Source organism: Corylus avellana, chromosome 10 (assembly GCF_965113065.1).
Source record: "Corylus avellana chromosome 10, dhCorAvel1.hap1.2, whole genome shotgun sequence".
Lineage (NCBI taxonomy): Eukaryota > Viridiplantae > Streptophyta > Magnoliopsida > Fagales > Betulaceae > Corylus > Corylus avellana.
This window is the reverse complement of record NC_142499.1, coordinates 8,176,689-8,248,777: the sequence shown is the minus strand read 5'-3', so window position 1 is coordinate 8,248,777 and position 72,089 is coordinate 8,176,689. Positions and strand designations below refer to the sequence as shown.

General features: G+C 35.9%; 5 protein-coding genes across 6 annotated transcripts; all 5 read left to right on the top strand.

Annotated features, from left to right (window-relative positions):
- Positions 1 to 30,010: 30,010 nt before the first annotated feature.
- On the top strand, positions 30,011 to 41,039 carry LOC132162604 (Protein kinase superfamily protein). The gene is made up of 11 exons (XM_059572876.2): positions 30,011 to 31,074; positions 31,684 to 31,814; positions 32,348 to 32,389; positions 32,503 to 32,611; positions 37,004 to 37,082; positions 37,168 to 37,464; positions 38,225 to 38,337; positions 39,474 to 39,581; positions 39,660 to 39,722; positions 39,854 to 40,021; positions 40,469 to 41,039. Exons 1-11 carry the CDS (start codon positions 30,592 to 30,594, stop codon positions 40,604 to 40,606), a joined length of 1,731 nt encoding a protein of 576 aa, XP_059428859.1. The 5' UTR covers positions 30,011 to 30,591; the 3' UTR covers positions 40,607 to 41,039.
- A 2,252-nt stretch (positions 41,040 to 43,291) lies between these two features.
- On the top strand, positions 43,292 to 50,800 carry LOC132162605 (plant/protein). 2 transcript variants are annotated; one of them, XM_059572877.2, is made up of 6 exons: positions 43,292 to 43,682; positions 45,769 to 45,861; positions 46,125 to 46,358; positions 46,787 to 46,889; positions 49,431 to 49,660; positions 50,281 to 50,800. In XM_059572877.2, exons 1-6 carry the CDS (start codon positions 43,351 to 43,353, stop codon positions 50,498 to 50,500), a joined length of 1,212 nt encoding a protein of 403 aa, XP_059428860.2. In that variant the 5' UTR covers positions 43,292 to 43,350; the 3' UTR covers positions 50,501 to 50,800. The 2 variants fall into 2 exon arrangements, with proteins under 2 accessions (XP_059428860.2, XP_088367303.1); XM_088511177.1 differs by lacking the exon at positions 45,769 to 45,861.
- Positions 50,801 to 51,882: 1,082 nt separating this feature from the next.
- Positions 51,883 to 52,332, top strand: LOC148583309 (uncharacterized). Its single transcript, XM_088511355.1, has one exon. The coding sequence runs from the start codon at positions 51,883 to 51,885 to the stop codon at positions 52,330 to 52,332; it is 450 nt and encodes a 149-aa protein (XP_088367481.1).
- A 782-nt stretch (positions 52,333 to 53,114) lies between these two features.
- LOC132162601 (110 kDa U5 small nuclear ribonucleoprotein component CLO) lies at positions 53,115 to 60,172 on the top strand. Its single transcript, XM_059572874.2, has 11 exons — positions 53,115 to 53,490; positions 54,063 to 54,820; positions 55,515 to 55,583; positions 55,772 to 56,971; positions 57,133 to 57,231; positions 57,305 to 57,463; positions 57,738 to 57,823; positions 57,913 to 58,111; positions 58,472 to 58,582; positions 58,874 to 59,080; positions 59,763 to 60,172. The coding sequence occupies exons 2-11, from the start codon at positions 54,077 to 54,079 to the stop codon at positions 59,859 to 59,861; spliced, it is 2,973 nt and encodes a 990-aa protein (XP_059428857.1). The 5' UTR covers positions 53,115 to 53,490; positions 54,063 to 54,076; the 3' UTR covers positions 59,862 to 60,172.
- A 10,568-nt stretch (positions 60,173 to 70,740) lies between these two features.
- On the top strand, positions 70,741 to 71,754 carry LOC148583308 (uncharacterized). Its single transcript, XM_088511354.1, has one exon. It carries the CDS (start codon positions 70,741 to 70,743, stop codon positions 71,752 to 71,754), a length of 1,014 nt encoding a protein of 337 aa, XP_088367480.1.
- Positions 71,755 to 72,089: the final 335 nt, after the last annotated feature.

Sequence of the window (72,089 nt, the reverse complement as noted above, 5' to 3'; positions counted from 1 at the left end):
GATGAACTAGTAACTTTTGACTTGTGAAACTTTTGATTTTGTAAATTTACATTTTTATGACAACTTTTACATTGATTAAGTTTTTATATTTAAATTTCTATTTTAAATTAATTTTTTTTTATAAATATATATAATTTTTGTTATATATTTTAATTGTATGTATGAAATATATTCTTATATACTTTCACCAAATTGAGGTGTGTAAATATGTAATTAAATTTTTAGATTTAAATTTAAATTATTCTTTACAATGAATTATTTTAATATTTATATTGCTAGTAATTCAGCATATTCTTGATAATAACTTCAACAAAAAATTGAAGGATGTAATCATGTAAATATGTAATCAAATTTTTAGATTTAGATTTAAATTGTTCTTTTCAATTGATTGTTTTAATTTTTATATTGCCATTAATTCAGCTTCTTCTTGATAATTGTTTTTATATTTAATTATTTATGATTTTATATAGTTTTTGGCTTTTTGTTTCATATTTTAATTGTATAAATATATAATTGTAGTTATCTGATATTATAGATAAAAACAACGATTCTATTGAGTTCCAATTAAATTTTAAACGAGTGTTGAAGTAGATTTAGCAAATTTGCCCAGAAATTAAAAAAAAAAAAAAGAAAAAAAAAGAAAAAAAAGTGCAATTATAATCCTAGTAATAGAGACCAAATCCGAATAGCATATCTACAAATAAGAGCTTGTCATTTTTTTATATTTAACTATTATTTTAATATTTTTAATTAATTTTATTTTTGTATTCATAAAAAAAATGCTCCCCATGAGTGAAGATCCTGGATCCGCCACTGCTTCAATGTGCCACTTTAGATTTCAAGTTCCATATGAACTTTGAGCCTTACATTGATTGCCACACAACTTGCATTTTGTCTGTACCTCCATGTTCTCTAGATCGATATTAGGAACGATATCAAAATAATTCCAAACAATTGAGGTCTTCCTAGCTACGCTTCTTTACCTTTTTCTTATTCCCCGTAAAAATAGAAACATCTTCTTCTAGTGCATTTAATTGAACCACATTGTCGTTGAATGTATCTTCAACCGAATCTTTCTCAAGTACTTCGTTATTCATCACACATAATCATTAGTTAAAGTATATACTTCCATGAATCTACTTATTTTGGATAATCAGATCAAAATGAAATGTCATAAAAAAAAATATAATTATTGTAGAAGATATCATATTTGAATAGAAGATTATGGTTTAAGACCTTTTTTTTGGTTGGTTCATATGTTTAATCAAACTATTGTTAATAAGGTTCAGTATATTGCAAATTTTATAGAAAAATCTGAAACAAGAGGCAATTATAGAATCCTGAATCAATGATGGCTCCATTTCTAATAGAAGGATATTCATCTTAAATCAGTAAAAGCAAATAGCTATAGCTTTAAAGCTATAGCTAAATTAAGTAAATTTACTTGATTCTCTGGCAATAGAATTACTAAATTACGTAAACACTCCAAAAATCCAAGTCACCATCCATATATATAGGCTTTTAAACTCTATAAATTTCACATAAGGGTCTGACCTTTCAAAAAATCGGTAGCCAAACACAGCAAAAGAAAATAAAGCAAATAAATTTACGCATGGCAACTAGAAAAAGAGAATAAATTTCATTTTCGTTCCACTCATGACAGAACATACAACTTCAAATTAAGCATAATAAAAACATGTTACAACTTCATTTTCGCTCCACAAGTAAGTGTCAATGATTTCAAATGAAAAAAATACTACAGAAAATGAAAAAAAAAAAAAAAAAAAAAAAAAAAAAAAAAAATCATAGCAAGAGAAAGAGATACGGGAGACAAAGAGCGTGGCGATTTGTATAGGCTGAGGGTCCAAGAGAGAGAGAGAGAGAGGGAAATAAGCTGGTTGATTATTCAGTTTTGAAAAATATTTGGTTGTTTTGCATATGTTCCTATGCAAAGTCAAGAGTAGCCGAAGTTAGATCCAAAATTAAGAGAATATATAAATATTTGTTTTGGGAGTGGTGTCAAGGGCTATACGTTATTGGATCCTGTTTTAAGGAAAACAATCGTTAGCAAAGATGTGAGATTTGATGAGGCTTATATGCTAAGAAAAAATGAAGGTGACGAACGAATAGCTAGAAAGATAAACAAGTCATTGGTGTGGAGTTTGATGATCAGAGTTAACCTATAGATAAGTTTGATGATGAATAGATTTGTAGAGACTCGCAAAATCAAGAAGAGCTTTATGTTTTTAGCACAAGCAGAGAAAAACGTGATTGAAAAGCACTAGAGATGTATTGATTCGAGGATACTGTTTTTATTTTTTACTTTAGTAGCTGGAGGTGGAGATCCATTGTGTGATGCTATCAATACAACGAACAGTAATGGTTGGATAGAAATATATCAAATGATGTGGAGTCACTAAAGAAAAATAAAATTTTGGAGTTAATAGAATTGCCTAATGGAAAGAAGGTTATAAGGTGCGAATGAGTCTGCAAGAAGACAAAGTTAGTTAAGAAAGTTTGTAAACAAAGGAATTGGTAAAGGAGCATGATGTTATGACAAAACCAGATCCTATACTCAAGTTTAAGCAATGCTTGAAGTTGAGTGGTACTTTTAGATTGTGATTGCCTTTAGGGGCTTTGGCTAAGACATCTTGAACGAATTTTCATTTTCAAGCTGAAGAAAATTAAATTCGGGGTGAAGATTTGTGAGATTGTGACTTTTATTTTTCTATGTAAGGTTCAAGAGAATTGGGGCCAATTTTTTCCATTATTTTCTAGCATATGTAGGAGTTGAAAAGAAAGGCATTTGACATAACTAGCCGACTTAATAACCTTATAAATTTTGGCCCTTATTTTATTCTTATGTATAAGACTTTGGCACCCTCTAGCCACACAAAAGAAAATAGCAATTGCTTTTTGGTTTGTATGTGTCCAGCAAAGAGAAGCTACATGAGAGGACAAAAATAAGATTTTGACTTGCGCACATAAAGGGTTTATTAGTGAGTTGCAATCACTTTCTTTTCTTATGAATTTTTAGGACTAATATAAAAGAAGAATTCTATTTTCTGTTGTGTGAGAGTGAGAGTGAGATTGAGTGTACTAAGTTTTGGGTTTTAGTTATTTTTCTTCACCACAACTTTGTACTCAATATTTGTGTAGTGAATTTGTTTGTGATCGCCTCTTCTTCTGCGATGGATTTACCTCACATCGAGGAAATAATATACATTATTGGGTTCTTGTGTGCAATTTTTTGTGTGTTATTTATCGTAATTGTGACCTATTTCACAACATATTTATTTTGGTTGGGTAGCTATCTGACCGACTGGTGTTATTGTCTATTCATGCTGAAGTATTATTACATGATTAAATTTACTGGTTTTTATCAGCTTAAGCTTTTAGGATAAATAGTGATTTAACATGAAATCAAAACAAATGTCATACGTTTACCTTCTATTGTAGTTAAATATTCCATCTATTGAACCTCACTTATTAATGGAGAATTTGAGCTCACATTTGAGGAAAAAGTTAAAGTATTAATTAAATAATTAATTTTATTATTGTTGGGATTATATCTTAGAAGATACAGGGGAACAACCCAATTACAAGTATCAAGAAAGCATAGCATAAGATCATACCAAAAAAAAAACACGTGAAGGCGAGAACACTACCTCACAATCGGTTAGCACTATTATGTGGGCTGATTTTATTCCTCTTGCTCCTCTGTCAATTAACACGTGTAGTATAGGATTTTGAGACCTTTAAACCTTCTAGTTGATAAGGGCTAAAATATACATATTTTAGCCCCTTAATTTACATACGTTAATCTTTTTGTTTTGTTATTTTGTGCCATTTTACTTTCTTTTTGTATTTTCTATCTTTTTATAGGAAAATGAAGCATTTCTGGAAAAGCTACAAACTAAAGGGCAATTTCGGGAAAAACTGAGCATGGGATCGATCGCAGCACCATTAGGCTCGAGCGCACTGCGCTCGAGCACATCATTGACAGGATCAAGCACAGCCTTGAGCTCGAGCGCCCTAGCCAAAGCATCGATCGCACAACTGTGATCGAGTGTAGAATACATGAGATCGAGCACAGCCTTGCGCTCGAGCGCACAACTCTGGGATCAAACACACTCGATCACCCAGCTACGGCCAACACTCCTTTTCCACATCAGTTTAGGCTTTCAAAGTCCTAGTGTCATTAGGACTTAAACCTCCGACTTCACTAGGTTTTCTAGGGTTTTTAGGGTTCTCCCAAGCCTATAAATAGACTCCTAAACCTTCAGAAAAATAGACAATTCCAGAGAGGAGAATTTGGAGGCTACTTCTAGGAGTTGTTTTGGTTCTTTCTTTTCCTTTTTATTTTAATTATGTGTAACTAACTCTTTAGTTAGGGGCTAGATTGAAGCCCTAATCATATCTTTTTAGGATTTCAATATTGGCGTCTTTGTTACATTCATATTTTGGTATATTTAAATTAGTTATTTTCTGGTTAATTGAATTCCTCATGTGAATGTGTCTGATCATCATATGCATGTGTTTGGATCTGTTATTTAAGTCAATTTCGGTGACTGAGTCCTGGGCTTAATAAAGTAACACAAGAATCTCATCATGGGTTCTTAGGGCAATCAACATGGAAAACCGAGAGTAGATGTCATGCCCTAGGCTTCATGTGTTTGTCGATTTCATTGATTTATACTTACCTAAAGAACAACTTAGTAGATACCATGCTAAATTCTTTGGGGAAGAAAAGAATTAGAGTAGACTCCATATCTAATTCATTACTTAGGAAGATCAATAGCTTAAGGAGTAGATACCATGCCCTTAGATTGGCTAGCATTAAATAAACTAGTATGATTGTGACATTGGCATATTATTATCTTATTTAATCTGATTGGTGGTGGATATCAAAACCCTAACCTTTTTATTATCTTTATCTCTTTCAACATATCAATTTCGTGATAATTCTCATATTTTAATTTGAAAATTAAATCTAAGCAAACTCAACAATCCTTGTGAGAATGATCTCGTATTTGCATTCTATACTATCGTTTTGATCTCGTGCACTTTCGAGTAAAACGTACCAAGTATTTGCCTATTAATTAGGTAGGTATTTGGCGCAACACTAGTCAATTCTGATTATGAGACTAAGAGTGTGGACTCTAATGCCTACACAAGACCCCTTTAAATAGGCTTGTATTTCCAACTAATCGAAGGTTTAACTAGGTTTCCTCGTCAAAGTAGGACTTGAAAAACTTAAACCCTATCACTATATTACACGGCCACATGGGGGTTCTCCTTGTATAATTAGGTCATGCTCCACACTTGTCATCTCATGACTTGTCTTAGATTACTACCAATTACAATTTATTCCACTAAAACAATGTAATTGCACTATAGTATATATTTTAATTAATCAAAACATTGAGTAACATCTTATATTTTTAATTGACCCCTTCATGAAATATCCATAGTAAAATTAAAGTCATAAACAAAATAGTTACTTCAATCCACTATCACTTAATCCTTGATTAGTTCTTGATTTAATCTCTTTATTATTCTTGTACTCTTTAAATCATAATTCATTTAGTAGAGTTAATTTTAGTAACTCCGTTAGGTTTTTGTCTTGACTAATTCAGTATCCAAAAATTGTTTTTAGTTACGTACTTGGGGATTGGGTAGTTGTGTACTTAGGTCTACAAGTAAAGATGGTGAAGACAACTTCAAAAGGACAAGTACAACAACTGATGTGTGGACATAGACAAAGCTATCAGGACATGAGAAACTCTAGGGAGTACATGTTCCTTGAGTTGTCCAGATCAGACATGCCAATGAACATAATTATTTTTGGAAGAATGATGGCCGAACATGAGAAATTTTGTCCGAACATGAAAGGCGGTTTAGGCATGAATTGAAACTTTAATCATGTCCGGACATTCAATTAACCGGTTCAGACACTGCCATGCGGAACACACGATTTCGATCTTTAAAAGGCTAGTTCTGCTTCAAGGTTTCTCATGTACGTGTCACACACAAAATTTTAAAGCTTTAGAGAAGAGTTGAGAGACATGTACCAACTCCTTGTTTGTGTCGATACACAAGGATCTCGAGGTTTGTGCCAAGAGTCGTGTTCATGTGTTGAAGGCTTTTGGAGCAGAGATCAACTCATGGTGCTACTGCTGCATTATTAAACATCAACAAAGTCTACAAATAGGTTGGTAAAGATTTTACGAGAAGTCTAATTAACCAGCATGGACTTGGAGCCTAGTGAGGTGTCGGGGAGGAGCTCATCTGCACAAAGAGTCTACATTAATGTTACAAAAGGTTGTAATTGGGTCTTGTCCTTGTATTATTCTTCATAGTGGAATTCTAGGCTTGGTTGCCACATAAGGTTTATGCTTTATGTCAAGATTTTCCTCTTCGTCAACAAAATATTGTGTTGGTGAGTTTGTTGATGATTACATTATTGGTGGTTTGATACTTTATTCTGCAGTATTTTATTTGATATTATAACTCCGGTGTTTGGTTTTGTTCAGCTGCGTTTGGGGTCTAATTGGTTGAGTTTGTGTTGTATAAATTCACACGTTTCAAATTCATTAATAAAACAATTTGCCAAAGAATCAGAATAATTAATTTTCATTAAATTTATCTCAATAAGATATTTCATATCTCTTTGATTAAGATCAAAGGATTATGGATTCCTTTTTTAGTAGCATTCTTACAATGCTATATTTGATCACCCAACACATAAATTTTGATATTAAAATTTCTCACTTTTAAATATATTAAAGTGACATTTTACTTTACATTTGAGTTTATATTCCTCTCAAAATTAACGTCAATGGGTTCACTTAGTTGTTGGTTGAGGCTTGTGTTTCTCTTCTTGTGAAAAGCATGGGACATTGTCGGCATGTATGAACATGAGAATCAAACAACACGTGGCGCAATGAGAGAGAGACAGAGAGAGAGAGGCGTGCATAAAGGGTACTGACAAGAAGCAGGAAATGCAATGATGGGGTGTGAGTGAGAAGAAGACAAGAGAGGTTTTTCTTTTGTCTGTAGGAGACAATTGCATGGCTGATCAGGCGGCCTTGTCTGGGGGACGTGCTCTTAATCTCTGACCCCCCACTCCGCCCGCTGCCATGCCCTGCTTTTTTTTTTTTATCATTCCTTCCCTGCAAGCCTATCCATATGCTACCTCTCTTTCTCTTGGACCAATCATTCTTCCCACTTCATTCTTTCTACACACTTCTGCAGCGTCTCGTGCACATATGGCTGATGGCCCCTTTCAAATTTCTGACTAATGTGGGAGGAGAAGCAACACTTTCCAATGAATATTCTACCTCTTCCCATTCCTTTTTCCTTGAGAAGATGGTCACTCAACATTGATATCTGCTTCATTTCCACAACACACTGTACTTAAATCGGAGTAGATCATCTCCGGTTCAAGATAATATCTAGTTAGTTATATTGAATAAATATTTTTGTTTGTTCACTTTTTTACGGAACAAAAATAACTCTCCAATATATATCAAGAATCTAGCTATGAGATTTGGCCAGCTAGCCATGACTGTTTGAATTATTTGCCTTGAATTATATATGGAAATAATGCAATGCTCTTAATTAAAAGGCAAGAATCTAGCTATGAGATTTGGTCTCCAATAAATATGTCGATGTTTGGTCAATTTTTAATCCAAGCTTGGAGGTGAATTATTTATCTTCTGAATGATAAATTCATATCAATTTGTTAGTATGCCGCCAGCTAGGAGAAGCATCTTGTAAAGAAGCTAGAGGGGTTGTCGCCTTGTCGGTGGTAAATCAAACGAGGCCACACTTCGATGTTTAAGTTAGCTTTTAAGAGATGGAAAAAAATTTTGGGAGAGCGATAGTATGATCAATTAGGCATACCTTAATGAATGTTCTTGTGCCCCTCTTATAGGCCTTTGTCCCTCCCCCTTCCTTTTAGGGTTTCAAAAATTCTTGGCCCCGTTTGCCAACTGTGCGGAACGGCACTGTAGCTGGAAAGGTACTGTTCCAACTACAGTACCATCCTTTAAAAAATGATTTTTTTTTTCTTTAAAAAAAAAATTGAAAAATATTAAAAACCTTAAAAAATAATAAAAAAATAAAAATAAAAAATAAAAACACCCCAGCCCAAAATGGTGTCGTTTTGGGCATTTAAATTTTTTTTTTTTTATTTAAGAAAAAATAATAATAATAATAATTTTAATGCCCAAAACAACACTGCTTTGGGTTGGGTTTTTTTTTTTTAAGGTTTTTAATATTTTTCATTTAAAAAAAAAAAAAAAAAAAAAAAAAAAAAAGAATCATTTTTTAAAGGATGGCACTATAGTCTATAGCTGGAACAGTACCGTTCCAGCTACAATGCCGTTCCGCATTGTTGGCAAACAGGGCCCTTGTTAATAGTCTTTTACGCATAGACAGATTTATTTTGACATGGATAGAAATTTGCTTTAAACCAATTTGAAAAAAAAAATCCTTCAATCTACTTCAATAGGTAATTAAGTGTCATCTCTCGCATTTTAAAAAAAAATATTTTTAATAGTCATTTATTACAGTTCTACTAACTTAGGAACCTAAACATTAATTTTTGGAGAAACCCAAAAATATTGAATAACACTTGTCACTTATTGAAATAAGTTTGAAAAAATTTCTCCCAAACTGTTTCGGAGAAAATTCGTGTCCTTTTCAAATTTGTTAGGAGAGCGTATAGTGTGAGTAAGTGGGAAATCCATGGTCGAGAGCTGTATTTTGGTGAGGATGCCCTCAAGTAATTAATGAGTTATTTGGGCCATAGGCCACTAGGCCCAATAAACCCTAGTAGTTGGTCATCGGCCTATAAAGCCCTTCAACCATAGGTCCATAGCATGTTGGGCCTTTGGAAATTTTGATGGGCAGCCTCCCAGGAGCCTGTCGTCGGTCAGGCCCTCCAGATTTGAAATGGGTTTCTTGGTTGACTGAAGATATGGGACTTATTTCAAATTCGCAAAAAAAAAAAATGCAATTAAGACTGAAAAATAAAATAAAATAAATTGAGGTGATAATTAAAATAGTGCTTTTTTTACATTACATATATTATGTTAATTGAATATAAATATAAGTGTAGACTTACATATAGTAAATTGTATAATATACGTGTATACTTACACACACACACACACACACACACACACACATATATATATATATATATATATATGTCCACGTACATGTACATACATTATAGTTTTTTGTCTATAATTGCTCTGATTTGTCAATGTGCTCTTTTTCCTTAAGTAATGCCAAATTAATGGTTTATTAAACAAAAAATATGAAATTATCACAATAGAAAATGGAATCTAAATGATTTAATTTAAGATTTACAAAACAAGATTTAGACTTATAAAATTAGTTCCATTGACTTACTATTTTGATTTAATGATCTATATATATATATATATATATATATATACGGGTCTAATTGGTCATCCATGGGTGAATTGGGTTGCCTATGGATTGATCAATTTATTAAACGGGTTAAATCGGGTCGACTTGAATGGACCTGAACCTGATTGTACCAAATTTTAACCCGTTAATTTGTATTCGATTTGTGTCCATTTTATGAATCATGTTAAAAATTACTAATCCTAAATTGGTGGTCGAAATTCATGAAGAAGCTCCTGCTTCACATTTCTAAAATTACAACCCATTCCTTAATTAAATTATATTTTAGCCATTCATTTCTACGCATGTGGAAGAATAAAATGAAAAACAATTATAATATAAAATTTAAATAAATGATTTTAACCTATATATATATATATATATATATATATATATATATATATATATATAAACATGAAAAATATGTTAATGGTGATCAAGAGCAAAAAGTTGGTGTTCAGTTTGTGTTCTCCTAATTTTAGGTGGCTATTATTTTATATTAAAAAAAATGCTCTTATTTCTTTCACTTGGTTTTAGTAAATTAATATATACTTAAAACCAGGAGAATACAAGGAGAATACCCACGAAAGCACCTTGCATTTATGTATAGATATATAGCGATCCCTACGGGCTGAATATTTTACCAAGTAATTCTATACTTGGGACTTTTAGTATGATGTGGAATTCAAAATTACCATTAGATTTTAAGATGGATCATTATTGAATTTTGAACCAATAGTGATTTTAAAAGTCATATTACTTTTAGGGGATCAAAGTCCTACTTATAGCATTACTCGATTTTGTCGGTCTACGAGTGCGGGTCGAAGAAAATGTCGTATGACCACGCAAATTTGACAACCACGAATGTAGAGTGGTTAGGGATTAGGCTGAGTGATCTGGATAAGTTCAACATACTGGATTGAGGAGTTGACTCCAACGATGAAACCTACCGTGCAGATGACACACAAATTTGGATCTTCTACGATTCAAATAAATTGAACAATTTTACCCCTATATTTTAAAATAAACAACTCTCTGAAAAACTCAAATCAACTAAAATAAACAATTTTACACCTATGGTGATCATTTTTCTCAGATTTTAGAGGCTAATCAAAAACTTAGAACGCCAGGGGCAAAAGGGCCGATTTGGGAGATCGATGTGTCTTGGCCCATACGCTGGTTGGTGGGTCTCGAAGTCTAATTGCTAGCCTTGTATAGTGAAGTGGTGAAATCTCTAATAGCTATTAGGCCCAATTCGTTTTCTTTGTATGGAATCTGTATTATAAAAAGGCCCATAAACAAGATTGTGACCCTAATTTTCTTCTCTATGTTTTTTTTTTAGTTTTTTGTCAAGTCTTCTTTCTTTTTATCAATCCTTGTTTATTGGAAAGTGACTCTTGGGAATTACTCATATGTACAATCTTTATCAATGACAATGACAAATCACAGGGTTTGATTACAACCTGACCCATAATTTTATTTAGTTTTTTATTGGCTACAAAATTTTATCTATAGTTCCTCATCGACTCCTTAATTTTCCTGCACGTCTTACCCACTCAACTTGCCAGCTTGGCCCCAGTGGACGAGTGAACCTAACTCTCCTAATCTATATATATATATAGTCCACAAAAAATCTCTATAGGCAAATATGCAGAAAACCCTATGCTTAGAATATTATTGCATTATTTCCTGCTGAAGTCCAATCTCATATATATATATATATTCTCAAGAGATAGCTCAATCAGTTAAAGACCACACTTCATAAAGCGAAAGTTGCTACTAGAACTGTTTCCATTAGGCACAGTTTTTTGAACAAGTTCCAGCTTAAAAAATAAATAAATAAAATGAAGGTATATTTAGGACCTTTTTTTTTTTTTTTTTTTTTTTTCTAAGCACTACAGGTTAACGCTGAAAAAGATGTATTTATCGGTTTTTTTAAAGACGCCGATACTTTCTTGGCGTTTTTTAATAGAAGCCGAGAAATGAAAATGACACGTTGACTAATTTTCGATGTGTTTATAAAAACGTCGAAAATTAGTTAGAAAACCCTAGAATGGAAATGACAAGCCGACTAATGCTCCGCGTTCATTAACCGCGGGTAAAAAGGGTTTTTTTTTTTTCTTTTCTTTTTTCTTTTTAAGAATATCCCTGAAAAAAGGTCTTTGGAACGAGTTATTAGTGTAGTTTTACAAACAGAAACAGCTATTCTTACATTTGTCTACTAGTTATTGTCCCTTAGTATATCAAAGCAACACACAATTTCCTAAATTGGATGAATCCTCAAGAGCTCAGCATGCTCGATGGGCAGCAAATAAAGGTGCTCAATTGGGTCTCTATAGAATCCACTGGGATGTGTTCAATGGTTTACTTTGTCTTATTTGTGTTGGAATTTCTTGCTGCTTTTGTTGTGGTTCTCTTTGTTTTCTTTATCATTGTTGTAATCTCATCCCCCACCCAACCCAAAAAAAAGTAAAAAAAAAAAAAAAAAAAGAGAGAGAAATTTCTATAATAAACAATTATTAATGTCTAAAAAATAGAAAGAAAGGTGGTAGGGGAATAAAATCAAACAAAGTTGCATTTTGGGGAGAGGGCTGCTAGAGAATCTCAAATCCCTATGAAAATCCATCAAAGCATAATCTTTTGAACAAGGAATTGTCAGAGAATCAACCCTCACCGATGATTGACATGTGTCATTGATGATCATTGCTCCCACCTTAAAAGAAAAAAAAAAAAAAAAGGAGAAAATAATGAGAGAACGGCAGAAATTGCCCAAATTTTTTATTATTTTTTTCCTTCTCTAAGTGGTAGAGGGGACCCTATTTGTGACAAATCCAATGATCAAAGAACCTCCAAAATATAATGGCTGTCCCTTTCCCCTCTCTCCTCCTTCTGGTCAGAGCATTTTAAAGATTAATGAAAAACTGGGTTTTGGTGGGTCACCTAACCAAATCATAATCAAGATAAAGTGGGGGCTACCACATTATAATATGATTATGCTCATAATAATGACATTTCTCAAGGCATTACTTTGCCCAAAACAATTTTTTTTCTTTTTCTTTCTTTCTAAATATTAGACTTTTTGGTATCCAATTTGAGAAGAGGTTGGAAGCAGCTATATATGTATCGTGATTAGCGCCATTGGATTCTCATAATCAACTGGGTTTTAACAAAAACATTTGACCAACATTTCTGATATACTGTCTTGTTAGTCAAGGCATTCCCTTGCAGTGCCTTGGAAACATCTGTACCCCATGTTCTTCCATGTTCATATGCAATTTTTAATGCTGTCTCTGTCTCTGTCTCTCTCTCTCTAGTGCATGGCAGATATACAAACTTTTTAAAATGTACCATTTCTATACCAGCTTTATTCCATAGAAAAAGAAGGGGTGGACAAGAGGGTATCAAGGAATAAGAATATATGTATTTCTTTTTTTCTTTTTCTTTTTTTGGTTTTCTCTTTTTTCTTGCACAAAGCTCGACTCTGCATGCAATAAAGTAAGCATCATTGTAGTCCTTGTTTACCTTTCCATAAATCTAGGGTATCATCTACATCTAGTGGCCCAAAAAAGAGCTTACCAAATCCAATTCGTATTCTCATGTTTTACACACTTTTCTACTTTAAACAACTTTGTCAGTAGAACACTATATTGAGGTTAATTTACAATGCTTCTCATTTCAATTTTCAATGTTATTTTAGTGCATTTATATCGTTTCGTACGTCTAAGTTGCTTTAAAAGAAGGATTGGAACCATAAAGCACCAAGCACTTTTTTCCCCACTTCTTCTCTCGCTTCACAATGCACTGAAAGATTGGGAGAATATGTTATGCTTGCTTCAGGTTCACTCTATAATCAATTCATTTATACAATATCACATGATAATTGCATAATAATTTGTTCTAAGTCAAGGTTTTCGGCTGAGTAGCATACATTAATACAAAGTCAGCCTGCTCAGATGCTCGCATCATATTAAGGGTTTAGGGAAGAAAAAAAAATTCCGGGTGCATCATTAAATACAATAAAGAGTGGAAATTAAATACAATAAAAAGTGGAAATAGAGAAAGAAAAAGCAAGTAAAAAGATAGGGGGTTCGCTAGAGTAATGTTATGGAAATTAAATACAAAAAAAAAGTGGAAACGGAGAAAGAAAAAGCAAGTAAAAAGATAAGGGGTTCGCTAGAGTAATGTTATACATCACCCTTTAGGGACGAGGCTAATGAGAGGGTGATGTATAACATTATTCGGTTGACTTGGTTCGCATGGTGATCGAGATTATATACAACACGAGGGATGTTGCACCAAATGGTTGCTTTTTTTTTTTTGACATACCATTTTGATGATTTGATAAGAATCTATAGAGTAGATATCCAATGGAATTGAGATGATTCAATTGTAAGCAGTACAATTTTCATGTACATTGTAGATGCTGAGAGACCTCTTGGTTATGAAAAACAATCTTCTCAAATAAGCAACACGACATATCGGTTAAGAGATCTCTCTCAACTATAATCGTGGTTCTTAGATTCTTTTAGTCTAAAATTATTATGTTACCACCATGTGTCTCTCGTCTGATGCTGTCTTTGGTGAAGTACATGCTGTACTACCCGCATCAAAAGACTGGATTTATGTTTTTTTTTTTTTTTTTTTTTTTTTTTTTTTCATTTTTGTTTGTTATTTGCTTTATTTATAGTGCATTTTTTTTGTGCACTGTGTAATTAGATGGGCCGCTGTTCATAAGCATTTCCGATTGGTCTCCTATTCTCTCTCCCTTTTGGATCAAGAATGGGAATGACCTTCCTATCTAACCCTTTTCTTATTTGCTTTAACACAAAAAAAAAAAAAAAAAAAAAAAAAAAAAAATCCATAATATCATGGCTGTATTACATGCTCTTTCCAAATTATACCAATCCTCTTTATACTTGTACGTGTGAGCACACGGGAGCAAATCTTTTTTTACCTAAATTATTTGAATCTAGTTGTAAGCTTTTCATCCTTCTCACATAAAAAGAAAATGAGAAGTCTATAAGAGGTAACTTAATTGGCTGGGACCACGCCTAATGAAGCGGAGGTCATTAGTTCGAATCTCGCTCCCCCTCTTGTGCGGACAAGTCAAAAAAAAAAGAAAAAAAAAAAGAGAAATTATTGTAAAAATACTTTGGGATTTAACCTTTTCTCAAAATATTGCTCATTAAGGTTTAAAATTTTTGCCAAATTCCAACTTAAGGTGTTGCGCTTTCAAATTATTTAATTAAAAATAATATGGAGTGTTACCTCTAACTCCTCGTTATCATATAAAATAGTTGCCGAAAATAAACCTAAATTACGGTATCTCTTTCTTTGTGTGTGTATGTCTATATATATAGTCTCTAGAGAAATGTGTACTGTTTACACGTCCCTTTTTAAAAGCGGACGTGTACTTCAAAATGTCTTCTTTTAGGGACATTTTTCACTATTTAAACGTTCATAATTTTAATTCTAGTCACTTTAATTGGGACATTTGCAAAATGTCCCTAATTGAGTGTCCCTAATTAAATAGAGACGTTTTTTGGCCTTAAAATGTCACATTAAAAATGTCCCTAAACCATGATTTTTTTTTTTTTTTTTTTTAGTAGTGCACACCTTCTACCTCGACTATAGTGCTAGCTAATCTATAAAACATAAATGTTTTACAAGCACAAAATAACACAAAAGTCTATGACTTAAGTAAGTACAATCGCCAACAATAAATAACACATCCTATAAGCCTATTTTATGACAGTTATGAAAAATGTACGCTTACAAATATGTACGAAATGCATTTTTAGATCATTAAGAAATTATATGAATAAAGTCTAAGGTAAAAATATACATACCCTCTTCAAACCAATGTCTCCCACCCCCCAATGTCAGCAAAAAGTCAAAATTGACCTTAATTTTTTTTTTTTCAATAAGATAAAAATACCTTTATAAATTTGAAAAAAAAAAACTTAAAAAAAAAAAAAAAAAAAAAGACCAAGGGGTGGCTCGGCTACTTTTAAAATTGTTTTTTTTAAAAAAAAAAAAAATAAAATAAAATTATGAAGCATATTTTTGTCATTGAACATTGAAAATTTTTGGTAATTTGAGGGAAACATTGACTCAATCAATAATTTGAAGGGACATTGACAATAAGGTGCTAGTTTGGGAGATACCTGTAATCTTCCCAAAGTTTAAAAAGGGACATTCATACATGTAAAATAATGCATAAGTTGAAAAGAAAAAAAATCATGTTGATGTATTATACATAATTAATAGGGAAAAGTCTTCATACCCCAATTAAATTACCGCCTAATTGACAATATCCCCTCCAAATTATAAAAAATTGTCAATATTCCCCCAATAACAAAAATACTGTGAATAAAATTAAAAATAATTTTTTTTTAAAAAAAAAAAAATTAGGGTGTGGAACTTTAAAAAATTTCATTTTTTTTCTTAAAGAAAAAAATTAATATATATTTCGAATTTATTGGAATATTTTTGTGTTATTAAAAAAAATTTGGATTTTTTTTTTTTTTTTTGGCTAGCCTTAGGGGAGACATTGTCAATTGTTTGGTAGTTTAGGAGAACATTGTCCAAATTAAAAGTTTGGAGAGACATCGTCAATTGAGTAATAATTTGAAATGGGTATGTGAATTTTTCCCTAACTAATAAAAATATTCATGATCATAATACTTTCAATATGCCTTATTTGTATACTTAATCCCCTCATAGTATCTTTGTTGTCCTCTTCAACCGTTCAAGTGATCCATACGATGATCTCCTTCAAGTACCTTCTTCAAGCGACTTGGGTAGCATCACACCAAGCCCTTGGACTCAATCTCTCACAAACTCTCGAAGAGTTTCTCTAAAATTTCGTGTCACTGAGAGATGAAACTCTATAGAGAAAAATATCATTTAAATAGACAAACTTCTAAATGTGGCAGTGGCGGTGGCATCCCAACACAATGAGCGTTCAAACGCAACTAGGGTTTCATAAGCCTAACCAACTATATTGTCCCTGACTATACCATCCGGACTTAGATCTATTATGTTGAAACGTTCCTCTTCCATATCTATGATGTTCGTAGTGTCGTCCGGACATTGCTACCAACAAGATATTTCTTCAACTGTAACTATTCAAGCATGTCTTTTATTTGTCTGAATACCCATGAACCTGAGAGGGCCTGTTTGATCAGCCGACTAGATTCCTATGGTAATGGGCACTTCTCTAATGTCCTCTGCAATATGTCGTCCTAACATCTGTTCTTCTTGCCCAAACGCTCAACTCTATGCTTATTTCCTTTTAGCAATTTCTTGAACATTTTCAACTCTTATCAGTCACAAACCTAAGTACGAGCTAACCAAAATCCTCAAAACATCAAATAAAGTGTTGAACAACGAATGAGCCAAAAAAAACTAACAAACTCTCCCTTTTGCCATTCGATGAAAAAACCATTACGAACACATATGAGTTACAATATATCCCCTCAAGACTCGATCCTAACCTATTAAGCCACAAGTAGATCAAAACCTGATAGAAGTACATGAGTGAAACTTAAGTCAACAAACTTGTTACACACATGTGGATAAGCGTGGTTATATAAGTGCAATACGTATAACAATATAACCAAAACATAGTTCCATAAACTCTCCCTTATATCCAACCAACATCATTGTAACGCCCGGTGGAAATCAATTAACTGGTAATTGACTCAATAGTTCACCTCTCAACCTTATTCCTCTCGGAACAAGACTCAGGGATCATCACCTCTCTGAAGAGAGACTACAACGGAAGACTTTTAACTATATGATAGAGATAGCAATAACTAAATTCATAACCACAATAACCAAAGTAAATAGAGAGCATCATAACATAGATAGATCCCCAAATGTATCGGCCAAAGATCGGTCATCAAAATAATAGTACAAACCAGGATAATTGTTTTGAATATTAAACCCTAAGTTTGGCTAAATAAAGCATGAAGACTATCTCTAGCATCTCCCCACAAACGTCTATGTTTGCGTCCCACATATTCTTGAGCCACACCGGGTCCAAGTCCTCAAACGTTATCCGGAGTAGGTCCTTCAAAATTACCAAATGGTTCCCCGATTCCATCATCAACTATGCTAGCTAAACCACACAATTTATACATAATGGAGGGAAAAGGAATACAAGGGTAAGTCTAAAGACTTAGTGAGTAAAAATGCATATGGTACTTATGCCTATTAATGATGAACTTAGTTTAATAAATTATGTAGCATTGTAGCATGACAATTATTCATGAATGCAATATAGATATAGTACATGATATAATCATGAGAATCAATGATAGTTCAACTATATGGTCTACCAGAGATATTACACATTCTCAACAGTGTTGGCGCTGTTACAAGGGACCTGTAACACAATGTCGTTGCCTCTACCATTGTACGCTACTGTCCATAATACTAGCAGCCCGACCGAGTCCAACCTTGAGTGGCCCACGTTACTATGATGTACGTTCTGTAGTGACCTGTCACTTAAGGCTACGCTGATCATTAAATAACCATTGGATCTAAGACCCATATATCACATCCACACACACATTTGAACATGGACTTAACATGTATAATAAGCTTATGGCCATTATCCCGCACATACCGGTGTACCATGTCATATGATGCAATAATTTTTATCCGTCTTTTACATGTATACGCTTATAATTTCACCATGTTCATTATCTTGTTTAAGTAGGACATTTTCACAAAATGTAGAGTTCATAGTATAACAAAAATGTGTTTCATGAGAGTTGTAAAAATGCATGTTTGGTACACAAAATAATTGTGCAATGCAAAAAAAATAACGGCTAGCATCATGTGAGTTTGTACTCACCTAGGTTGTAAAGTTCCTCCAAAAGCTCCTCTCAAACTCTCCGAATCTATGAAAAGTCTAATATTAGTTCTAAGTTCAAGCTAAAACGAATCATGATCTTAAAACTTTGAAAACAGGGGTTGCTATCCGAACATTTGGACAAAATGGGCAAACGTTCAGCAAAACACGCTTCGGCGAACATTCAGGCTCGAGGCTAAACATTCGGCCAAAATGTTTCAAGCAAAACTCCCATTTGGTCCAACGAGCTTCTAAGCAGTTCTAAATTGGTTTTAGGTTACAAAAAGGATCTCTAACATACCATAGCCCAAAACAACCTTACCATGCAACAAGAAATACATTAAACGATAATGAAACACTAAATCATGCCAAAACCAAGTTAAAACCTAGAAGGACATCATAACCTCAAAAACTCCAACCAAACCTTGGAATAAAATCTAAGCAAAGTAACAACTAAATAAAACACGAAATTGGTCAAGAAGATTACCTTTCTTTGAGCAAGACCTCCAAGAAATCTTTCCTCCTCTCTCAAACCTCACTAAATACTCAAGTAGGGTTTCTCTAGTGGTCAGAAGGCAGAATAAGGTTATGAAAAGCATGGAGAGGGTTTGTTTAGGAGGAAAAAAGTGTGCCTGCTGTGACAGTCTGCACTACAGTGAACGTTCGGTGGTCCTTGGCCGTACGTTCGGTGTACTATGTGTATAATGGTTCAAAGTTGCAAGTGTACGTTCGGTTGCTACCCACTAGGTCAAACCTCGGTCAACGAGCGTTCGGTGTGGTCCCCCCCCCCCCCCCGAACGTTTGGTATATTGTTTACCTAGTAGTTTCTTGGTTTTGCTCATGAACGTTTGGTAATCCTTTAGGCGAACGTTTGGGCAGAACTGAAAACTCCCAAAAATTACTCCAAACGGGTTCTAATGACCCAAGAACCCTGGTCAACCTTTTGACTAAGCTAGTCATAGCCTAGTAATTACTTAGGGCACTACAGTTATGGCAATAACAAATTCATCAAAACTATGCATCCAGTATGCCCTTTAATCTTCATAATCTCATTAAAACTAGGAAAAAGTGCATTTTACCTCCATGAAATATCCAATGATTTGCGTTTTGGCGCATAATGTTTAAAAATTGACGAAAGACCCCCACAATCTGACGCTAGCAAAAAAATACCAGCCGTCCATAAAATCCGTTTATTACAGAACCCCAAGTCACATGCGTGGCATGTGACCTTTTTCAACTAAAACTTTCAGAAATGCCATCGGGGGGTAAAATGTAAACTTAACATAAACATAAAAAATAAAAAATAAAAATAAAACACTAAACCTAAAACTTAAAACAAAAGGTTTATATCCAAAAGAAATAAATAAAAAATAAAAAATAAAAACCAAAAACTAAACCTAAACTTAAAACAAAAATTGTATACACAAAATAAAAAAATAATTAAAAATAAAAAATTAAGTCATGACAGTTATCCAATGATGATATAAATATAAGACATGCTTATAATCATGAGTAACAGTGATAGTTCAATAGTATAATATACCCAAGATATTACCTATTCTCAGCAGAGTTGGCACTGTCCCAAAGGACCTGTAATACAACATCGTTGCCCCGAATATTGTACGCGACCGACCATAACACTAGCAACGCGACCGAGCCTGACCTCGGGTGGTCCACGCTACTAATGTTGTTCATCCTGTAGTGATCGCCTGTTAAGGCTGCGCCGGTTACGAACAACGATTGGATCCAAGGCCTATATATCATACACACATTTGACCATAAAGTTAACATACATAGTAAGCCCATGGCCGTTATCCCGCACGTATCGGTGTACCATGTCATACGATGCAATTGATTTTGTTCGTATTTTACATGCATGCTTTTACAAGTCTCAATGTCATTCATTATCTTTGTTAAGTAACACATTTTCACAAAAGATAGAGTTCATATGCATCAAGAAATATACTGTGAGAGTTGTAAATATGCATTTTTTTTAATACAAAAAAATAGTTGTGCAATGCGGGGAAATAAATGGTGAGCACTATGTGAGTTAAAGCTCACCTGGGTCGTAAAGATTCTCCGAGTAATCCTTCAAAAGTCTCGGGCTCTCCAAATATGTGAAAAACATCTCATTAGGCCTAAGTCTAACTAGAAAAAACCCTAGACTCGAAACCAGGGGTCATTGGGTGCTAGGCCAAAAAGGCTATTCCCTGAACAACCCTAGCCTAGCGCTCGACCTTAAGGACGAGCGTTCGTCTAGTGAGGTTCAGGTAGAACCTCATTTGGTCCAATCGCTTCTCGAACTTCCTTTGACTAGTCCTAAGGCCACGAAAGAGATTTCTAACAACACCTAACCAACATGATATCTTTGAATAACATGATTACATCTAATGAAAAAGAATGACTAAGCAAGTTCAAAGCTTAAAACTCTCCACAATAACTTATTAAGCTATTAAGAACAAGAACCAAGCTAATAACGCAATGAAAGGGCAGGGGTTACCTCAACACGCAAGTCCTCCAAGTAGCACCGCCTTCCTCACCAAGGGCACACAAAACTATTTTGGCAGAGTTTCTCTAAGCTTCTGGGGTGAGAAAACTCAAATTGGGTGGGGTGTATTTATAGGGGAAGAGACTGAGAGAAAAATAAAAAATATCAAGAAATGATCGAGCGCTCGTGGTACTACTGGGTCGAGTGCTTGTGTACTATATCTTAGAGGGGTTAGAGTTGCAAGTGGCATGCACGGGTAAAAACCAGCGGTCAACAAAAAGTCAACGAGCGCTCATCCTAGTCCCCACACGGGCGCTCGTGTATGGTAGCCAGGCGAGCGCTAATGTATGGTGCCCAACACGAGCATTCATCTACTGTAGTTTTGAAATTCTAAAATACCCAAAATGCCCCTCTAGATGTTCCTAGTGATCCAACATCCAATTAATCCCCTAATTAAGTTGTCCTAAGCCTAATTAATCATTTGTGTCACTCCACAAACACAACTCCTATCTTACTAACTAGCCACTAAAGTAAACCCCCATTAACTGCCCACCAAATTAATTAATCATTATGTTCTAACTTCTCATATGATAACTACTCACAACTTGGTAAATGTCCATGAGGCACATAACTGCTGCCCATTATCTACATTATCCCAATAACACCCTCTGTCAATAAGGGTACTAGAAACTTTCACTTCCTTCAAACAAGCATGACACGTGGACAAGGCACATGAAAAATTCTCCCTCTCTTCGAAAACCTTGTCCACAAAGTTGGAGAATTTTATACTTCATTTATGTTTGCTCAATTTCTCTCTTGGCCCGTGTCAAGTGGGGTCAAATCCTCTCATTCTAGCAAGTAAATTTTTGAACGTTGCCAATGGTGGCTCGGACTCCACTTTGCATCATAGTAATAGCATAGTTCATTTGCCTCCGTTTGTTTAGGTGGGCTAGTGTGACCTGTTGGATGGGTAACTCGAGTCTAGTGGTGTCCCTGCTGGTTTCAGGTGTTGTTAAGGCCAATGAAGAATTACAATCAATCGTCTCTAAGCCCATTGCCATCTATGACCCCATTGACGGATTAACTCTCGGTTCTTTTCTAGCAGCCACATATTCCTCCTGTAAATTTTTCAGTCCAAAAGCCATAACTAAGGTGTTGGGCGGTAATAAATGTATTGGATACCTGATATCATCTTAGAATCCGCTAAAGTAACAATTGATTTTGTAGAGCTTAGCCAAGCCCCTTAACCGATTAGAGAGGGCTTTCAATTGGGCCCTGTATGTTGTCATTGTGGAGGTTTGCCTAAGGCGAGTAAGGGCTTCCATAGGTTCATCATAGACAGTGGGCCCTAATGTGGTGTGAAGGGCTTGAGTGAAAGCTTCCCAGCTCATCATTCCACTGGATTCTTTGAAATCTTGGAACCATGTCAATATGCCTCATTCCATGTGGTAAAATACAATTAAAATCTGCTACACTGTATTAATATTGTTTAAGAAAAAAATACTAATTTGCCTTGTAGATCCAATTGTGATGATCCTCCCCATCAAACATAGGAAAGTCAAAACACTAGAACCTGTTTTGACTTCTATTAATTGATTCCAACATGTTGTTCTTGTTTCTCCATCCACTTGTTTCCCCTTCAATTCGTTTCCCTTGTGCTTAAAGAAGTGTTTCAATGCCGACTGTGAGTGAATCCAACCTTTGAAATATTTACTCATTTAAGTTATGTTGGTCTTGTATTTGAAGTTGCTACCTATCTTGGTGAACTTGTTGTCTTTCTAAAGTTTGTTGAAGATTAGCCATTGAATCAACCAATTGTGAGTAGCGTATGCCCTTAACCATGCCAAGAACGTGACTAATACTAATTATGTAATGCCAAAGGTGTTAAATAAGAGTTTTAGAGTGATTTAGACTAATTAATAAAGTGATTAGATAAAGGAGGTGAAAAAAAAACTTAGGAGAATTAGGAAGAACCTAATTTTCATACTAGTGTCTGAATGAGACATTCGTGTGTTCGGATAGGTAGCACTGAAAGTCCATTTTTTCATGTGTGTCCAAATCGAACATTTATGTGTCTGAACAGGTAGCACAAAGACCCCTATTTTCATGCGTGCCCAGATGGGACAAATTGTGTGTCCAAGCAGGTATCACATAAACTTCCCCTCTCCCCACTTGGTTTTCTCTCTTTTCTCACATAGGGTTTGTAACCAAACCTTGAGTATTGATTTGAGGAGACTTCAAAGGCCAAATCTAATCTCAAGAACGTGATTCTTGGTGCTAGAACACTGATTTTATAAATTAAGATGAGGTAATTTTATAATCCATAATTTTTCTTTAAATTAGGTCAATTTTACTTGAGGCTTTTATGGGTAGTGGATTGCTACACATTATTTAAGCATTAGTTTGTTGAATTTATGGGTTAAAACTTCAATTTCGCCAATTGTTGAAGTATGAGCATAAACCCTAATTTTTAGTAGCTTTAATTAATTTAGGACTTTTCATGTTTAAACACTAGGATTGTTGTTTGGATGAAGTAATTGCATTTATAGTGTTAATTAACCCTTAATGTTTCATGGGTTCCATGGATAATGGGTGTTTATATAGTTTATGTACTGATGGGTATTTATAGGGTTTAGGTTTTATGGACAATAGGTAATATAAATTGGGGATTGGTAGTTGTAAATTCTAGAGTTTCTCTATAGGTTGATTTAAATACTTTTGGATAATAAAAGTAAACCTTTGGTTGTTATTGGGAGGTTATGAAAGTAGGATACTTGGGCAAAATTGAACACTATGGGTTGTTAGAGTTAATGTAAGGTTATGAATAGAGTATGATGGTAATTTGTAATGTAATGAATGCAGTGAGCATTGCAAGGGCTTGGTCGGGGAATCTTTCGCAAGCATGTCAAGGATAAGTAAGTATTTGTATTTTATTTACTGAGCAAAAGAATAATTTTCAAAAATGTTTTCAAAGCAAGATATAGATATTTGACTTCGAGCCAATGTTATGTTAATATAAACATGATTTATAATACTTTGATGATTTGGAATGTTTATGAGATATGTTTTGACAAATGTTAATGATTGTCTTCTATGAGTTTTACTAAGTTTGAGATATGTTATGATAATATAAGTTGGTAACAATTATTTTTGATAATTTACATGACTTTACGCCATGTTTACATGAATTTATGATATGCACTACAAATGGTATAAATGTATACAAATTTAATAGCATGAAGCATAAGCATAAGCATGACATGAACAATGAAACGAAATGAAAACTATATGATGTCCTGACAAAGTTGACGGTTCCAATAGTGATTGAATATTGGTTTGACTGTCACGAAACTGGTCTCTCATGAAAATACAAAACGTGAACAATATGACGACGTATGACAACGATGATGATATATGATGTTACGATATAAGATGATAATGATGATGATGTATGACGATGGCGTAGGTTGATGGTATATGTTGCTATGATATATGATGATGATGAAATGAAAGCACGCATGACATTGTGATTTATGAAGTTTTACAATATGATTTGTGTGGGATTTCATGCTAGATGTACTAATATGCATATGTGACTGAATGGAACATATCATATGTATGTCATTACAGTAGGATAGCTTGTATTGCATATGATGTTTTATGTTGGTTTCTGTATGAGATTTCTATGCTAGGTGGACTAGTATGCATATATGCTTGAATGGAACAAAGCATATGTACCTAAATGGAACAAAGCATATGTATATCGTTACAACTGAATTGCACATGTTGACTTTAATTATACATTTTATTGCTTAGATATACTTGTAAGCTAGTGTTCACTCAAACAGTGAATACACGCCTATGGGTATAGCTGAGTTATATAATGTATATATATACATATGACTTAGTTAAGTTTGTATGTGTATGTTTCTGAGTGGGAGATCGAAGCTTACATCTACATTCACAACTAACTAGTATGTTTTCAAAGGACTTTTACGACATCATCAGCTACGAAATGCTAAGTTACGGTAGCTGTTATTGTAAACTTACGTAGGAGCGAAATGTTAGCTCATTGTGAAAAGTCATTGATTTCTACACTTACTGAGACCAAGGACTCATTAATCCACTGTGAGATTGTGGTTAACCCTACAATCACATAAATGACGTTGTTGATACAGGTACAAAAGAGTTAGATGAAGATCTGATGACATGTACTTAGGCTATTATGATGACTGAGGCGGTAGTGTGCTGGATGCTTTTGTGTCGAACTAGTAGTTAGTCCATCCTTTGTTTAGTACTCCTATGTGTATAACTAGAAAATGTATATGTTGTATATGGCTTCGTGTTGTATGTGACACTTTTGTACAACCATTCTTTTGTATGTAGATCAATACATTATGTAAACTTTATTTTTATGTAGAAATTTATGTCAGCTCTGTGTCTAGTGTTTAGTCTCCCTTATTGTTATGTTTTCATTACAATGATATGGACTCTAATAATCCCAGTTTATGGTGCATGTATCACTGCAAGACATATTTACATTGTGCATGGGTTCATGGCGTACTAAGTTATTGTCATGCCATTGTGGCAATTCGTTTCATTCATGTTATGTTTTTTTAAAAAAAAATATTAGCCACGTGTAATAAAGCTGGTCACCAAAAATTGTAAGGTTCTTAAATGTAAATGGGGACGGAAAATGAGAAAAAAAAAATTATTAGATTAATTATTGAGTGAAGAGGTACTGGAATGAAATATAGGTAGCTAATTCAAAATAGCTAATCTCCTAACAAGGATTACAAACAACATCATACATCAATTTGGTTCTCCCCCTTCTCTATCTTCTGCAACTTTATTTAAACAACTCAAACGTAACTCTTACGGTTTTTAATTATCCACTAAAGTAACTCCCCATTAACTACCCACTAAATTAATCATCCATTATGCTCTAACTTCTCATATAACAACTACTCATTACATCGTAACTGCCCATGAGACACATAAATGTTGCCCATTATCCCCATTATCCTAATAATAGCTTCTGTCATCGTGCAATAAGAGTACCAGAGACTTCCACTTCCTCCAAACACACATGGCACTTGGACAAGGCACATGACATCATGGAAGAGATTTGTTATTCATCTTTGATGAATCACTAATGAAGACAAGATCTTCATTGATTGAGAGCAATGGCAGATCTAAAAATTTGTCTTAGTAGGGGCGGAACTCAACTAACAAAATAAAATGATAATAATTTTTTTTTTCTATTTATATATTATTTAATTATAATATAAAAATATGGTAATCACAATTCAAAATAAAAATTATAATACAGTATGTGTATGACAAAATATATTTATCAAACTTCATAAATATTTGTCATAATTGATAAATCAATAAGGTAATATGTAAGCACTAGTACAAAAATATAAGGAAAAATTACATTTTACCCCCCCCCCCAAAAGTTGGCAGCGTTTTCAATTTGACCCTCAAAGTTTTGATTTTTGATTTTTGCAATCCACCCCTTGAAAGTTTCAATTTTTTTCAATTCAGCCATTCATTCAGTCAAAGTCGCTTTGCAACATCCCTTTGCAACATGCATGCACGCCCCTCTCACTTGACCCACACCCAACTGAAATAGATTTTGATGATGCGATTGAACTGTATTTGAGGATGCAAGTGGCAAGCGTGAGTCCGGATTGCTTTAATTTTCCGTTAGTGCTCAAAGCTTGCTGTGGCTTGCCAGCTCTTAGAATGGGTTGTCAAGTTCATGGGTAAATATTTAGACATGGGTTTGAGTCGGATGTATTAGTGCAAATTCCGCTTGTTGCATTGTATGCAAAATGCGATTAGATTGGGCTGGCTAAGGTTGTGTTTGATGGATTATGCTATAGAACGGTTGTCTCGTGGACTTCCATCATTTCTGGGTATGCCCAAAATGGTGATCCGATGGAAGCGTTGAGAATATTCAATCAAATGAGACAGAGCAATCTGAAATGAGATTGGATAGCCCTTGTGAGTGTTCTAAAGGGTTATACTGATGTTGGCGATTTAATACAAGGGAAATTTGTCTATGGTTGGGTCATTAAGATGGGTCTTGAAGATGAACTAGACTTGCTATGTACGGACACTCATTCGCAGCAAATGTGAAGGGGGCGTGTGGGTGGGGGGCATTTTGGGGAAGAAGACTACAAAAGTGATCACGTGCTGCGTGCGTCGCATGTAATCACTGTTCTGTTAGTCAAAACGGCTTTGACAGATGAAATGACCGAATTGTAAAAAATTGAAACTTTAGGAGGGTGGATTGCAAAAATTGAAACTTTGGAAGTCGAATTAAAAAACGATGCCAACTTTGGGGAGGGTGGGTAAAGTGTAATTTTTCTAAAATATAAAATATAATGTGTCTAAAATTGCAATGCTCTTTAATTTGCACTACCAAGAGCGTATTTGTTATTGCGTTTAGAAATATAGTTTTTATCTATAGAAAAAGCTTGAAAGAAATTTTTAGAAAATATATTATTTTCAAGCTTTTCTTAAAGTGTAGTTCCGATTTTTTTTTTTATTATTATTATTATTATTTTTTTTTTAAGTGCTTTCCTTAATAAAGCCCTTTAGATTGCTAACCAACTTGACATTAGCCCCAACAACTTTCAGCCTAATGGCTAGCCCAACTAATTAATTGCTCCAGTTGCCTGAACTGATTGTCCACGTCACTTGTGCCGCTACCCATAAAACGCACCGTATGACTTCCTTCTAAAAATAACTGTTTTGAATAAGGTTTATCTTACCTAAGTGAAATCCCTTCAATTTAGGCTTTCTCTCATCTCAAGATTTCTTACTTCTCAAGATTGCTGCCTTGGTTACCATTGCAGCCTTCATCTTTTTTCTTCTTTCTCATCTCAGCTTTCTTCTTCAGCTTTAAACCTTTAGATGGCTACCTCTTACCAAACCGACCATTTATTCGTAACCTTTACAAACGGTCAAGAAGAAGAAGATGAGTAGGGGTGGGAGAATGAGGTTTAGGGGTTAAGGTCAAGAAAACTAAAAAAATTACTCATATTAAAAAAAATAAAAATAAAATTTGGGGGCATCTGCCATTGATTGAGAGAGAGGCAGAGAGGAAAAAAAAAAAAAAAAGAAGGAGAAAATGAGAAAAGAGAAATTAAGAAGGTATAAATGAGAACTCTATTGCCATGCTATGGAGGTGGACAAAGAAATTGGGATGGTATAATTGAGAAGAAGAAGAAATAATTGATAAGAAATTAATGAATATGCTAACATGTGTATTAGATTAAAAGGAGGATAAAGCTTGTCTTAAAAAAAAAAAAAAACCCAATGAGATAAATGATTAGAGGTGTTAGATATATTTTTCTTTTGGCTTTTTTCAAAACATAAGTAAACTTTCAATAATGGTTTGATTTATTAATTTTCGCAAAATAGCTAGAAGATAACAGCAAATTTGCCATTTAACAATTTTTGCTTTTTGTTTTTTGTTTTGTTTTGTTTTTTTTTTTGTTTTGGGTTATCCGTATGGTTTGATTTTGGTTTAAATAGAAGCTTCTACTTTGAAAACTTCTCAAGGAAAGGTTGGGTTTAAAGGAGGGTCCATTATAATTACTAAACCTGACCCAAATTCAACGGTGCACCAAATAGTGCACAACTATTATCATATATCTATTAAAAAGATTGAATTTTTCAAATATTACCCATAATTAATGTAAATGGTGGATTAGCACATTCTTAAAAACATCTGATCCTTTTAAGATTGAGATCTTTAGCAATTTTACTACGTGAATTGTTAGCAATTCGGATAATAAATGTGAGAGAACATTTATGGGTCTCCCTGCCCCCAACAAGTTTCAGACAATTCACTTGCTTGTTAAGGCAAGTGAACCCCATGCAAATTATCTCACATTTTATGAGCAGTTAGAGCACGGAATTGTTGAAAATCCGAATCCGTCACACTATCCCCCAACTTCAAAGCAAATTCCATGTGCATGACACGTATCAATATCATGCCATAGTCTTTATTCTTTCATAAAGTTTTCCTTTATTCTTTCTTTCTAATCTTCTGGTTTTCACAGATTCTGAGTGAAGTAAAGCAGCGCCATGCTTAGGTCACCAACCACTCATGCTCTGCCTTTTGTGTTCAGCAAGTATTAAGTTGGTGGGAGTGTGTTAAGGCCTTGATCAAGAACAAAGCTATTGGTAATCCTTCTTAATCACACCTGACTCTTTATTTTGGAACACCAAAGTTGCTGCACCTACTTTTGAGCAAAAGCACACAGAAATCAATGGCATCATACCCTACAAATGAAGGCTTGTGTTAAACTTTTGCTTTCTTATAAAAACAACAAAAACTAAAAGTTTGATTAGATTAGATTAGATACGACACTACCTCAATTTCAAGTTTTTTTTTTTTTATTATTTTATTTTAAGTAAATCCTTCACTCAATCATTAAAATTAATATTTTAAATGAAATCCGATATTCCTCCAAAGATTGGCAAATAATTGCTTTCGTTTCACAGTAAGCTACTTCGTTAGCTTCCTTATTAATTAGCCATATCGACTCTAACAACAACCATCGTGCGCAAAAACATACACAATTTTCAATACGTCACCTTCTATTATGACCCGTTGGATTCTCATGTCTTTTTTAAATTCTATCGTTGTCTATATAGTCACAACCTCAATTATTATTGTGTCGAGTATAAAAAGACTTTGTGATGCACATTATAATTTGTAACCCTCAATTTCAAGATTAAGCCCATTGTCCATGTTCAATTATTACAATTATTGAATTAGAAGTGGGGGGGTGATAATAAGATGCTTAAAAATACTTAGAAATATTTCCTAAAAGAGATTCTTATACAAAACCCAAAAAAGAAAAAGAAAATATGATTAACATAGAAAGACAGACAAAAGCAAGTCAAAGCTCAAATACACACGCACAGACAATGTTAGCTCATTTTCTTTACTTCTTACAATAATCACAAATAATGGAAATCCAATATATATATATATAATCCTTTGTTTAGTTTTTTGGGATCAATAAGGACAGGCTGGAAGGATCCAAAACCCAACCCCACTTCCATAGTTCCATTATTATTAGAGAAGAACAGAGACAGCCTCTAATAAAGTTGATATTTTCCCACACAAACAAACACAAGTAGCAAGAAAATAAAAAGCTTTCATAAAGCAAAAAAAAAAAAAAAAAAAAAAAAAAAGGAGGCTTGGGTTTGTTTCTTTTCTTTTTCTTTTCTTCTTTCCTTGTTGCCTCTGCCAAGCATCTTTTGCTCACTTTTTCCCCACCCTTTTTTCCCTCTTTCTCCCTCTGTGGTCTCAGAATTTTTACTGGGTTTTTCTTGGTTTAGTTTTCTACCACCATTTCCCTCCCCTGCTTCAGCTATATCTTGCGCTTCCTGTTTTGCTGGTGAGTCTTTATGGGCTTTCCCCTCTGGCATTGATTTGTTTGTTTAAGCAGAAAAGTTAATTTGCTTTTCTTATTAATTTTCCTTCCTGGGATTCTCTTTTTTCTTCTGGGTTTATTTTGGAATTTGATTTTCTGGGAGTTCGTGTGCTGATCCTTTCTTGGTTTTGTTGATCATATCCTGTGGCTTGAATAGAAAATTCTCTTCCGGTTTTTGGAGCTTCGAATTCCTCAATCTGGTTTCCCAGATTTTCACTTCTTCTGGTTTAAATTTATGTACTTTTTACTGTTCATTTCCTGGTCACAAAGTTTGAAATTTTGTTGATTTCTTGGCAATTCTTGTGCTCTATTTATTGGTTTCCGATTCCATGGGACTCTGTCATGGAAAACCCATTGAAAACCCAGAAACCAAACCCGATAACCCGATAATTCCCGGCGATAACGAGCCGTTGCCGCGTTCCCAGGCCGGCAAGACCTCAAACTTTCCCTTCTACAGCCCAAGTCCCCTGCCCAGTCTTTTCAAGAACTCTCCCGCCAACTCGAGCGTGAGTTCGACTCCTTTGCGCCTTTTCAAGCGCCCATTTCCTCCTCCTTCTCCAGCAAAGCACATTCGTGCATTGCTTGCCCGAAGGCACGGTTCCGTTAAGCCGAATGAGGCCTCAATCCCTGAAGGAAATGAATGTGAGGTTGCGTTGGATAAGAATTTCGGGTTCTTGAAGCAATTTGTAGCGCATTATGAGCTTGGAGAAGAGGTGGGGCGAGGCCATTTCGGTTATACTTGCTCGGCCAAGGGGAAAAAAGGGAGCTTGAAGGGGCAGGATGTGGCTGTCAAGGTTATCCCGAAATCGAAGGTCTGTTTTTTTTGTGACTTTGCTCTTCTTTCATCTTCTCCATGCGACTCTTTTTATTTGTTTAAGTAATGATGTTAAATGCAATGTCTTCATTGAATCCTTCTTGTTTTTGGGTGCTTATTTTTATCTATGGAAGAAGTTTGTTGAGAATTATTTGAAATTAATAACATGTTGGGACTGTTCTAAATTCTAACTCATGTAAATATTTGGTTTAAGTTGTTTCTGTTCTTCTGGTGGAATTTAAGTATAACATTGTAACTGATTGTAAGCATATCTCGAGACTAAATGCATTTTCATTAACAGTCTCATTTTGATCTGTCTTTTCATCTGTTGGGATTGTTGAGAGAGTATGGTGTGCAGTTTAGATATCATCTTTGAGAGTATGTTGTTTACTCCCCTGAGTTGTGTATCTAAGATATTTGTGCTTTGCATAATAGACTGTGTCTTTTCAGGTTGGAATGTCCTAAAAGAAGCAGTATCCAAATTTATGAAATTTTACACTTGACTATTATTGTGTTCATAACAATTATTGCTGTCCTATTGACTATGGACTGTGGAAACAAATGAATGACTGTTGCATTCTTATGAAAAGTGGTGATTTTATTGCAGATGACCACAGCAATTGCTATAGAGGATGTACGGAGAGAAGTAAAGATATTACGGGCACTAACAGGACATAAGAACCTAGTGCAGTTCTATGATGCCTATGAAGATGACGACAATGTTTATGTAGTGATGGAGTAAGTTCAGATTGTTTCGATTCTTCTTATAATATACCTTACACCGTTACAGTACCTTTCTCAGCCTTTTGGTTAAGAACAAATAAAATGGTCTACAATGGCCTATAATTGCCACACTGGGACATGAGTAAATTTATTTTAGTTTTTGGTTGCATGAGAAGTAAATGCCAAATATGTACATGTGGCAACCCTATATAGAGGTGACTGCCATGTAAATAATTCATACTTCTCAATTTGACTTATGTTCATAAACCGAATTATTGGGATACTGTTGCCAAGTTATCAATTTGTGCGTGATGCTTTCCATGAGAATAGAGATGGACTGGTTGAACAGTCTGATGATACTTGAGAAAAGGTTCGACCATTCTGTTGTATTGTAACCAGATAAAGTCGGTATTTCTTGGGATGCATGCTTATCAATTTTTATCCTTTTAACCTTTCTTGTTATACAATTTTGCTTTTTAAAATTGTCTTAAAGATACTAAATTGGTCTTTCAAGTTTATTATCCTCTTTTATATGTTACCTTCTTCAGGTTGTGCAAAGGAGGTGAACTGTTGGATAAGATACTTTCAAGGTAACCATATTCTTACAAGTTTCTTTGCTTTTATAAACATAAAGTGGGAATGATATGCCATCCCTTCCTGTTTTATGACATTTTGACTGGCTGAGTTTCCTTGTGTTCACTAGGGGTGGAAAATACTCGGAAGAAGATGCAAAAGTGGTTATGGTTCAGATTTTAAGTGTAGTTGCCTACTGTCACCTCCAAGGTGTGGTTCACCGTGACCTCAAGCCGGAGGTAATTGGCTCAAAAAGATTATCAAATAATTCTTCTGTCACTAAAATTCCCTGATAATATTTCCTCCATTAGAAGTTATTAAACCACCCTAAAATGAGGGAGGTAAAGAAAAGGAAAAAGAAAAGTTCTCTTCTTGAGAGGTTTCTCAGATACAGATGTTTCAACTTCCTTGTTTCGCTTCCTAGTCTTGTATGTCATCAAACATAGTGACACTACCTGATTACACCACTGAAAATTTCTTCAATTCCAGAACAGCTTTTGAATATATGTTTTCTTTTTCATTCTTTTAATTTTACCAAGTAGTACTTTTAACAATTACATCCACATCCTTCATGTTATTGTGGGTTTTCATCTAGTGTCTTAACATAAGAACTGCATGTGTAGTGATGCACTGCCCATCTTTGTGGTTTGCCTTATACTAGAAGAACATCTATAGTTCTTCTGTTGTCCAATATCTATATTTGGTTCTAGAAGCGTTGGTTTCCTGTTTCAGGAAGGCTCCTTTTGGATCTTTCTAAGGAAAAATAGTAGGAAATTGCTAAATGACTTCAGAAATTAGTGTCCTGCTTAAGCATTTCTGTACTTTTGTTTTAGTTTCCTCCACTATTTCCAACATCAGAGGGGATCGGAATTATGTTCTTGGAGACACTGACAGATTTGGGAATTGGGAATCATTTGAGACTCTGCATTCTTCAGAGTTAGGATTAAATTAAGAATGTTACTATGTAGAAGTTGGGGAACTACCAGCAATGATGTTCAGCAGAATATGATTTAAGAAAAACATTTGAATGGGCAGGAGATATCATATGTTGTTTTCCTTTTAAATTTCCTGGCAATAAATGTGGGGACCCTGTCATCAGGCTCCCCCCCCCAAACAAATAATTAAAAAATTGTGGATGAGAGTTTGCCATCAAACAGCATGGAGCCATGGACACAACTCCACTTGGTCGCTTGTTCCCTACCACCAAACCAATCGATTGACTAGACGAGGAAAGACCTCTAGTTGGAGAGGATATAGTTAAAAGGGCATTGCTGAAAGCAGACCTGGAGAAAGTAGTTTTCATGCAAGAAGTTAGCTGGAGGCAAAAATCAACGCGACTTGGTTGAAAGAAGAGGATCATTATACGAGTTTATTTTTCACTGCCTTGCCAACTCTCATAGGAGGAATAACTTTATCTTCAGTCTTAGCATTGATGGTTTGGAGACCTTCAATCAAGAGGTGATCAAAGATTCAATCATCCAGTATTATGAGAGTCTCTTTACAAAAATAGTCTAGTGGCAGCCCAAATTAGATGGATTGGAGTTTCCCTTGTTAGATGATGGAGAAGCAAATTGGTTGGAAAGACCGTTTCAAGAGGAAGTCCGTCAGTGGCTGCTTAGTATGGATGGTGATAAGGCACCATGGCCGGGTGGCTTCACTATTGCTTTCTTCCAATCGTGTTGGGAGATAGTAAAGGATGATCTTATGCGTGCTTTCCATCATTTTCATGAACACAAGTTGTTTGAAAAGAGCCTAAAATGCTACTTTCATCGTCCTTATTCCTAAAAAGATTGGGCAGTTGGAAGTAAGGGATTTCAGACCTATCAGCCTGGTAGATAGTGTCTACAAGATTTTGGCTAAGGTCCCTGCCTTTAGAAAGAAATAAGTGTTGGGTTTGCTCATTTCTAATAATCGTAGTGCTTTTATAGGACAGAGACAAATTTTAGATTCAATCCTTATTGTTAATGAATGTCTTGACAATAGACTGAAATCTGGAATTCCTAGTGTGTTGTGCAAACTAGACTTGGAAAATGCTTATGATCATGTCAGCTGGGAGTTCCTCTCCTATCTTCAAGGGTGCTATTGCTTTGGTTCAAAATGGAGGAAATGGCGCTTGTATCTCCATGGCCTGTTTCTCCATCTTGATTAACAGTAGTCTGCATGGTATTTTTGCAAGCTTTAGGGGCCTCCGTCAAGGGAACTTGCTATCGTCTCTTCTATTTGTGATTGTCATGGAGGCTCTTAGTAGGATGTTGTCTAGAGCTACGGTAGGGAGTTATTCATATGGATTCCAAATCAACCTCAATAACGCTACTCCTCTGGAGATCTATCATCTTCTTTTTGCAAATGACACTCATTATTTGTGATGTGAATTAAGACCATATTCATAATTTGGGGTATATTCTTTTGTGTTTTGAGGCTATTTTGGGTTTGAAGGTTAATCTTCGGAAATCAAAATCAGTTGTGGTGGGTCAAGCACCGCTTCAAGAAGAGTATATTACATTCTGAATTGTAGTATTTCTTCTCTGTAGTTGAAATATCTAGGTCTTCCATTGGACGCCTCTTTCAAGCCCAAAGCTATTTGGGACGGGTACTTGAAAAAATGGAAAGAAGATTGGCTAGTTGGAAGAAGATCTATTTTTCTTGAGGTGGTTGCCTAACTCTTACCAAGAGCACGCTTTTCAATTTACCTATGTACTTGTCCCATTTCCACTTACCAACCGGTATAGCTAGAAGATTGTAGTGTATTCAAAGGGATTTTCTTCGGGATGTTTTTGATGGAGAGCCTAAGCTCCATATGGTGAACTGTGGAAGACTGTTTGCTTCCCGGTTCCTAGATGAGAGTTGGGTGTGAAAAACCTCATGTTGATTAATAAAGCTTTCTTGGGTAAATTCCTTTGGAGATTCACTCAAGAAGAGGATTCCTTATTGAAGTAGGTTATTGTTGAGAAGTATGGGATCCAAAGAGGGGGCTGGTGCTCTGACGATACTCAAGCACCATATGGGGTGGGTGGAATATGAGGAATGGCTGGGGGATTTTCACCAACTTGGTCTCCTACAGAGTAGGAGATGGGTCTCGCCTTCATTTCTTGCAGAATGTATGGTGTGGAGAAGCAAATCTCAAGCCCCTATTCCCAGAACCTATTCCATCGCTCGTGACAAAGAGGCCCTAGTTTTGGATTAACTGGACGTTGTTGGCACTTATGTCCATTAGAAAATTTCCTCTTGTTGCATTCCTTGATCTTTTGTACTCTTCAAAAACCCATCCAAGAGAGATAGATAAAATGTTGTGGACCCCAGGAGGTAATCGTGTGTTTGATGCGAAGAGCTTTTACTTTTCACTACAGTATGGAGAGTCTTGTCTTTTTCCTTGGAAGAGAGATTGGAAGGTGAAGGCTCCACCCCTCGTATTGCTTTCTTCACTTGGATGACAACTTTGGCCAAAATCCTCACAATTGATTATCTTAGGAGGCGGGGTCTTACCCCATCTCCTCATCCATTGTGAGTTTACTAGCGAGGTCTGTCACTTGGTTTTAATCTTATTTGGAGTCTTGTGGGTCATGCCTAGCAATATCCTAGAGCTACTTCACTATTGGAAGACACAAGGTCGGGGTCAATCCAAAGAGGCCATATGAAAAGTTATGCTTTGTTTACTAATGTGGAGCATTTGGAAAGAAAGAAATCGGTGTCTTTTTTAGGACCGCTAGTCTAACGTTGTACAATTAAAATCCTCCTTCTTGAGAGCTCTTGTAGATTGGGTTGTAACTTTTGTTTCTAATGTCTCTTCCTCTAATCTTGTAGATTTTGTTAACTTTCTAAATTTTCGACCCCATTAGGGTCGTGGCTTCTTTTGTTTACTTTTCGTAGCTTTGCTTCTCCTCTTAGTAAAAATTATTGTTCAAAAAAAAAGTTGGATCAGAGTGGGTGTTTAAGCTCAAGCGTCGTGCGGTCAAATTGGATGATCACCTTATGAATAGGCTATCTAACAGAAGTATGGTATTTCTTGTCAATTTTTTTCTCTTGTAAATCACCTAAAAAATCACCATTAGTAAAGCTGCAAATGTTGTCCATATGGACTAATTCATTACTTTATATATGATTCAGTAATCGGTGCACCAAGAGAAAATACATGAAGAACTTGAGCTGAAACCAGGAAGGGATGTGTTGCGTGGACAGTTAAAGCTTCCTCTTATAGTTTGAATCTGGTTATAGCCTTTAAAATTGGGAAGGAATATGATATTGATTTTTTGTTCCTTTATTCTAACTAGAGTTACGCTGGGGCTTTCCCTTGATTGGATGTATTAATGTCACTCCTTAAGAGACGTATCACAATTTCAGATTTGACACCCAGTACACCTCTGAAACGAGGATATATCTTTTTCCCACTATCACTTAGGGAAGCCAGAAGATGGGAAGAACGCTTCCCAGACCGCACCCATTCATGTCTTGGATATATCTATTTGGTTATTTATATTTTGTTGTATCAATGGCTAGATCAACTAATTGGCATGAGTCTTTAAACTGTTTGTTGTTTATTTAATGATATGGCATGTGAATATTTTCCATTTAATATATCTGTACATTTCAGTATTGTAAATCCTCTTCTCTGAATGCGTTTCTTTCTGCTTCAGAATTTTCTTTTTACATCTACGGATGAAAATTCCCCGCTTAAAGCCATTGATTTTGGACTCTCTGACTATGTGAAGCCAGGTCAGGACTACTACCTAAGATTTACTTCTCTCTGATTAGTTATGAAAAGTGGGGGTTGTGGACTGATAATTAGAAGTTTCTGCAGATGAGAGGTTGAACGATATTGTAGGAAGTGCCTATTATGTAGCTCCTGAAGTTTTACATAGATCATATGGAACAGAAGGTGACATGTGGAGTATTGGTGTAATTGCTTATATTCTTTTATGTGGAAGCCGACCCTTTTGGGCCCGGACAGAATCCGGCATCTTCCGAGCTGTACTCAAGGCAGATCCAAGCTTTGATGAAGCCCCTTGGCCTTCCTTGTCCGCTGATGCAATAGACTTTGTGAAGAGGTTGTTGAACAAGGATTATCGTAAGAGATTAACTGCTGCACAGGCTCTAAGTAAGTTTCTGAAGCTATTTAATTTGCTATCATGATTCAATTATTACAGGACAACCAGTAGGCAGGTGCCATGCTGCATGTTTGATGTAAATAAAACTTACACATGTATGCTAACAACCTAAATTAGACGGATGTAGGGGAAAATTTCATATGTTAGAATGGTGAAGCCACTTCCCTTCTCTTATCAAATATAAAGATTCCTATGGGTACCTATGTTAAAAGGAGTCCATAATTGTAACTCCAGTGGTGAACTTGAATCAACTACACAGGCTGCCTTAAATTATGATAGGGTTGAAAACCAATTGCTTTTTATACCTTATATTTTATGCTTTTCTTTGTCTTATAGCTAAGTTTTATTGTAGAAATTGGATTTCCTGCTATCTAATGCTTTCTGTTGGTCTTGAGGTTTAACAATCATTACAGGGAATTATAATAGTTGCTAGGATTTCAGATTAATAATTTTGTACAAGTCTTCTTCAAGGAAAAATTGCATATAATGTGTAATTGTTTAAAGTTCTGGACTCTGCCGCTGGTATATAAAAAATGAAATCATATTGGAAAGTCACTTTCATAGTTTCTCCTTCAAGTTTGTCCCTGGTGAATCAATTGAATAACTAAGGGGACATGGGAAGGCAGTTACCTTGAGCGTACTTCTTCCACATACCTCAGCTCCCCATATCTTAGGTGCTGTGCAGTTATTTTCTTACTCAATGGTATTGTTTTAAACTAAAAATTGCTCACAGCCCAAATTTTTGTCTAGGTCATCCATGGCTGGCCAATCAGCAGGATGTCAAGATACCATTGGATATGATAGTGTTTAAGCTGGTTAAAGCTTACGTATGCTCATCTTCTCTACGCAAATCAGCATTGGGGGTATGTATTCATATTTAGAGGGTTTTTTTTTTTTTTCCTTTGTTCTCTCTTTTTCCTTTTTGTTTCATTGTATGCCTTAGATTTGACTGCAGAGAAGTCTTTCCAATCTAGCAATCTAGTGGTTTCTACAGTTATTGTGTGATTATTTTGCTTTTAGATTCTTTTTCTTTGCTCAAAACCTTCCAATCGAAGCCAACCCATTTGTAATAATTCTAAAAGAGCGGACCTTGAGTACTGGTATGTTAAGGCTGACTAAAATGAACATGCCAGCCTGTATATATTATAAGCTATATGAGAACTATTAAATGTAAAAAGTGAAGGTACTTGCTGGTTTTAAAACCAATTCATTAACCATATGGTTGGACTTGAGGTTAGGCCACCTAAAAGTTCCTGCTTGGCCAACCTGTTTATTTTCCGACTGCAATCCCCCTCCCCAAAAAAGAGACCCGGATGAAAAACCAAAAAAAGAAAAGAAAAGCCTGAGAGATGTCTTAGATCTGGCAATGGATTGATCAAAATAATTAATCCCTTCTTCCTTTTTCACTTTCTTTCTTTTTTTTTTTTTTTTCGTTTGGCATTATCTTACTTTGAATCTATTATTTATCAGATTTGACAGTAAGTATGATTTTGATCTGCTACCAGAAATACTTAACAGGAAGCTCTAAAATCAGCTCAAGAAACCCGAACTTACCAGTCTGTTTATCTTGTAAGCTTGAAGCTTCTAAGGTTCTTCAGAATAAAACAGTAATATGTTTTAATTGGTAGGTCGAATCAATTTAATATAAGGTTGGACAGGAACACCTAACATACTTCTGTCCTCCCAGACCATTAATTTTCTGAGCAATATGGACAGACCAGCCCCCCACCCCTTCCTACCTCCTTCCTTTCGTAAAGAAAAAAAGGGGGTAGAGAAAGGAATCCAGAAAAGATAATGAAAAAGGAAAAATAAAAACATATCTAGCCAGAGCAAAATTGAGTAGAATTCATCTGGAATTTGTATGTAAATTGTATAGTTACCATAGAAGCCATGAATAGTGGTAGTACTGTTTGCTAAATTGTCTTAATTATACCATCTTTAATGTGAATGTCGGATGCTTTGTGATCAGTAATTGTGTGAAGTTTTGCCATTGTGACAGGCTCTTGCAAAGACATTGACTGTAGCTCAGCTAGCTTATCTGAAGGAACAATTCACACAATTAGGGCCTAATAAAAGTGGATTTATCTCTATGCAGAACTTTAAGACGGTCAGCTCTTTTCTTAATTGTAACCTTTCTTACTTTAATTTTCTCTGGAGCCATTATAAATATCAGTGGATTTAGCAGGGCGTGATAAAGAACTCCACTGATGCAATGAAGGATTCACGGGCCCTAGATTATGCCAACATGGTAATTCTTCTAATAGTCATATTTCTGTTTGTTATAACTGATTGTCTTATTTTTAAGAAACAGAAAATTTACTTGATAGAAAAATGTAAATATAAGAGTGGCATCTGATTCTCTACTCATGCATGTTGCAGATTGCTACTATTCAATACAGAAAATTGGATTTTGAAGAATTTTGTGCGGCTGCCATAAGCGTGCATCAACTGGAAGGAACGGAGAGTTGGGAACAACATGCAAGGCTTGCCTATGAGCTGTTTGAGAAGGATGGGAACAGGCCGATTATGATAGAGGAACTTGCCTCGGTACTCTCTCTCTCTCTCTTTGATGCATTTTGCTAGTAGAGAAATGCTACATGAACTTTCTCTTTTACACTCTCAAGGGCTTACTCCCTAAGGTGGCAGTTGTCATGTCAGTTTTCCTCTACAACATTTTTTAATCTCATTTGCTTACTCTCTTTCTACAACTGCCATGTTCGGGGGTAAGCACTAAGGAGGGTAAAAGAGGGAGTTGCGAGTATATATTACATAACCATATACTTATCAAAAAAAAAAAAATTACATAACCATATTTATAAGTATATCAAGGTTTTAGAGTAGGGATTTTTTGTTTATGGCTCTACTTGATAACCACATTGATTTTTTATTCAGACATTTTTCAATTTCTCAGCAACCAAACATAGTGCTTAAAACTAAGAAACATGCTTCTCTCCAAATGGATCACAGGACTAATTTTGTTCGACTCTTTCCCAGGAACTTGGACTGAGCCCATCCGTACCCGTTCATGTGGTTCTCCAGGACTGGATAAGACACTCAGATGGGAAACTTAGTTTCTTGGGTTTTGTCAGACTTCTCCATGGGGTTTCTTCACGCTCATTTCAAAAGGCTTGAATTTGAATCAGGCTACACAAGTAATTTTCGTCGTCCTTCTCACTTTTGTTGGCCTTAAATGTAGCAAGGGGGCTATCTGCAAGCCGAATTCAAAGAGCTGCCATATGCGAGCCAGTGTTGTCTTAGAAGAGTGGTGGATGCTGCAAACCATGAAATTACAGGAGCTGTTGAATTTGATGCTGGTGAGACCATAGGCAGCATGTTGTCATATCATTTTTTTTTCCCAACTTATATAAGCCTTTTTTTTTTTTTTTGGTTAAATGATTGGTGCTGTTGAAATTTAGAGAATTGTACAGATGAGGGTAGATTTAAGAATGTACTTAGGATTAGCAGACTGCTTAAAACTGAGGTGAGTTTTGTTATCTTTAGGGTTTATCCCCCATGTACCCACTGCACTTAATTTCCTAATAAAATCTTCATGTAATTTACTTCAGCTCTTGGAGTAACCATGTCATTTTTTTTATGGTTATAGTTGGGTGGAAAGAAAGAGAGTATTGCATATGGATCCTTGGGTTTTTAACTGATATCTGAGGACAAATGAAAGCAACTCTTGTGGTAGTGCGTGCATTAAGATTTTGTTTGGCCATGTGATTTTGCAAGTTAAAAGTGTGATTTTAAACAATATCGCGAAAAAGTGTATCATTTTAAAAAAATTGTAGTTTGAAAACTTGGAACAATTTGTGTTTCCAACTCCCAGGTAATGAATTTAAAGGTGAAATTATGTTTTTAAAGGTCAAATTACTATTCAAACGAGCTAAAAAGTGGCTAAGGTTTAACCCCATGGAAAGGGGGATTTAAGAGGATTGAAGTCAAGTACTTATTCATTGAAGATAATCACTTAAATTTATGTTTTTAAGATTTTGCAGACAAATATTATATATATTATACACGAGAAGAATAAAACTCAGAATGCTGATATGCATTTTTATTGGAGTGGATCTTCTCCGATGAGACAAAGGCTCTCGAATAATGTTAGAAGAAAGTTAATGGTAATTTTAAAAGTTACATCACCTTTATTTATAAAGGGAAATAAAAATCCTATTTTTAACCTTATCTTTTAGTACACATGCGGCTCTTGATTTTTTTCCTATAAGTTGCATTGTAATCACCGTCCATCTAAAGGTTCTACTTTAACACTAGCTACAAACAATATAATTCAATTTAAATCCCTTCACATGTTGTATCAATAAATCCTATGTAAAGAGAATATCCGATGGGAAGCCCTCATGGATGATTTTGTTGAAGTCAATTGGGATGCAGCTGTGGATAAATATTTATAAAAGAAAAATTGGTATTGGTGTTATAGTTAGAAATAGTATGGGAGAGGTGTTGGTAACTTTGTCAGCGCCAAAAGATTATATCATTGTGCCCGATATTGCAGAGGCTATGTCTACTTTAAGGGCCACTCAATTTTGTCACGAGTTAGGTTTTTATAGGGTGATTTTGGAGACACTCTTTAAGTACTGCAAGCATTACGAAATGATGGTAGAAACTAAAGTCGCTATGGTTATATTATTGAGGAGGCTCGTGGAGTTCTAAGGAAATTGCAAAAATGGAAGATTAATCGTGACAAGCGACATTTAAATGATGCAGTCCATTGTCTAGCAAATGAAACTTTATCCTTTAGCGTGGAGAATGATCTTATTGAGGAAATTTCGCATTGTATCTATGATATCATCTCTGTAAAGTGTTATGTTGAAATTGTTATTAATTTTAGATACAGTCGATTTCTTTAAAAAAAAAATAATAATAATAATTAATCCTATGGAAAGAAGATTTATGAGAGGTAATGTTAGTATATTATTATGGTAAGACTAATGCTATATACTACTATACTATCTTATTATTATTTTATTATGTCAATATGGCATTGCTAATTCACCTTAAAAATTAACCCTTGTTAAAAGAGAAAAAAAAAAAAAAAAAAAAAAACAATCATGGTGTATCGACAATGCTACGTAACGTCAACAAGGTAAAATAGTAGTGAATATTTACGTGGTATATAGCATTACTCTTCTCATAATACATGTATATTTGCATTCGAGTCTTGGGATTGGGGTTGATAACAAGTATTCGAAACTCGAAATATAATTCGGATGAGTAATGCATATGCACACCTTCATCACACTCTTACCTTATAGGGCCAATGCAGGAGTGCCATCATCTCTTTGATCAATTATTGATAAAAAATAAAAATAAAAATAAAAAAATAAATAGCAGTTGAAGCAGCTCAGTAGAATGAAAGTATGTAGAATAGACTAATAGCATTACTCAATTGGAATATTTGAAAACAAAGTAATGTTATACATTCAATTTACATTTTACTTTCACACAATTGAGCCAATATCCGTAAACTCTTGGATCAACTTATATTTAAAAAAAAAAAAAAAAAAAAAAAAAATTAAAAGCTGAAGATTAATTCCACGTCAGCCCATTAATATAGGAGAGGAATGAAAATTGAAGATTTAACCGTTAATTCCTTTAAAAAAAAAAAAAAAATTAACCGTTAATCATTAGGTGGATTAGAACCAATAAAATTAATTATCATGTTATGTGATAGCTGCACATAATAATCATACGAGCAGCTGTCCCTATGCTAGTGGGCCCGTGTGCTGAGCTGGCAAGATCTGGATGATGAGAGAGCACTGAACTTAGGAAAAAAAAAAAAAAAACAGAGAGGAAAAAGAAAGGAAAGAGAACACTTCATAGTTCTGACACCTTCTTTCTCGGTGTCTGCAACTGCAATGGCGTTTCACAGACCCACAAAGCCCAAGCCAAAACCAAGATCCCTAATCCTCTTTCTCTTACTGGCCATTGCCGCAATTGCCCTCTTGTTCCTCTTCTCTTCCCTCATTTCCATAAATGGGTTCTCACTGTCTTCCTCAAGAACCCTGGAAATCGTCTTCAACTCCAACAACTGGAGCCCCCGCGAGAGAATCCACACGGGCCACGAGAAGTACTTGTACTGGGGTAACAGAATCGACTGCCCCGGGAAGCACTGCGACTCCTGCGAGGGTCTGGGTCACCAGGAGTCCAGCCTCAGGTGTGCCCTTGAGGAAGCCATGTTTCTCCAGAGGTATATATACCAATGTTTGGGTTCCTGGGCTTGTCTTTGTTTTGTGCTTTGACGCTGGGTTTGGAGTTTATGGTCTGTTTGATTGTTGAGAAAAATGTAGGAAAAGCTTACGATTAACAAGTAATATTGGTGGTGTCAGAAAACAGAATTTTTCTCTAAATTGTTCATTAATATTTAGGGTGTGTTTCAGAATTCAAAAGGGATGATAAATACTGGTGAGCTTTTGTTATTTGGATCAGTTTGATGTGTTTAGTATGGGATTTGAAATGGGTCAAAATTGTGGTGGTTCGTAGCATGTAAATCACAATTAACTTATATACATCCATATGGAATTTCATGTAGTTGCACGCATTGTGTTTCCTTGTTTTCCAAAATTTGGTGTCTATCTCTGTCTTCGTTGAGTGTCCTATAAATGGCATCATTTATTATCGTAGTTTTCATTCTTATTTCTTGACAGTTTTTGCTGTGACTTTGTATGTTCCTATGCTATGTAATACTCATTGAACTATTCATTCAAAAAAAAGAAAAAAAAACTCTTTGAACTAATTCATTTTCAATGGGAATCAATTTTTTTAATGAGTAATTCATTCTCATTAAAAAAGTATAGAGGAAGTATATAAGAGAACCCCCTTAATCAGGAGAAGAAAGATGAACAAAAATTCAAAATAATATTAATAAAAAACCACATATCATGCCAAAAACTGACCTTTGACCCATCACCCACCTCATATTTAACAAATTTTGAACAAGTTTCCCACCTCCTCCTTATATATTTCCACACTCCCACTCCAAATGGCCTCGCTACCTCCTTAGAACACCAACCTCCCCTTAACTGATCATATATAGTATCTATTACCAATCTCCACAAAAGCTTCCCTCTTCGTAACATAACACCACAACCATTTTCTCAATAGAACATGATTGAACCGAATCGGGTTATAATCCCCAAACCACCTGATTTCATCAGAATAGAATACAGATTCTTGACTAGTTTACTAAATGTTCCGAAGTTTCTTAGGCCAATTAGCCATACACACTGGAATAGGGAAAAAAGACAACAAATAAGTAGGAAAAGAGTACTCTTTATTAGAGTCAATCTACTTCTCTTTGATAAATAAAGCTTTTTCCACCCAGCCAACCAACATTTCAGTTTTTCAATTATGCCATTCCAAATAGACGTGGTCTTGTATGAAGCAGCCAATGACAAACCCAAGTACTTCATCAACAAAGACGTTACTCTACAACCAAGAATATGGGCCAACCCCCTTACATCTCCCACATCGCCAACAATAACCATCTTTGATTTTGCCAAATTAATCTTCAATCCCGATATAGTTTCTAAACGTAAGAAAATGCATCACAAATGTCGTAGTTGTTCGGCATTTGCCTCACAGAAAATCAAAGTATCATTTGCAAATAGTAAATGAGACACTAACAGCTCTTCATTATTCCTCAACCCCACCGAAAATCCAAACAAAAGTCCCCTATCCACTGTAGCAAGCATTATCCTACTCAATGTTGCTATAACCATTACAAACAATAGTGGCGGTAACGGACCCCTCTATCTCAAATCCATGAGAGCTACTAAAGAATCCAGATAGTGAACCATTAAAAAGAATGGAAAACCACATTGTAGTAATACAATGCGCTATCCAATCCCTCAATTTCTCCCCAAATACACATCTATTTAGCAAATATAACAGGAACTCCTATTTTACATGATCATATGCCTTCTCCAAATCCAATAAACACAGCACACTTCAGCTTCCCCAAATCTAATCCAACTTCCCAACATTCAGTAGCAACCGGAACCAGAACTAAATCCAAAATTTGTCTACCCTTGATGAACAGATTATGAGAACTTGAAACAATCTTTCCCAAAACCAATTTTAGCCTGTTTGACAAGACCTTGGAGACGATTTTATATACACCACCCGCTAAGCTAATACAATGGAAGTTCTTAATGTGCACAAAACCGGCCTTCTTTGGGATTTCCTATGGGATTCAGAACAAACATTACATTTATGATGTACTGACCGTATTTCTATAATGATGTCTAGTCTTTCATCTCTCTTTCTTGTTGCAGAACTTTCGTCATGCCTTCTAGGATGTGTATCAATCCGATACATAATAAGAAAGGAATCCTTCATCATTCTGAAAATGCAAGTTCAGAGGAAAGGTGAGTTCATTGAGACTTCACTTGTTGGTTGGTTTTCAGAAGAAGATGCTTTGTTATTCAAATGTTTGTTCTTGATTTCTTTTCAAAATTATTATTTTCTTCATCTGCTTTGAAGTTTGAATGTGCGGGAAAAAATGCCCTCTAGGTTTGGTTTTATGCTTGCAGTTTTCCTTTATTTATTTTTATTTATGTGTACAATAATTATCAATCAGAAACAGTGAATTGCTCTACAATCTGAACCTACTTATCCTTTAATTTGGTAGGTGGGCAGCAAGCTCATGTGCCATGGATTCTTTATATGATCTGGACCTCATATCTGATACTGTACCTGTAATTTTAGACAATTCAAAATTATGGTATCAGGTCCTATCTACAAGTATGAAGCTGGGAGCTAGGGGAGTTGCCCATGTGGAAGGAGTTAATCGTGTTGATCTAAAAGAGAAGAGTCATTATTCAAATCTCTTGCTCATAAACCGAACTGCAAGCCCTCTTTCATGGTAAATTGAAAATCCCCGCCCCCCTTTTTTCTGTGTTTCCTTTGGTAGGATTTGTTTTCCTTTTCTTCTCAAACACCAATCCAAGTAGTATATACTGAATTTGATTGGGATTTCTTTGAACCTCTATACTTATGATCTACTTGAGTTAATGTTGATTGAAAGAACCATCGAATCATCAGAGATAGGGTTTGATTTTTGCAATCAAATATCAGTACTTGGTAAGAGTTTTGAAAGCTTGTGGTCTTGTTAAGTTCGATTTCATATGTGCAATTCTTTTATCTAGCCCCAGAAAACAATTGGGGAATGTTTTTCCTATTTGTACCACGACATCACAAAGTGTATCCTTCCAACTCTGTGCAAATCAGTTAGGGTTTTGAGTCTGTTGATTTTGCCAAGGGCTCGAGGTTCTGATAATGATAGCTCTTCAGGTTTATGGAGTGCAAGGATCGAAATAACCGAAGTGCTGTAATGTTGCCATATTCTTTTCTCCCTTCGGGAGCAGCAAAGAAACTAAGATATGCTGCTGAAAAGGTTGGTACCATAGGAAATCCTGTTAAAGTTTCATTTTGTGTACTTTTTTTCTTCTATTTGCTAATTATGAAATGGTTTTGAAGGCATATCATGTATTTATCAAATATATTAAAAATGTTGAATCACTTGGTTCGTATAGTATTGAAGATGTCTACATTCTTTCATGCTTTTATATATCAAACATGTAATTTCTGTGGGGACCACACAACATGAATATCTCTATTCTCTATTGTTTGTTGGTCTTAGATAGAATAAATTGCAAAATACTTTTCGGTTTATAACTTGATGAAATTTAAGTGAATTTGACCGCTGCCTGTCACTTAAGTCCTCACTCAAGCTTTCAATTTTATAAGCTTTAACACTGTTTAAAACTGATTGGAGATACATGTGAACAATTTGATTTCTCTACTTTTTACAATGTTCAGCATTCATCCCATAAATGCATCTGAATGAAATTCTGGATAATGCCTTTCTCTGTCTTCGATATCAAGTGTTGGAACTTGAAATGGATTAAATACATTTTCATTATACTTTGTTTATTGAAAGAAGTGATTTTTTTTTTAGTATGTGTCTGTGCATGCCCGTTTCTAAGTATGCATCTCTACCTCTTGACCCGCATGCTCTGCACCTTGTTCACTGTCCTATGATGTCCTAAGCCACTTTCTTCTAGATCTTCAACCACTCCATCCTCACCTTCATGTCATTTCTCTGGTTCTGAGTTCTCCTAACCCTTCCAAGTCCTTGTCATCATCTTTACAATGTTGGTTTACTCCATGGTGTATGACTACTGGTTCTAGACCGCAATCAGGCTGCTCTGAACTGTCAAATTGTGCTGTTGGGCTGCCACATGGGGTCCTATTGTTGCTCTGCTTCAAGGGTGGATGCTACAGGATTGGTGTGTGGGTCTTCAACTATGTGCTTCACCTAATTTTATGGGCATAATTCACTAAATCAAACACATGATTTTACGTGTGTTTGTGTCCAGTTTGGTGAATTGCTTGTTGGGTTTATTTTGTTTGGTTAAACTGTTGTGTGTGGCATTTGTGAGGCTTTTTTAAATTGGTTTTATGATTTTTTTTTTTTTTTTTTTTTTAAGGATTAATGGGTTGGTATTTTTTTGGGGCTTTGGTTAGGATATGTTGTCATGTCAGAACAATTATGGGAATTTATGGTTTTGTTAGCACTTTGCTGGAATTGGTTTATAATTTGAGCTTTTGTTTGTGTCTCTGATGTATTTTTGGCATTGGTAATTTTTTGTCACTGAACAGTAAATTTAGAACTTAAAAGAAAAATAAATTCAATTTTAAAGCAATAGCAACAGTATTCCTTAAATTTTTCTTAGATGCAGGGAACCAAATTACTTTTTGCTTCTCTATTCAAATAAGCTTCATAATAGTTTTCTCTTATCATTTCCTTATACTATTTAAATATTCTTTAAACTAAATGATAGTGGAAAAAAGAGAGGAAAGAGAAACTATTTAAATATTGTTTCAAATAAATGCTACAGGAAAGAGAGAGGAAAGAAAAAGCATTTTTATATTAAAATAATGTTAAGGTAACCAAAAATGCTACCCTAAATCTAGGGTAGCACTTTTGCTTCTTGGGGAACACCAAGGGAGTCTTTGAGGTGATTTTTTAGGAGTTTTCCCTTACATTTAGTGAAAAGAATGGGATTTTGGGGAATCTGCTGCTAGTGCCCGTATGAGACATAATTCATTTTAAAGTTGTCTCATTAACTCAGTAGTGTTGGTGGTTTTATGCTTTTGATCTTTTCTTCTACCCTTGCATGGTAGCAGTACTCTATACCTTTTTCGCTTTACCATGGGGCAGCCTAGTGGACCCATTTCAAAAAAACCATATATTGCAGTGTTTATTGTTCTTCAATTGTACAAAGCTTGGGCTTGCTCTGATTATTGTTCTTACCCTGTACCAATTGTCTATCCAACTTTAAATAGTTGATAAAACCGACAATTGTTTATTTGTCTATCAAAGTATAAACTGTTGCATAAATATGAAAGTGGGTTCGGTTATCAATATCTGTCAATATGTGGTGTCTATAGATTCATATGTCCCCAAAGACATCAAATTATTTTACTCTTTACTCTTGGATGGCCGCTTGGTTAGCTCCTTTAGTGATTAGTTTCTCTGATTTTCTTTTTCATTTCTCTTCCTCTTTGGCGCTCTCTGTTTATACTTCTCGTGTATATGGGTTGCGCCCCTCTGCGCTCTTTTTTTATATCATCATTACTTATCAAAAAAAAAAAAAAAAAAAGGGTATAACATGCGTGTGGAAATGGTTTCAGACTTTGCCAAAAGCTACTACATCCAGATCATCTCTTGTGTACTTAGGAGCGCCTTACTCTTTTAATGATATATGTTGATTACTTATCAAAAAAAAGTTAAGTGTGCCAAATTTGTGTGGGTTAATCAGTTTCTCCTTGCTCCAGTTGCTGGATTATTGCTCTGGCAGTTATTCTTTTTTCTAAAGTACACTTCTATACATGTACTTTGATCAGTCTCTAACCAAATTCATGTCCACAGATTAAGAGAATCCTTGGTGATTATGATGCCATCCATGTTCGTCGTGGTGATAAAATAAAGATGAGGAAGGACAGATTTGGAGTTTATAGGACCCTACATCCCCATCTGGACAGGGATACACGTCCTGAGTTTATGCTCCAAAGAATTGAAAAATGGGTCCCACCTGGACGAACTATTTTTATTGCTTCAAATGAGAGGGTACCTGGATTTTTTTCTCCTCTCTCTGTTAGGTAACTCTCTCTCACCTCTTCTCTTTTGAAGCAGTTAAGAGTCTGTTTGAAATTGCATTAATGAGCTTAACAAGTATTTTTAGTACTTAAAAAGCTATGCGAAGCAAAAATGACTTGTTTAGTAAAAACCTTAAAAGGCACTTAAGGGAAGCTTGAAAATGAAGCTTTTTATTTCTTTTCTTTTTTCTCTCTAAAAAGCTCTTTCAAACTTTTTTTCATGGATAAAAGCTCTATTTTCCAAAACAATTCCAAACACGCTAAGAGATTTTACTGCATGTTCTTTTGTGTGTTATGTGGAAGCTACATGCCGGTCCATAGAAGGACCTAGCAGAATGGTAGCAGTAAAAATAAATCACAAGATTTCCTTCATTGGTGATTTGACTATGCTTTTATTACACCAAACATGACAACTATTGTTATTTTCTAAGATGAAACCTTTGAGGTTGTGCTTGTGTGCTAGCAACCATATATCTTTCATCGTAATTTTGTATCTGACATTAATGTCAAAGATATTCTCCCTGCAAATTCATGGTTTAAATCTCAAATGTATATTTCTGAAAGAAAAACAAAGAAGGAGAACGTTGGATTTTTCATCAAATCTTGGTGATTCTTAAATGCAGGTACAAATTAGCATATTCATCGAACTATAGCAAGATCCTGGATCCCTTGATTGATAACAACTACGAGCTGTTCATGATTGAGAGGCTTATCGTGATGGGTGCCAAAACCTCCATTAAAACATTCAAGGAAGGTGAAACAGATCTCAGCCTCACTGATGACCCTAAGAAGAACACCAAGATGTGGCAGATACCTGTTTATACCATGGATGAGGGAAGCTGACGTGACGTTCACGAAAAGGTTTCCTGCTTTGTCCACAACCCAGCTCCTTATTTTTACACGGGCCAAACACTTCAAAAAGTTGCATACCAGAAAGCTTCATATAGAAAAAATCAAGATTATGGGTTGAAAAGAGTGGCTGAGTGAGCAGTTAAATTGTTGTTGTAAATTGTGATACGAATTCGATAAGAGGCTTGCATGTGTTCTTCATAGATGTGTATATCTTCACAGAAAATGGGCATGCTCATTTTTCTTCCTTTTTGCATATATTTATGCTTTTGCAGGTCCTCATTAGCAAAATTTCATTATTGCTTAGAATCAACACTCCCACGTTTAGCTGAGAAATTTCTTTACTCCTTGTGGCCTTCTCATCAATTGTAGTGGTTGGTGGCCAGAAATTTGGGGTGGCAAAATGGGTCGGTGGGTCAACACGAATATGACCTGTGATGACCCACTATATGATTAGCCCAAATACGAGCACAACTTATTTAGATAAACGGGTTGAATTTTCAAATACTAACACGACATGAAAAATAATTGGGTAACACGACACGACCGCACACACATACACGTAGATACACATAAACTCACTCATATTCACCCTATTAATACATCTGTACGTTAGATCGTTTAAGATTCAAGCTAATTTAACCAATTACTCAAATAATAAATCTTAACAATAATTAAATCAAGACATTTACTTTATATATAGAATGAATAAGTAAATTAAGTTGCTTGTGAACAAGTTAGCTTGATCTCATATGAAAAATAAATAAATAGAACTTGAACAGATTATCTAGCTTGCTGATAAGCTTGAGCTTAGCTTGTGGTTGAAAGAAATTAAACAAATTGAGCTTGAACATCAATACTCAACTCGGCTTGATTGCGTCCCTAATTCTTCATGTCTCATCTTTCTCTTGAGTTTTTTTTTTTTTTTTTTTCCTCACATATCACATTCTGTACGAATAAAATATCAAAATAATAAATGGCGGAGGCATGGTGTACATGAACCTTTTATTTTCACATTTTTCCAATCATAATAATTCATGATTGGAAAAATTTATTACGACCATGATGAAGATTCCTCTGGTAACTGTGGGTAAAAAAAAAATTATTTTCACATTAAATTTTTTCCATAGTTACCAAAGATCCCTAATTATGACGATGAAGATTAGAAGATGAGAAGCTCCTCATGGGTTGAGGGCAATGGTGATCGCCAAAATAGAATGCGAAGAGGGCGGCCCAAGAATTGTGGGGCCCTTGTAGCCCACAACAGGGCGATTGGTGAGAGTGACACCATTACTAGAGGATTCGCAGGAGGAGGCGAATCCAGTTTAGCCTTGAGAGCCCACGCAAGGAGGATAACTTTGGGGTAAGTCTTGTCAATGGGTAGGTCGTCCAAGGCATCAAAGTGGGAGTCTCAACCAATAATCTTCACAGACGAAGACCTTTGCGGGATTGTTTCGCCCCACGACGATGCCTTGGTAGTAGCCCTCCTCATTTCTAATTATAAGATTCATAGAATTCTGATCGATACAGGTAGCTTTGTGGACATCCTGTACATTGGTGCATTTGAAAGGATGATGATTGATAAAGGAAGGATATCCCCAATGATAGTCCCCTTGATGGGGTTCAGCGAAGAAAGGGTGCGCTTGGTGGGTGCAATCACCTTGCTAGTCACCGCGGGGTTCAAACCCACTCAAGCCACCAACATGACGGATTTCATCGTTGTAGACAAACTTTCCGCCTACAACGCGATCATTGGGAGGCCCACCTTAAACACGTTGAGAGCGGTAGTGTCAACAGTCTATCTGGCTATGAAATTCCTAACATAATCAGGGGTGGGTGTAGTAAAAGGTGAAATATAGGTACAAGAACATTTAAATCTAACACGTTTAGCCAATTCTCTAAGATCCAAATGTGTGAATTTGGGGGTTAATTGTTAGGAAAAAAATTGGTAATCATGTACTGGACCTATAGGACCTATATGTAGATCATACATATCCAATGATTAATTTAAAAAAGAAATGTACTAAAGAAATACAACAACACATGAAATGTAAAAAGATCATTTCTCTAAAGAAAAATGATAAAAATCATTTTTGTCTCATTTTTCACCAATTTTCATACTGTAAGTGGGTCACACAAATTCAATAATAAATTTGCAAAAAAAAAAAAAAAAAAAAAACATAGAATTGTGCATAATATGTCTCTTAAATAAGATTGAGGTGATTAAAATGTGAACATAAGTTACATAAAAATAAACATTCAAAGAGGGATTGCGATCAAATAGGGCTTTGGGGCGCAAACTAAGCCCAACCCTCTTAACCTCCTTCGAGGGTACAATTATCAATTGAAGAAGCACCTAAAATCTCTTTGGTGTTTTGAATCTTAGTCACTCTGATAAAACTTTATTTTGAATAGAATTAACAATTTTGACACGATCTGAACTTAATACAAAGTTATCGGGTTTGAATTTATTCTGTTTATTTTGTTTATGGTAGGTAAACCCGCAAGTAACCCGTTGGTAACCCACCATACCCGTTAAAAAAAAAAAAAAAAAAAAAAGGGGGCTCCTGAACCTAAAATCTCAGTTTCCTCTCCTCTCAATTATCATTTTGTTTCTCCCTCACTGTCAGCCCTCGGACTGTCATTTTCTTCTTTCTCCGTCTCAGAGAGTCACTCTCAAGCCTAAAAGGGTAATTGCAAAACCTAAAAAAACCTCCATTTCTTTCTCCTTCTCACTCTCAGCCGCCACCCTCCCTCCCTCTCTCTCTCTCTCTCGCGTCGCCGCCGCTCGCGTCTCCATCTTTCTCTCGCGCCGCCGCCGCCGCATCCCTCTCACTCTCAGCTCACGTCTCTTTCTCCCTCTCCCTCTCACTCCGTCTTCGGTATATCGCTCTCTCTCTCCGTCTCCGGTATCTCTCTCTTGCTCTGATTTTGTCTCCGGTTTGACGGGTTCCTTAGCCTACAAAGCCTTTCGCTCTTTTCAGGTACGCAATTTTCTTCCGTCAATGTTCTGTCTTTGTATATGTTTGTAAGTAAGAATGTGAGCATGTTTTACTTATGTATCGGTGATTTATGTTTTGTGGATGTGAGTTCCTTTGATTTATGTGTTCTGTATAGGACCCATTTGAAATAAGAAACAAATTTCTCTCTATATTTTTAGGCCCTGCCAACTGCCAAGCAAAAACATTCGGGAAAATTTGAGACCCATGTGCAAGTTTTGCTTAATTAGAGATCTATTTGAGGTTTTGGGTTCATTTTCTTCTTCTCTGGTTTAATTAAAATATTGATAAAAGCGTTCTTAGTGCATTGTGAAGTCATATGTGGAAGCCACAGTTCTTGAGTTATTTTTCTATTTGAATCCCATTAGAGTAAAAATTGTAGGATGAATTTTTTTAAGAAAAATTAACCATATAGGTTGAAGATTTTGTAAATCAATGACCCAGTATGTGTCTCTGTCAGTTTGAGTAAATAAAAGCCAAGCTCGGATAGAATTAAATTTCAATATAAGGAACTTTGTTGTTTAAATGGACCTCTAATTGTTCATGGGATATGGCAGATTTTGAAAAGAACATGGATGATAGTTTATATGATGAGTTCGGAAACTATATTGGACCTGAAATCGAGTCTGACCGAGAGAGTGACAGAGAAGATGAAGATGAAGATCTTCAAGATAGGCCCATTGAAGAGGCTGAGGAATCGGATGGTGAGGATGCAGCTGCTGCCTCAAATGGGTGGATAACAGCTTCGAATGATGTTGATATGGATAACCAGATTGTCCTTGCTGAGGACAAAAAGTACTACCCAACTGCTGAAGAGGTTTATGGTGAAGATGTTGAAACGTTAGTTATGGATGAAGATGAGCAACCATTGGAGCAACCAATAATTAAACCTGTTAGGAATATCAAGTTTGAGGTTGGGGTGAAGGACTCTTCCATGTACGTACCAACCCAATTTCTTGTGGGTCTCATGTCAAATCCCACTCTGGTTCGGAATGTTGCTCTTGTTGGGCACCTTCAGCATGGGAAAACTGTCTTCATGGATATGCTGATTGAGCAAACACACCATATGTCCACATTTGATGCACACAGTGAGAAGCATTTGAGGTACACAGATACGAGGATTGATGAACAAGAGAGAAGGATATCAATTAAAGCAGTTCCAATGTCGCTTGTTCTTGAAGATAGCAATTCAAAATCGTACCTGTGTAACATTATGGACACCCCTGGGCACGTTAATTTCTCTGATGAAATGACTGCTGCTCTCAGACTTGCCGATGGCGCTGTATTGATTGTGGATGCTGCTGAAGGAGTAATGGTAAGTAATTTTCTTCTTTTATTCAAAGGGTTGATAGTTAATCTTGACTTTTTTTAGGCTTTAGTATAGCCTATAACTCTGTGGTTTAATTCGTGAATTGGCTCTGAAACAAAATTCTAAGAATCTACTTGATGTCAATCAGAGACTGAAGGTACGTTTAACCATTTAGTTTAAAACCTGGGATAGTTGGTTACCTGGCTATTGGCATCCATGTAGACAGGAGATTAGGAAGTCTGTAAACCCTGGCTAATTGGAGGGATAAAGGCCTTGTTTGTTAAACAACAAGGGAATTCCAAGACACTGTTCACAATAAAAAAATTAAAAAAGAAAATAATGATTGGTATAAAAAAGTGAAATTTTTTTGTTTTGTACTGATTTTTTTTATTTGAATAGTAGTAAAAAGTAAATAATGTGATATAAAAAGTGAATGATGTGATATAAAAGTGAGAATGTTTTGATGTTGATTTTTTTGAAAAAAATGAAGTGAATAGTGTGTGGGAGTGGAGTGTTGTTTAACAAACACTACCAAAACAATATGCGTTGTCTAGTTTCAACCATGTCTTGATTCATTTATATCAGTTTCCTTCAGGATTAAGGTGTTAATACGATATCGCCACTCTTTATGGGAGTATAATGTCTGTAAACATGATATGACTGCTTGATATTAATTTGTACAATATTATGTGATGCACAGGTAAATACAGAGAGGGCTATACGCCATGCAATCCAAGATCGCCTACCTATTGTAGTTGTAATCAATAAGGTAAATCTGTGTGTGCGCGGGTGTGGAGTGCCTACCTATTTCTTGTGTGGGAGGGAGTACCTACTTATTGTTTTTGTGTGAATTTGGAAGCTTTAAGTGTCGGTTTTAAAATCCCTTTGAGTATGTATAATGATGCTGTGAACTTCTAGATGCCCTTGACTTCTTATATCAAACTTTTTGTTCTAAAGGTTGACAGGCTGATAACAGAACTTAAACTGCCGCCAAAGGATGCTTACTTTAAGCTAAGGCATACGCTGGAAGTCATTAATAGCAACATATCTGCTGCCACTTCTATTGTTGGCAATGTGCCAGTTATAGACCCAGCTGCTGGAAATGTTTGTTTTGCAAGTGCTACAGCCGGGTGGTCCTTCACTTTGCAATCATTTGCTAAACTATATGTCAAACTCCATGGGATCCCATTTGATGCTGATAAGTTTGCGTCTCGGCTTTGGGGAGATCAATATTATCATCCAGATGCTCGAGTTTTTAGGAAGAAACCCCCTCCAGGTGGTGGAGAAAGATCATTTGTCCAGTTTGTGCTTGAACCCCTTTACAAAATATATAGCCAAGTGATTGGTGAACATAAAAAGAGTGTGGAAGCTACTCTTGTGGAATTTGGTGTCACTCTTCCAAATGCAGCTTACAAATTAAACGTCAGGCCTTTGCTGAGGCTGGCTTGTAGCTCAGTTTTTGGTAATGCCTCAGGCTTTACCGATATGCTGGTTCAGCATATACCTTCCCCCAAAGCTGCTGCAACAAGGAGGGTTGATCATATATATACCGGGCCAAAAGACTCTATGATCTACAAGGCCATGAAGAATTGTGATCCTGATGGGCCGTTAATGGTTAATGTGACCAAGCTGTACCCCAAGTCAGACTGTAGTGTCTTTGATGCTTTCGGTAGGGTCTATAGTGGCAGGATTAGGACAGGGCAGACTGTACGTGTTTTGGGAGAAGGCTATTCCCCAGATGATGAGGAGGATATGACAGTAAAAGAAGTGACAAAATTATGGGTTTATCAAGGTCGAGATAGGACTCCGATAGCCGAGGCTCCTGCTGGTTCTTGGGTTCTCATTGAAGGCGTGGATGCTTCCATAATGAAAACTGCCACACTTTGTGATGAGGATGTGGCACGTTATGAGGATGTCTACATCTTCCGGCCTCTCCAGTTCAACACTCTTCCAGTTGTGAAAACAGCTACTGAGCCTTTAAATCCAAGTGAGTTGCCTAAAATGGTGGAGGGTCTTAGGAAGATCAGCAAGAGCTATCCTCTAGCCATTACTAAAGTTGAGGAGTCGGGAGAGCACACTATTTTAGGTACAGGAGAGTTGTACTTGGATTCAATTATGAAGGACCTTAGAGAGCTCTATTCTGAAGTAGAAGTCAAGGTGTTTGTTTCCTCATCCCCCCCCCACCTTTGTTTTTTTTCAAAAAACTTCAGTGCCTACCATTAAATATTCTCTTCTGAATCTTCTGTTTCACATTTTTGAGGGATATACTTTGTGCTCATGGGCATGTGATTGCTTCTTATGCTGTACTTGAAATATAGGTAGCTGATCCTGTCGTTTCATTCTGTGAAACTGTGGTGGAGTCTTCATCAATGAAATGTTTTGCTGAAACTCCAAACAAAAAGAATAAAATAACCATGGTAAGGAAGCCGTCCAAATCATATGCAATTCTATTCCGGCAATATGTCACTTATACCTATTCTCCTTTTCTAGATTGCAGAGCCTTTGGAGAGAGGAATTGCAGAGCAAATTGAGAATGGTGAAGTAAGCATTGATTGGAGTAGAAAGCGAATTGGTGAATTCTTTGAGAAGAATCATCACTGGGATGTGCTTGCATCACGATCCATATGGGCATTTGGCCCTGACAAGCAGGTAATTGAATTCTTCCTCTCAAAATATGACTGGTTATGGTTATGGGCATATGTCCCTAATGAGCGAGTATGAAGCATGTGGGTGTATTTGTGTGCTTGCTTTTTATGCAATTAAAAGGAAAGCAATATCAATTTTATTGTTTTCTTGCTATTCTTATGCTCGTTTATGTCTTAAACTGAATATTAAACAATCTTTTCATTTGATAAGATATTCAACTCTTGTATTAAACAAAATATTGTTGTGGCACTCATTTGACAAAATGCCATACTTGCAGGGACCTAACATTCTATTGGACGACACACTCTCAGGTGAAGTTGACAAGAATTTGCTGAATGCTGTCAAGGATTCCATTGTTCAGGGGTAAACTGAATAGCCTTTTTTTTTCTTTTCTTTCCTGTTCATTGTCTCAGTTAAGGCCCACCATTAATTGTTTTATGTATTTTGGACAGATTTCAATGGGGTGCTCGAGAAGGACCTCTCTGTGATGAACCCATCAGGAATGTTAAGTTCAAAATTGTTGATGCAAGGATTGCACCTGAGCCACTTCATCGGGGATCTGGTCAAATCATTCCTACTGCTCGACGTGTGGCCTATTCAGCTTTCCTTATGGCAACCCCACGCCTTATGGAACCAATGTATTATATAGAGGTAATTGCTTGCGACTTCTATCATCAAGATAAGATTGCATTTTTAAGGAAGATGTCTGATTGGCTGTTTCTTTGGTGTGACTGAGGAGACAAAATGGTGGTTAATGAGATGAGCGTATGAATGAAAGTTGAGGAAAATAATCATTTTTCAGATCTCGTAACAGTCTTCTCAAATATTCCTCAAGTCTCTTATGATACTAGAATAAAATGTGTAAATTTTTAAAGTTCTACAAGTAATTGCTCTTCATTCTTGAAGTTGCTTTAGGATGGAGATTCTTAGAAACAATAATTGTTTTGAGATACGACTTATATTGAGGCATGAACTTGGAGCTGAAGCTAATTTGTGATTCTGTTGTTTCAGATACAAACCCCGATTGACTGTGTCTCTGCAATCTACACAGTGCTATCTCGCAGGCGTGGGCATGTTACAGCTGATGTTCCTCAACCAGGGACCCCAGCTTATATTGTTAAGGTTTGCTGGCTAACCTTTATCTACATAGTGATCCTTTGGGAAATACTTTTATGACTGATGGTTTGGAATGGAAAATTTGGGGATGTCCAATTAACCTCTGGATGATTGAATTATATCTTTGGCCTAAGTTTGCTCTCATGGAAATTTTTTGAGACCATTGGTCAGTGTGGAGTGTTGTTGAGTATATATATATATATATATATGCTTGAATTCTTACTTATCAAAAAAAAAAAATTCTTATCTTGTTTCCCTTTTTTTTTTTTTTTTTTTTTTTTTCGCAATGGATTACAGGCGTTTTTACCTGTCATAGAATCATTTGGTTTTGAGACAGACTTGAGGTACCATACTCAAGGACAAGCTTTTTGCCTCTCGGTGTTTGATCATTGGGCTATTGTTCCTGGGGACCCTCTGGACAAGAGCATTGTTCTGCGGCCACTTGAACCGGCCCCAATTCAGCACCTTGCTCGTGAATTTATGGTGAAGACAAGGCGGAGAAAGGTAAAGTTGTTCTCCCTCCCTTCTATCTCTCTCTCAATCAAGGAAGACTACAAAGAGCAGAGCTGAAGTTCTATTGAACTCTCTCTCTCTCTCTCTCTTCCCCCCCCTCCCCCCCCCCCCCCCCCAATTTTAGATTCACAGTTGTGCTTTGATTTGTGTTCTGTTTGCTTTAATATCTCTTGGAGTGTGCCTTCTTTAGACTAAATAAATAAAAAGAAGCTCCAAACCCTTATATAGATTTTTCAAAAAGCTTCCCCCATCCAGAAAAAAAAAGAAAAGAAAAACGATCAGAATTTTATGAAGGGTAAAGTTGTGGCTTCAAGACGCAGCAAGAATAACTTACCAACAAGAAAAATAATTACAAAAGACGTGGGTTACATGTAATGCTTTTCAAGCTGTCTCCAGCATGATTGACACGAAATATGTGTGCTTTCTGTTATTTATCGTTTAGGACATGACATGATGAAAATCTAGGGAGGAAATTTTTTGTAGCCTCGTTGTTACTGCTTTTGTTGCACAATCTGAGAAAGATCCGGAGGTGGATGCTTCAAAATCATACAAATTTGTCTGTGGATATAGAACTATGATAATTTTATTGAACATGCAATTTGCACAATAATGTATAACTAGAAAACCTGCATCTAAGCTCTAATAATGTTGGAGTTGGCATTGAATTTGGCAGGGAATGAGTGAAGATGTGAGCATTAACAAGTTCTTTGATGAGGCTATGATGGTGGAGCTGGCCCAGCAGGCAGCTGATCTTCATCAGCAAATGTTGTGATAAGAGTTCAACTTAGACTTTGGTGCTGGAGGTGTAGATGGTTCTGTTCTTCAAACTTTATCTAAGCCAGTATGCAAATTTTAAAACAAATCCAGATTCTACTTCTAGGTCTTTTGACACCACTGACCACTGACTTTCTAATTCTCCCCTTCAGTAGAAAACTTGTTGTAAAAGGTTTTAAACTCTCTGTGACTTGAGTTGTCAAATTTACTTCTTCATGTAAAAAGATCTTCTAACTCTACTAATTTGTCAAATTTATTGTTCATATTTACAGTTATTACAGGAATATCGAGCTATCTTTGCTTGTTGCTTGTGAACAGGTACAAGCAGTAGCTTGTGCCCCATCTACGAGTCAAAGATGATTTTTTTTTTTTTTTTTTTTTACCTCTAAACAAGAGTCGAGATGATATGGAATGATTTTAATGCCTTGAACAGTGAATTGTTAGAAAATAATGAAATTGGAGAAAGAAGAGAATAATTCAAATTTGAATAAGAGAAACTTATGAAGAGATGAGTTTATAATTGAATAAAATATTTTGAAATAGCATTTAATTATTTTTCCCATTTTATTTTGAACGTTGAACTTGTGTAGCATAATAATTAGCATTGAATGTTAAAAATACACAACCTAATTGAATATTATTATTATTATGAGATATGTTACGGTTATTATTATTATTCTTCTCGATGTTTTTTTGATCTTATGTGGATGTTTTTTTTAAAAAGCAGAAAAAAAAAAAAAAAACATATACTATCAGTCTGTTTTTTCTCTTCAGAAAACAATATTTATGTAAGATCAAGAAAACATCAGGAGAAACCGTAATATTTCTCTATTATTATTTTCATTCTCTCCAAGAACATAATAGAACGATTACATTTGGTTAATGGGTTTTATTTAATATTATTTGATTCTCTTATTTAATGCTTTCAATTTTTCAAGTATATTTCAAGAATAGAATTTTGGGAAATTAAGTTTTTAGAAGAATCAAATGATATTAATAGTTTTTTTAATTACTTATTTACCATAATAAGGGTCGTTAATTAAATAATATTGAATATAATTAGGCCTTCGAATATGTATTTTATGAAAAAAAAAAAAAAAACACACACACAAAACTAATTAATATTTATTAATTTTGGGCTTATTAAATTGGGAGCCTTAGGCCTAATCCACCTAATAGTGGAGTCAGTCGGAAAATTAAGGGTAATATTGTCTTAACATTAAAGTTGAATGACAAAATTTATAATATTACTCCTCATTTTACACGTCCCTTTTGGATTGTTGTTTCAATAAGTACGATCTTAAAAATTGTGTTTTTAAAAATTGCGTTTTTATAGTCGCTACTTTTTAAAATCGTAAAGGTGTTTGGTAAAACATATTAAAAAGTTTTTTTTTTTTTTTTTTTATAAAATATTTGTTATGCGAAATCATAATTTTAGTTTAAATTCGTGTTTTTTCAAATAAGTACTTCCTAACCTGCGTATAGAAATTGCAGTGCTAAACACCTTATGTTTTGCAATATATTTTAAAAACGTAAATTATTCTTATGAAATCGCGATCCCAAACGCACCCTAAATGGATAGTCTCCATTTCATTTGAAATAGAGAGGATCCTATTCCGAGTAGCCCTAGTGGCAATTCATGTTCACATATTGAGTTTGGATTTGGTCAAAATATGATTATAATACTATATACGTCAACCATAATCCAACCTATTTAATTAAACTGGTCAGACTCCTGAACCATAATTTACTAATTTCATATTAAATTTGTGTCAGATTTGAGTAGTCTCGAAGCATGAGTATAACAATATATAGGTCAACTCTAACTCGATTTTAATTAAACAAGTTAGGCTCTTAAACCTAATTCGTTAAATTCGTGTCGAGTTTGTGAATCGTATAAAAAATTGTCAACTTTAATATAAACTATCACGTGATAATTCACATGACACTTACCTCATTTACATATGAAATGACAGTCCATATTGCATTCATTTCTATAAAATATAAATGAGTTCATAAGAGATAGTACTAAAAACTATAAAACCAAGCATTTTCCAAGGCAATTTATTAGGTAAGATCTAATGGACAGTAAACATTACATTAAATTTTTTTAACCACAGTTCCCAAAGAGCCCTCATCATCGTCATAATTATGATGATGACAATAATGACTTTCTTGTCCATGGCGTAATTATATCTCAAAACTTCTTTTTCTAATTGAAATTTCATTTTGGTATTTACAGCTTTGTAAGCCCAAGCTTAGATAGTAACTTTTTTTTTTTTCTTAATAATTAGACAAATTTAAATTAAACAATTTAGCGTAACAACTTTGTTTTTAGTAACAATTAATCATTACAACAACTCACTCATGAAGAAGGTCATCTCAATTGAGATTGAAGAAGATTTTTCTCTCTAGGGTTTCGGTGAAGCTATATAGGAGGAGTAGGGTTTTCACATCCATTGTGTGGTAGTGTGGTCGAATGTGGGGAGTGGAGTTGAAGACATTAAGAGTTTTTTCTCTGTTTCTTGGACTGTGTTTTTTTCGTGAGGAGTGGAATGGCGGAAGAACTCGCAAACCTTTGGGGAAAGTTTTCACTTTCTGCGAAGGAGAGCAGTGGAGTCGAGATACGAAAGGCAGGAAGAGATTGTTACTAAAGGTAAAACATATTTGGTCGGAAAGTTGATCTTTGAGAGGATCATTGGCAAAGATACGATTAGATCCACCCTGGTGAGAGGATGGAAGTGAACAGGGTCCTTATCTTTCAAAGTTCTAGGGGAAAACATTTTCCTAATGGACTTTGAACACCATTGGGACAAGGCACGGGTACTAGAAGGGAGACCATGGGTTTTTACGGGGTAACTTTTCTCGGGGGAGGACTTTGATGGATTGGTTCCACCAACTCAAATGCCTTTCGATTTTGGGGCTTTTTGGGTCAAAATGTACAATCTTCCCTTAGTGTGCATGGGGAGAGATACGGGATTCGAATTGGGAGCAATGGTGGGGAAGGTGGAAGAGGTTGATACCAATATTGATGGGGTGGGTTAGGGCGAATTTTTACATGTTCATGTACATGTGAATGTCCATAAACCTCTACTCCGGGGGATGATGCTGAAAATGGAAGATCGAATGCTGTGCATTGCATTCCAGTATAAAAATATTCAAAAATTATGTTTCCGGTGCAAGGTGATACGACATGGCTCACTACTGCACAGGGAGACCTACGAAGAAAACATGGAGAAGAAGGAGAAAATCAATATGGACCGTGTCTATGGGTGACCTTCACTAAACATTGGCTGGAGAAACGCAGAGACAGTGTAGGCGATGGCCATTTTTCCCATGGCAATTTGCACAGTTCGAGAGGTGAAGGCTACCGGCCAGAGCGGTCTCAGAACTTGGACAGTAACGGCTCAAAATCGAAGGCAGATTCAGAAAGCCTCAATGACAGAAAACCAATTAATTTGAGATTTGCGGGAGAGGAGGAGATGACAGAATTTACTTGTGAGGATCCTGACTCTGTGATGAAAGGGGAGATGAGGGGTTTATTAAAAAAATGAAGGCAATCAAGCCAGCTAAGGGAGTCGCATGAAGGTGGATTGGCTGGCGGCACTAATGCTAGTTACGTGGAGACCATGAAGAACACGGAGGCTGGGCTGGGCATTGGTGTGGAACAAGGGGAGAAGGGCCCAACTTTGAGTGGTGGTCTAGGGAAAAAAATGACAAGCGCGGTTGAGGGGGAAAAACCAGAAACTCCTTTAGGACTTGGAAAAAGAAAGCAAGAACTTTAGAGGAAGTAAGTTCGGTGGATGATCATAGTTATGCTACAAAATGGAAACGACATGCTGAGGTTGAGGAGAATGAGGATAAGGGAGAGACAGGGAGGAAGAAAGGGAAAGGCAACGAACAAGTAAGAGGTATGAGTGCAACTTTTAAGGCGGCGGCTGGTAACTAGCCCCACCAAATGCAATGAGTATTCTAAGTTGGAACTGCCGAGGGCTTGGGAACCCTCAGACAGTTCGAGACTTTGCTGGTTAGTAAATGAAAAGTGACACAAAATGGTTTTCTTAACGGAAACCAAATTACAAGCCCATCGGCTCGAAAAAATCAAGGTCCAACTCAGTTTTGGGTGTATCTTTGTGGTGGATAGTGTGGGTAGGGGTGGGCATGGGTTGGGGCAGGGCGGGTATTGGCATTTTTCTCACCTGCTCCGCACACTGTGGATTTTGGAAATTTCCACCCGCCACCCGAGGACAATGCACAATATCCACGGGGGGTGGGGTAGATCAGGGCGGGTTGTGCGGGTTTCTTTCTTCTCCTTCATTTTCGTCTCTATTTCTTTCTTCTCCTTTGTTTCTTTCTTCTCATAACCCAACAACAGAAGTTACAGAACCCCAAAAAACAAACCTATAAACAATGGAAAAAAAATTTATTTGTTTGAACAAACACAACCCAACATTAGATCCATTTATGAAAGAGGTCTAGAGAGAGAAAAAAACCTGGATTGTGGTTTATGGAAGAGGGAGCGGCGCAGCAACTCGTGGTCTGAGGATGTGGAGCAACGACACAAACCAGAGACAGAGAGAGAGCAGACCATAGAGACCACAGAGAGAGAGAGAGCAAGATAGTCGGAGAGAGGGAGGTGGCAGAAAATGAGAGAGTTATGAACTTAGGGTTAGGGTTTTTTGCTTTTATACTCATGTGGGTCGGATTGGGGCGGGGCGGGTACCCGCAGGAAATAAATTCATATACCCGCCCCACCACGCCCCACACGGGTTGGGTAAAGCCTACCTAACCCCTAAAAAATAAGCATAAAAACTGCGCGGGGAGGGGCGGTTCGGGGATGTGCGGGTCGGGTCTGCGAGTTGGGTGGGTTTTTGCCCACCCCTAAGTGTGGGAAGAAATGGAGGGCTGGTGTTGTTATTGAAGCAGGAGTGGGAAGTACAAATTTAGATATTTAGTCGAAGACACATTAATGCGGTGGTCCGTACTGAGGAAAATATTCAGCCATGGAAGTTTAGAGGATTTTATGGAAATCCGGAAGTCAACAAAAGAAAAGAATCGTGGAGCTTATTATGTTACCTCATGCGTTTTAGTTCATAAGCATGGCTCTGTGTCGGAGATTATAACGAAATGCTTTTGAATTCGGAGAAGTTTGGCAGCAACCGAAAGCCTCGTAGTCAGATGGAAGCTTTCTAGCCAACTTTGGATTTTTGCAATTTGTCTGATTTGGGGTATTCAGGACAAAATTTTATATGGAGCAACATGAGGGAGGGAACCCAATTTATGAAGGAAAGGTTAGACCGGGCAATGGCTAATTTATAGTGGCAAGAATACTACCCAAAACCATTTATGGAGGTGTTGGTAGCTAGGAGTTCTGATCATGCGTTGATCTATATTGATATTTTCAGGAGGGTGACGGGAAATAGACGGAGAGCCCAGCGATTTTTTTACGAAGCTAGGTGGGGGAAGAAGCTAGAGAACAAAAAATTCTAAAAAAGGTGTGGAAGGTAAAGAGCAGCAACATCGAGGCTTGGGAAGATATTTGAAGGAAAATGGGAGCTAGTAAACGACTTATTGCCAAGGAGAAGCACGAAACAAAAGCCCATGTGGAGGAGGCTTTAGTTCAAAAAACGAAGGAAATACAAATCCTCCAAGCGGTTGAAAGACACCCGAATTTGGAATTAATTCTTTCGCTCTAGACGGACGTGCATGATCTTTTAGAACAAGAAGACATGAAATGGCGGTAGAGGGCTAAGGAACACTGGTTAGAAAAATGTGATAAAAATATCAAATTTTTCATGCAAGTGTCTGCCAAAGGAGAAAGGCTAACCATATTTCTAGCATTTTGGATGGGAAGAGAGTTCATTGTTGCACAACAAAGGAAATTGCTAGTGGTTTTACGAGGTATTTTCAGCAACTTTGCACAACTTCATCTCCTTCAGGTATTTCGCATTTTTTGGCAAGCTTACACACAATGGTCAATGAGGCTATGAACGTGGAATTAACTAAAGAGCTAAGGGCTAAGGAGATCAGTATGGCTATCTCACACATGGCGCTTCTAAAATCACCAGGTCCAAATGGATTTCTTGTGTGTTTTTACATTGACAACTGGGATGCCATTGGAGTTGAGGTATGTCAGGTTGTGTCTAATTTTGTCTTCTCTCTCTGGTCATATAGATGAAGAAGTGAATTTCACTTACATTGCTTTAATACCCAAGAAAAAACATTCCACGAGTGTAACATAGTTTAGACCCATTAGTGTGTGCTACATATTGTACAAGATTATTGCTAAGACTTTGGCGAACCGACTAAAGAAAATACTTCCTCATATTATTTCTATGAATCAAAGAGTGTTTGTCCTAGGTAGACTTATTTATGATAATGTGTTGGCTGCATATGAGACTTTACACTCGATGCACTCACGAATGTGGGGTAAGATGGGATATATGGCGTTGAAATTATATATGAGCAAGGCCTACGACAGGGTGGAGTGGGTCATTTTGGAAGAGGTGATGAGGAGAATGGGTTTTGATGAAATGTGGACAAGGCTGATTATGATTTGTATTTCCACTATAAAATATGATGAGTGTCAAATACTGCATATTGGAACCCCTTAATTTACACGTGTTAATCTTTTAGCTGTGTTATAATCTAATGTTTTGTTTTAGTTTTGAAATTTTAGTGTTTTGCACGTTGCTAATGGAAAATTGCGAACTAAATGAAAGAAACGAAAGCGTTGGAAAATGACAACAAGAAGTGCTCATCTGGATGGTGAAAATACCCGTTTGGACGGACATTCGCTCGAGCGTACTGATCATATGCTTGAGCGCACATAGGGGAAGAATCGAGTGCGCCCTAGCAACACTCGTTCAAACGGTGGAAACACCAGTACGGACGGGGGTGCGCTTGAGCACACTAATCACGCGCTCGAGCGCACTTGGGCAAAGCATACCTGTCTGGATGCTGAAAAGGTCTGTCTGGATGCTGAAAAGGCCCGTCTGGACAGATCACTTATCAGATTCTGTAGCTTCAAAGCTCAGTGCCTTTTTTAGGGTAAAAAGCCCTAGAAAACTTTAGAAAAAGCTCTATAAATATAAGAGACATAAGAGGAGGTTGTATAGTCTAAAATTCCACAACTTTTCTCCTTTTTTGCTTAGTTTTTCTTTAGGTTTAGGATTTATTTTCCATAGTCATGTGTAACTAAATTCTCAACTAAAGTTGAGGATAAAGCCTCACAAATGAAGAGCAACATTATTTTCATGTAAGTTAATATTATCCGATTTTATGAGTTTTAATATTTTAATTGTTTTACTTCAAATTAATTAATGAGATAATTCTTTGATATCTTTTGTGATTTACGGATACATTTGATGATTTGAGATAGTTTCATTCAATTGATTGCTTGGGTTTTTATTTATCAAAATATTGGATATTCATTGTGTTTCGTTCTACAGATACATTTGATGATTTGGTTTAAATTTGATATCTCTTGTGATTTACGGATACATGTGATGATTTAATTTAAACTAGATTTCTTTTATGATTTGTGCAAAGAACGGATTTAGTGAATGCTTTGATTAATCTTTGAAACATAATAGAACATACATAAGATTTTTATTGTGAGAACTTCGGATATATATTGATGAATATGAGAATATGTTGCTATGATTTGGTGAGTGTGGATGCAAAAACCTTAGTATTTTATTTTTTGACAATTTTACTTTGTTTAATTTATGTTTTCTTTTAATTAAAAAATCAAATATTTTTCGGAACTAGGTTAAGATTCAATTGATTTAGATATAATTGTTTTCATAAACATAATTCCAGTGGGTTCGACCTCGCATTTGCATCCCTATATTGCAAAACGATTCCTGTACTTTCGAGTACATTAAAATTTTCACAACAAAATACTCTGTCATGATTAATAGGGTACTGGAGGGATGCATTAGACCTTCGAGAGGTATTCGCCAAGGGGATCCTCTATCCTTGTACCTTTTCATATTATGTGCCAAAGCTTTAAGTGTTCACCTTTTACAGGCGGAACAAGGAGGAATCATTCAGGACGCTCCTACATCTCCAAAGGGTCCCCGATTGAATCACTTATTTTTTGCTAACGATAGCCTGCTGTTTTGTAAGGCTACTCATCAGGATTGGCAAAACTTGACTAAGATTCTAGAAAGGTACGAGAGGGCGTCGGGACAAAAGCTTAATAGAGACAAAACATCTATTTTCTTTAGCAGAAACACCAGCTTGGAAAATATAGAGCTTATTATTTAGCTATCCGAGCTCCTTGTGGTGCAGAGATATGACAAGTATATGGGGCTCCCAACTTGGTGGGTAGTTCACAAATCAAAGAATTCCACTCCTTGTCTGACAAGGTTAAAAAAAGGATTAATGATTGGAAAGTCAAATTCCTTTCCCAAGCAGGGAAGGAGATACTCTTCAAGGCGGTGATTCAGGTAATCCCAATGTACAGTATGAGCATTTTCCTTTTGCCTAAGGCATTATGTAAGGAATTAAATACTTTCATGCATAATTTTTGGTGGGGGCACAAGGAAAACGCAAAGAAGATACATTGGTTAAGTTGGGATAAAATGGGAAGATCGAAGGCACAAGGAGGAATGGGCTTTAAGGACTCAATTGCTTTAACAAAGCTCTATTAGCAAAGCAATGCTGGAGATTAGTCCAGAATCCTAAAGGCTTGGTAGCCACTATCATTAGAGCAAAATATTTCTCCAAGGGGATGATAATGGAGTTAAAGTTGGGGAGTCGACCTTCATTGGCTTGGCGTAGCTTATTGTTGGCTATGGACTTGTTAAAGGCAGGAATGATATGGCGGATTGGGAATAGGCAAACGTTGCAGATTTGGGGGGAGAAATGGCTTCCTCCTCCCCCAACCTATGCAATCCAAACTCCTCACTGTCAACTGGAATGGAATGCTAAGGTATGTGATCTAATTGATCCTGAGAGACGTGGTTGGAATGTCCCTCTCATCCGAGAGTACTTTTGGGAAGAAAAAGCTAATCTTATATGTAACTTACCCCTAAGCCGGTATAACCAACAAGACAAGTTGGTGTGGAATGCAACGACCAATGGAAACTTGCCGGTATGTAGTGCCTATTTTCTAGAAAATGAGCGAAGGGAAAGGTCGATGGGGAGGGTTCGGACATGGCAGCCCTTAACCAAACCTGGAAGAAAATATGGAAGTTGCAGGTACCAAACTCAACAAAGGTATTCCTTTAGAAGGCATGTAACAATATCTTGCCCACCAAAAACAATCTACTGCGGAGAGGAGTGGTGACCGAGGATACTTGTGAAATATGTTGCAGGGGTGTGGAAATGGTGGTACATGTATTATGGGAATTCTCGGGAGCAAAAGACGTCTGGGGGGGGGGGGGGGGAGTGTAGCATATCTTTCCAAAAGAGCACGGGTGGGGGTGGGAGCTTTCTGGAAATCTTTGAAGTAATGACCCAACGATGCAACAAAGAGGATTTGGAGTTTTTTGCTATCACAACACGAAGACTTTGGACCAGATGAAATGAGGTGATTCACAACGGAGTTTTTTTGCATCCAAACCAGATTGTTAACGAGTCAGGTGCTTTGTTGAAACAACTCAAGGTGATTTTGGAGAGACTGTTAGGGAGTATCACTGAGCAACCAGTGGAGAGTCGGGTACAATGGCAGAATCCTTCAGGTGGTTTTTTCAAGGCCAATTGGGATATTGCACTCAAGTCAAATGTTGGAAGATGTGGAGTGGGAGTTATTGTTCGAGACTCAAAAGGATTGGTGTCTACTACGCTTAGTCGAACACTGGAGGTCTGTCTGGAACCGGTCATAGCGGAAGCAATGGGAGCCTTATACGCAGTGAAATTTTGCCGGGACTTAGGGATGCAGGAGATCATCATGGAAGGAGATTCACAACTGGTAGTCCGAGCCATCAATTACAAGGGCACCAACTGGTGTACGTATGGACAGATTGTGTATGACATTCGGGTAGTATTACAAGGGCTTCGAAGGTGGTCTGTGGAACATGTTAAAAAAGGAGCAAATGGCGTAGCTCATGTGTTGGCAAAGAATGCAATAAATATTGTCACAGACAAAATTTGGATGGAAGAGATCCCTAGATGTACTTTTGATATTGTTCTATTAGAGCTTTTTGCTCTTTCTATTTAGAGTTTATGATCTAGATTATATGAAATGGAAGAAGTATTTTCTCAACAAAAAAAAAACTCACTTATGAATGGTATTCTTATTAATGAAGTTATACTTTGTATTGGATTCTCTCTTGCTCAATACATATATAAATATTCTTTCTCCCATTCTAAAATAAAATAAAAAACCTCACTTGCAAACTCCTAAACAAATACAACTCAAATCACTAAACAACAAACCCTTTCAATTACCCCTACCATTAGAATTTTTTGTTAACTCAAACAGTTAATATGTAAAATGTTTGTTATACATCTATAAAATTTATAAAAATACAAATATGACCTTTTAAATTAAAAAATTTAATATATATATATAAACAGAGGTATTTTGGTTATTCTTTATATTTTCAATTTTACAAAAAATTCTAACGGAATGATGATTGTAAGGTCGGGGTTGATAAACCATGCACCCACATTGCAAATTTTAAATATTGTTTGCTTGATTCATCATAACCCAACAACAAGAACCAATTAATAACAAATTCTGAACAAAAAACCAACCTGGTTATGAATTAGCGCCATAAACAAAAAAATAAAAACCTACTCTAAAATCATGATATACTCATGCAAATATGTGGATGAGAGAGAACAAACCAATTATATTTTTGGTAATTCAAACTATTTAAAGCAATATTTGTGCATCATTCAATACGTGGTGAAGCATAAAAATGATCACCTACCAAAAACAAGAAGACCTTCAATTTTTGGGGTTCTTTGGCATCTGTAAAGAGTCCTTCAAAATCATATTTTCATGTAAAAGAATCTTCACCCTAATCACCCTGTCTCTCATCCTCCCATCCTCCACTGTTTTAATTTCTCACATCAATGTCTCTCAGCTCCTCTATTCTGATATTTTGAAGTACAAAAACAAGTTGAACCATATCGAAAAGAGCAATTCCAACTATGCCAAGTTTATGCTTATCACCTCCACTGAATCCTCTGCTTTTACCATCTTTAATGCACTCAACATCACCTTCTTTCTTATCCTTGACCTCCTTGTCACATCCGCAGTTATTTATACCACTGCCTGCATATATGCCGCCAAAGAAATCACCTTTAAAAAGATCATCAGCATCTCCCCAAAGGTTTGGAAAAGACTCACCATCACTTACATATGGAGCTTGTGCATTGTTTTCGCTTATCTCATTGTTGGAGGATCTTTGCTCTTAATGTGGGTGCTTTTTATTGGACTTGACAAAGTTTTTGGTGTAATTTTTTTGCTTCTTTTGATCCCTTACATTATTGGGTTCTCATATCTTATCCTCGTTTATCAATTGGCATGCGTGGTATCGGTGCTAGAAGATTATGGATTTAAGGCCATGATCAAGAGCAATGCATTGATAAAGGGTAAGATTGCGGTTTCTATTTGTTTCGGTGTTCTGAAGGAGCTTTGTATACTAGGAACTGAAGAGGTTTTAGAGAATTTTGTTGCTTCCGATATAAACAGCAAGCTTTTATCCATCATATTGACAACTGGGGTTCGAATGCTTTGCTTATTCTCTCAGTTCTTGGTGAGTCTCTTTGGTTATGTTGTCCAGACTGTTATCTACTTCGTTTGCAAATCATATCACCATGAAAACATCGATAGGAACTCTTTAGCGGAACATCTTGATGGTTTACTTAGGGGACATGTTCCTACGAAGGCCAAGGGTGTTCCAACTGAACTTGTTGTAGCAAAATAAATGTTGTTTTAATATTGAGTATAGTTATTTAGTAGACTGTTATACAACTAGGATGATGTGACAGTGAAAATCTAAAGGTTTATCGGCACTGTCACATCATTTCAGTTGTATGACAGTCGTACAATGGTATACTAAATAGTATTACTCTATTTTAATATTGCTCTTTGGAACATGATGTTCAACTTGTTATAAATATATAAATGACTATTAATTAATCATTATTGTTATGGAGTAGTTTTCAATTTCATATATATTCTTACGGGACAAAAATTTCATAAAAACTACCCTCTAAAAATGACACGTGTTCCTTAACAGGTGAGAAACACATATTTTTT

Coding starts and splice junctions, on each gene's coding strand:
- LOC132162604 (XM_059572876.2), top strand. CDS start 30,592: ATGGGACTCTGTCATGGAAAACCCATTGAAAACCCAGAAACCAAACCC. Junction 32,612..37,003: donor ACCGTGACCTCAAGCCGGAG/GTAATTGGCTCA, acceptor TTTCTGCTTCAG/AATTTTCTTTTTACATCTAC. Junction 37,083..37,167: donor CTCTGACTATGTGAAGCCAG/GTCAGGACTACT, acceptor AAGTTTCTGCAG/ATGAGAGGTTGAACGATATT.
- LOC132162605 (XM_059572877.2), top strand. CDS start 43,351: ATGGCGTTTCACAGACCCACAAAGCCCAAGCCAAAACCAAGATCCCTA. Junction 45,862..46,124: donor AATGCAAGTTCAGAGGAAAG/GTGAGTTCATTG, acceptor TTAATTTGGTAG/GTGGGCAGCAAGCTCATGTG. Junction 46,359..46,786: donor ACTGCAAGCCCTCTTTCATG/GTAAATTGAAAA, acceptor ATAGCTCTTCAG/GTTTATGGAGTGCAAGGATC.
- LOC148583309 (XM_088511355.1), top strand. CDS start 51,883: ATGGGTAGGTCGTCCAAGGCATCAAAGTGGGAGTCTCAACCAATAATC.
- LOC132162601 (XM_059572874.2), top strand. CDS start 54,077: ATGGATGATAGTTTATATGATGAGTTCGGAAACTATATTGGACCTGAA. Junction 54,821..55,514: donor ATGCTGCTGAAGGAGTAATG/GTAAGTAATTTT, acceptor TGTGATGCACAG/GTAAATACAGAGAGGGCTAT. Junction 57,232..57,304: donor AAAAGAATAAAATAACCATG/GTAAGGAAGCCG, acceptor CTCCTTTTCTAG/ATTGCAGAGCCTTTGGAGAG.
- LOC148583308 (XM_088511354.1), top strand. CDS start 70,741: ATGATCACCTACCAAAAACAAGAAGACCTTCAATTTTTGGGGTTCTTT.